Source organism: Neopelma chrysocephalum, unplaced genomic scaffold (assembly GCF_003984885.1).
Source record: "Neopelma chrysocephalum unplaced genomic scaffold, ASM398488v2 Primary Assembly neopelma1_61, whole genome shotgun sequence".
In the NCBI taxonomy this organism is placed as follows: Eukaryota; Metazoa; Chordata; class Aves; order Passeriformes; family Pipridae; genus Neopelma; species Neopelma chrysocephalum.
The window spans coordinates 1,680,265-1,752,353 of NW_020897716.1; the positions used below are offsets into that span (position 1 = coordinate 1,680,265).

At 41.0% G+C, this 72,089-nt stretch overlaps 2 protein-coding genes across 6 annotated transcripts in view; one reads left to right on the forward strand and one right to left on the reverse strand.

The window, feature by feature from the left end:
* The first annotated feature begins 3,448 nt into the window (after positions 1 to 3,448).
* VIT (vitrin) lies at positions 3,449 to 58,667 on the forward strand. Of its 5 annotated transcripts, XM_027681605.1 has the most exons (19): positions 3,449 to 3,683; positions 18,239 to 18,308; positions 20,062 to 20,127; positions 21,077 to 21,248; positions 23,142 to 23,275; positions 28,126 to 28,203; positions 32,313 to 32,393; positions 34,193 to 34,393; positions 35,057 to 35,107; positions 38,966 to 39,004; positions 39,088 to 39,144; positions 39,772 to 39,834; positions 43,359 to 43,406; positions 47,949 to 48,011; positions 50,759 to 50,906; positions 51,111 to 51,214; positions 51,706 to 51,932; positions 53,956 to 54,469; positions 55,063 to 58,667. In XM_027681605.1, exons 2-19 carry the CDS (start codon positions 18,278 to 18,280, stop codon positions 55,239 to 55,241), a joined length of 2,256 nt encoding a protein of 751 aa, XP_027537406.1. In that variant the 5' UTR covers positions 3,449 to 3,683; positions 18,239 to 18,277; the 3' UTR covers positions 55,242 to 58,667. The 5 variants fall into 5 exon arrangements, with proteins under 5 accessions (XP_027537406.1, XP_027537403.1, XP_027537404.1 ...); XM_027681602.1 differs by lacking the exon at positions 3,449 to 3,683 and having other exon boundaries at positions 18,070 to 18,308; XM_027681603.1 differs by lacking the exon at positions 3,449 to 3,683 and having other exon boundaries at positions 18,070 to 18,308; positions 21,092 to 21,248.
* Positions 58,668 to 65,429: 6,762 nt separating this feature from the next.
* The window catches only part of STRN (striatin), a 66,703-nt gene continuing 60,043 nt past the window's right edge, over positions 65,430 to 72,089 (reverse strand). Inside the window, 3 exon segments of the mRNA XM_027681607.1 lie at positions 65,430 to 69,436; positions 69,522 to 69,608; positions 70,454 to 70,561. Coding sequence (XP_027537408.1) covers positions 69,267 to 69,436; positions 69,522 to 69,608; positions 70,454 to 70,561 — 365 coding nt within the window. The 3' untranslated portion in view covers positions 65,430 to 69,266.

A 72,089-nucleotide genomic window follows, 5' to 3' on the forward strand; every position in this document is an offset into this window, starting at 1 on the left:
GGTCCCTTTGATTCCTTATATATTCCCTACTTATAACCTGGAGAGCAAGTGATTTAATAGTTTTAGAAGTGTAGCCACAGCCCCACACCAGAAGAGGAGTGTGCACCTTGGGTCTCACAAGTGGGACAAAGTGTGTGAGAGAATCTGTACTTTCCCACTAAAAATTTTCCAGATAAAGTCTGGATTCCTCTAAAAATTGTGCAGGCATATCTTGTTCTATAACATGGATGAAGATGATTTTCTTTGCCTATGCCTACACCAGTGGAGTCAGAAGTTCCTCCTGATTGTTGGGGAGATAAGCATGACGGGTTGGGCTGCAGTAAGCACCTGCTCCACAGGATCTGTATACCTGTCATCACTTTGCACTTGTGGAAGCAATTTATGGCCTTTGAAGTCACCATCCTCTGCTCTGACTTAGATTTTGACCTACTGTGTGAACCTACCACATAGTAAAAACTTTTTCTCTTCCCCTTTCTACAAAAGTTTGACCTGTTCCTGTAAATCACTACAGAAAGATCATTAATGAACAAAAGATTATGGACTAAGTCAGTAATGAACTTGGACTGAATTTGGACATGTAAGTGCAAAACTACAGCTGTCTCTGATGGTGGCCTCACAGTTGCCTCACCTCAGCTCTGGGGCCATACCAGTTCATGAGCATCAAACCCAGAACATGTGAGTTTATTTGCGTTTCCAAATAGGTGAGGTTTCCCTTATTTCATTTGTCTATGCATCACTGCATGCAGAGGGGAAGAAACAAGAGGGATCTTACATTTTTGTGTTGGCTGAAGCATGTAACCACTAGTAATATTATAAACAAAAGCTTTTTTAAAAAGTCAGATTTGTAATGAGGATTAGACTAAATGCAGTGAGCTTCCCTACAGTGAAGTCAGATTTTCAGTTGTTACCCACCAAGGCTTTTACCCATCTTTTTCCAAAAGCAATGTTTTTTTTAAACAAACACTGTGTGCCTTGAAAAATCTGCATGACAGATTATCTCAAATGAAGATTTATTTAAGAGCCTGTGACTAAGGTCCATCAGAAAGTCTCTGGTCTTCCAGGTCTGCTGCTACCCCTGTTTAAAAACAGTGAACTTCCTTACTGAGGCTTGGCTAGATTATCTCCTCTGTCAATGCTTACGTTGCTTACACACATCATCTCTCTCTTCCTGCTGTTTTATCTTCCAGAGTGAAGATAATGTCTGAGTAGATCATAATTCAATGTGGTCGCTAAATTTTCCTCAAAAATTAAGAAACTTCTCAAACTCTCTTTGAAGCCAAAGTATTTCTTCTCTCTGGTCTCATTCTTTGGCTACTTCATTACATCTTTCAGGGAATAAGTTAGAGGTCTGCATTTCATTTCTTTCAGGTGTCTTTTCAATGGATCATGCTAAATCCTTCTTTACCTTACAAGCAAATGAAAATACAGTATAGTAAAACTTAAGAACTATTACCACAAACAGTACTAACAGCAGAAAACAGACTAGAAGCAATGGTGGGAGACACAAACACCTACAGATACAGAGCATTTGTCCCTCCCCTAGACCACTGTGTTCAGTACCTATTGTCTTCAAAGTAGTGACTTCCTGACTGCATGGTCACCTCTTTTGCAGATAAATCTTTCCCTGCGGCAAGTCCCAGCATCAAAATGGAGCCACTCAATGTGGTCCACCTCTTGCTCCTGCACTTTGTGTTGCCAGCTCTTGGGTGGCTGGAAATGGCTTTCTGTCAGGAAAGAGCACAGGCAACAGCATTCAGAAATGTTGTGATAAAAAGAGACAGCTAGTGCCCTCCTCAGTGTTTTGTTTTGATACTCATCAGCTCTCCATTACAAATGACAATGAGAAGCTGAATACTCAGAATAATAACAAACTAGACAGTTTTTCTTATTCTGCCCACTCAATGTTTCTCCTCCACAGTTACCGGGATGCTCATTTCCAGGATGCCAGGTTAGCTCCCAGGCAGCACTGCAGAAATGTGCCAGCCCACTGGCAGCATCTTTAACCCTGAGCCATGAGCAGAGCCAGCCAGGCTGGGAGAGGGCGGGTGGATGCAGCATGGACCATTGCTGTGTTTTCCTTTTGCCCCTGAATTATCTGAAGAATTAAACCTCACAAAGCCTTATGAAAAGGGCGATGATATTCTTAAAGTGTTAACTGGAATTAATAAGACTTTTGGGTTTGGGTTTTGTGGGTTTTCAGTAGATATTCTAGGTAGATCTACTAAAAGATTTCCTGACTGAAGAGGCTTCCTGCCAGTCCAATGCATTCTGACTCACAAGGAATTACCATGGCAAGCCTGAACTTCTGTATTAGGAGAATCAAATGAATTTATGGATCATTATATCTTACTAAAACAGTTGGAACTTCCTGATAAACTTTTGATATTGTACTGTTTATTAATATGCTGAGCTGTTACACAGTTTCCATAAGTACTGGAGTAGAGACTTACAAATAGCAGGTAATCACTTTCACTTAAAGCCAGGTAATCACTTTCCTTTAAACTAAAGACATTAAGGGGATTATTACATCATGAACTACATGTCTTTCTGAAGTGTATTTTGAACTCCATCTCCTATATTTGTACTAGGTTTTTTTTCACCAATGATCTCAGATAAAACAGTGTATGTTCTCTCATTTATGTTATCTATATACTTCTGAATACCTAGATGTAATTGCAAATTATAGTTTGCATTCCAGCATCTTGGAATGTGATAGGAGCACTTTCTGTGATAATCTTGTAAATGCTGTGATTTTGGTTCTCTCAATGAATTTTCCTTCTGAAAGTTATCCAATCATTTTAGGAGATTTGTGTAGACATTTAAAGAAATTAGTAATTTTGTATATCTCATTTGGCCAGGTCAAACTTAATGGGTGCCAGTTAGTAGCCTTAGAGAGCATTTTATGAAATTCTCACACCCAAATGGAGAAAGAATCCTCATACCATACTTCTACTTCTCTGTGCCCAGACTCACAGACTTGCTCTGTCACTAATCCTCTGACTTCAGGGAAACTGTCGAGGGAATATAATGCTATTCACATTAGTAAAGGTAAAACAGTCTGTCTCTTCAAAAGATATTTTTCTCTTTAAACTTGATCTGCACCTAACGGATCTGGTAATTACAACCTTTAGAACTGTGTGGTTTACTCTCATCTACTAGTTCTTGTCCTTTCACTGCAATGCTGAACTGAACAGGAAAACAAAAAGATTCAGCCAAAACATCAGTCGAGTAAAGCTTCACTTCCCAAAAGAGAAAAACTTGACAAATCTGACAGGCTAGTGCAAAAGGAGCATAGAAATCCCTACCAAAAATATGTGGGAGGGAACATATATTTAAAATAGGACTGCCTAATTCGCCTGCTAAATCAGTGTAAGGAGCTCTGTACGTCTGTGTGTGCGGGAGGGAGAGGGAAAGACAGAGGGAGGGAGAGACAGAGAGGAGCAGAGAGAGGGAGGGGAAGAGAGAGAGAGAGCAATGTGCCTTTCACAGAGCTGGGAGCTTGATGGGAATGTTTGATTAGCTCCTCTCTGAAAGAAAAAAGGTGTCCAGGCCTCCCTCTGCTGCCTGCTTCTCCTTCTGTAGAATAATGTTGGCTGGAGTTTGGAGTGCAGAAAAGCTTGGAAAAAATAGCACTTTCATACTGTGTGGAGAAAAGGAATAAAAACTTGCACACATCAAGAAAGGTAATTCTCATGTAATTTCTCTGCTATATTTATTTAGAGGGTAGAGGGGGAAGTTGGTTTTTTTGCCTGTTGATAATAGTTAAATATTTTCACTGCTGAGAAACTGTAGAGACATAATGTTTTATTTAGCATTCCAGCTGTGTGCTTAGGATCAAAGACTTAAGAAGATGAAGACACAAATGTAGAATGAAACTGTACTTTACATTATATATACTTCATAAAGTATTTATAAAAGCATTAAGCTCCTACTGTTAGAGTGGACACATATATTCACTGCCTGAACAGCAAGGGCTTAACTATGTGCTAAGGAATGGTGTATATAAGCCACACACCAATAGACATTTATATGCCTTCTGTTCAAACAGTGTGTGATAGGCAATGTAACTTGTTCCTAAATTTAAAACAGTTTTGCTTTCAATACTTTTTCTTTGTCTCTTTGATAAATAGGAAGGGGTGTGTTGTATCATTAATTAACACTACCTGACATTGGGGAACACTCATCTCCAAGGTACAGGATGGTACTATTCCAGTGATGTGTATTTCTATGATGTGAACTCCCTTGCTAGATGGATAGATACAGATGTATAAACAGTACAGTAGCCTAGACACTGTACATCCTTTTGTGCTGAGTGCTTGTTTTGCTGGTGAGGTTCCAAAAATGAATAGCATTGTCAAGCCTGCCAGAGCCGTTCAGCTCTCTGTGGAGAGATTAGAGTCTTGATAAGTCTCTTCAAAATGTGATTTCTCTCAGACTAGTACAAACATGAACCAAATGCCCCAAGCAAACTTTCAACTCTAGTTAATATTTTGTTCCTAGAGTTTATGGGAACTACACCACATTTAGAGCAAAAAGCAGAATTACAGATTACAGAGGCAGGTCCTCCTTGGAACACACTTTTTTTTCTCTAACCTCTCCAAAATTTAAACAAAACATCATAACAAGAAAGCCCACACAGAGAAAAAGTAGTTCAGATGGCTTTTAAAATACATGTTATTGAGATTAGCCATGAAGTCATATAAGTTTATAGTTTGCATTTTACTATATACATCCCAAAGTTAAAAACATCTTGCATTTGACTACACTCAAAGAAAATCTATGTTTTTCTGTATCTGTAGTATCATGTTCTTCTGGCTTTACTCAGTTCATCACTTGAATGACAGTCATGACTGTACGGCTGATCTCTTTCAGAGATGTAAAGAGAGCTCTAGCAAAAATAATTGCATTACACACACCTACACATTAATTTTCAAATATTAAATTAATATCTATATTAAACAGACTTATTTTGTTCGCATGTTTTATCTAATCCTTTGAGTTGCTGAAGTGATTCTCACTGGAATGACAGAAAAGTCTTGCCATCTTTCAGATATTCAAGCCAGAAAAATATTTTTTAAAAAAGAAACTTTTATTGTCCTGCCAAAATAATTGAATATTGCTTTGTGTTTCCACCTGTAGAAGTATTGTTATGTTCTTAATTTGCTCTTAACTTGTTCTTACCTCTACTTTATGTAAGACACTTCTTTTCCTAGTGGTATTATTACACATGACTCACCACTGGCTGGTCAAACCAAGTAGTTTTACTAGCTATACCAGCTTTCCTGACACTTGGAATGCATGAAAGATATCCTATGTGGATTTTCTTGTGTCCTACTAAAGCCTTTTCTTTAGAGGAGACATGAACAAGGTGTTCCTTCTTCACCCAGCTACTTACTTTCACAAAAATAGAGGGAAATTAATTTTTACTCTCTTTTTTGTCAAAATTAATTGGAATATTTCTAAAAGGGGACTGCCTGAGCACTGTATGAACACAGAAGTTAGGAAAACAGGGTAATTACTTCATGTGAAACATCAGAATTATTTATTATTTCTGGCCATTGCTTTTTAGAAAACATTGTTAAAAATAAACCTAAAGTTTATGTAACAATAGCAGAAAAAACTTGATTGTATCTGGTCTGCCTGGAGAATTTGAACGTTTTCTTTTCCAGGTCTGAATCACAAAAAAAGCTCTAGTCAGAAAATACTGCCCAGTAGCTTTTCATGTTAACCTAAGGCTCAGAATATGCATGTTCAAGTCTCCTGTTTTACCAAAAGTCTCCTAAATCACAGAATCATAGAATGGTTTGGGTTGGAAGGAACCTCAAAGACCATCTAGTTCCAACACCCCTGCCATGAGCAGGGACAACTTCCACCAGACCAGGTTACTCAAAGCCCCATCCAACCTGGCCTTGAACACCTCCAGGGATATGGCATCCACAACTTCTCTGGGCAACCTTTTCTGGTGCCTCATCACCCTCATGGTGAAGAATTTCTTCCTAATATGTAGTCTAAACCTACTTATCTTTCAGTTTAAATGATATAAGTAAGTCATTTAAAGCACCTGGATGAAATGAGGAAGAAAAAGTGATAGCTCAATTTTCTATCTGCAGCTGTGACTGTATTCCTGAGAAAAAAAGGTTTGGCACTCGCAGATATGAACTTCCCATACAGTGGTACTGGCATGAGTAGGTGCCAGAGCAGTGAGGAGTGTGTTGCCCCATTGCAATTGGGTGGGGTGGCATTGTCTTTTCTGGATGGGTGGTGAAAAGCAACAGTTTGGGATTTTCTCATGGTCCTGAGGGATATTCTGGCCCCCTAAAGTTCTGCGTACACCAGGACTTCTATGGCATACGACAGCATAAACTGAGGTTTAGACCTTTCATTCAGGGCTCAGGAAGTGGACACTGAACATAGTCCTTCCTTCTGAAAGCCTATCATCATACAGGTCTCATTGATCTGTGTTGGAAAACAGAAACACAGAACAAAACAAAAATAAATGCAAAACTGAAGTTTTGGGGCTTTTTTTTTTTTTAGTAAAAAAAGAAAAATAGTAATCATAGCATGTATTCTACATAAGGCCAGGGAGGATGCAGCTACAGCCCTCCGCACCTTTCTCTTGTGGAGTATTTTTTAAGTCCGGAGTCGGAGAGAGAAATAGGTGCTTAACACCTACTTAGAGCACTTCAATTCCTCTTTTGAACTTGCCGGGGCACAAGGAGCCCTCTTGTCCCAGCGCTGCCTGGGGAGCCTGTGCTAGAGCTCAGCTGGGACCTGGGACAATGCAGCCCCTGTTCTGGGCCCGGCTGTCACACAGAGACTATAATTATCTCTCTTCTAATGACCAGCCAGGCAAGATAACAGTTTTCATGCTATGTTTAGAAAACAATGTCTTACTACAAATTGACGGTTCATTCGCCTGTAAAAGAGTCTCTCTAACAGTCCTAGAGCAGCTGCCACTCTTTTGCATCTCAGTTCCTTTATTTGCTGCACATTTCCCGCTTGGAAAACCTGAGCAAATGCTGCGCAGGCAGCAAAGCTTCCCGCTGCCACACAAGAGGCTCAGAGAGGTGCGCAAATGCCCAGAAAACCTGTAGCTGTTTAGATTGTATTTCTATTAGTAAAATAAACTCTGACTGTCTGTCTTGCAACACCCTGCATCGCCTCTGTGAACTCTTTAAACCCTAACCCGAAGGGGGTGCAGGCACTGCTGTGAGTGTGATCGCAGGGCAGCAGTAAGACTGCCTTGTACTGACTCCTGATAATGCCCTGCGGAAAGCAGGATGATGCAAAAAGTGGGATGTGAAGGGACTTGTTGCAGACAAAACAGGAGCACGTACTACTGATGGGCTTTTTCTTCCAGTGGCCCACAGCAGCACAGTCAGGATCTACTGAAATTATGTAGGCTCCAAAGGCATCTATGGGGTAGGTGTACTGGCCAGCTGAGATTGCAGACTGTGAGGGTATAGTGCCCCTTGCAAACACTGGGAGGTAACAGAACTGGACAATCCTGACAGCATGGCACTCTTGGGCTAGCTACACAAGTATTTGCTCTGGCCTCTGCAAACATTTTGCACCAAACTCTGTGCTGAGGCAGCTGTACATTTAGTGGTGTCTGAGGGCTGCTCCCACATCCTCTGACAGTGCTCTGCCAACAGAGAGCAGAGCCTGCTCCCTCTTTCTGCAGCTAGCTCACCCTCACCTCTCTTGCCATCTTCTCTGCTCTCCTCTGCAGAAGGATGTGGCTGGGTTGCCTTGGGCTGTTTTTCCTCTTTGGGTTCATTTTTCAGTGACTGAGGCCTGGAAGAAAAGTAGAAAATGTTGATCAAAAAGAAAATTTCCCAGTGGCTTGAAAGAATAAATATTTCTCATGAAATTGCATTTTAACTTAGGAAAAAAAATCATCTGTAGCTTTCTATTTCTCTTTTGAAGCAGAAAACCCAAATCTATAGCTCATATCCCAAACTGGAAACACATTTGCATTTAGAAGAGTATTTATAACCATCTCTGGTTCATTCAAATCATCTAGGTTTAAGAAGTTCTTAACCTGACAAGTATTGCTGTCATGGCTGAACTGACTCTCTAGCACCCTTTAAGTCCATCCCCCCTCTGCTTTATCCCCAGAACTTCAGAGTGCATTAAGAGGTCAGTGACACATTAAGAACATGATCTGTGTCAGTTATCCTTACCATGTCTCATTCTACAGGACATCCCATAGACACAAACATAAAAAATATTTTTAAGATGAACTTGCATGTGCAAACTGTTTTTCGGTCTGTCACCTTATAAAATATCTTTGTAAATGTAACACAGCAGCCAACAGTCTTTCAGCTGGCAGCTTGATTCATATGAAAAAAAGCACATAATTGCCAAGTGTCAGTTATACATGTGCCAAAATTTTGGGGAAAATTCTGGATGTTCTTGTGTAGCTTCATGCAGTCCTTTAATGTCCCCACCAGGATGAGCTGGGGATTTCCAGTACCTCCAGGCTTATACATAAAACTGTGGAATTTTTTACCTCTCAAAAATCACTTGTTTACAGGGAAGTTTGGACACGGCCACCTCTGTGCCTCTCAATCTCCCTGCCAGGTTGCTTTAGGGATTCAGAAGGCCCCATTCTTTTTTATTTTCCCCAAATATGTCGTTTACCCTTCAGTCCATAGAACAAGGGCGAGACACAGAGGAAAGCTGGCAGCAGTGCTGTGTATCCTGGCCCTCATCAACTTCAGTGAGTCAGAGTTAGGAAAGGGCAATGGCTCCATGACTACAAGGGCTGTTTTCACAGCTGCCAGCCATCTGAGGATGATGGGAGTCCTTCCTGCTCGCCTTGGTGGGAGCGCATCTTTCTCACCTCTCTTGCAGTGCTTCTGTAGCTCTTGAGAATTCTGTTCTCCTGGGCTTGGTTGAAGAAGTTTTTGGACAGGAAGCATATGAAGAAAGAGACTGTTTGGAAATAAGGCTACATGGGAAGCAGAGGAGTGTCCACATGAGGGAGGCGAGAGATTAGAGAAGTTTAGAGTAGTTCCAATGGAACAACTTGGTACAAATAGTACCAGGTCAAATATTGGCATCACGTAAGTCAGACAAGTCTTCTTTCACCCTGCTTTGGGAAGATCCTTTCCACCAAACTGCATCTCAAAATACGTAGTAATTTGAGGTTTAAAGTCTCAGTCTTCTGTGGTTTGTATCTTCTATTCTCATTGGTGAAATCTCTGTGTAGAAAGAAATATGTAGGTTAGGCAATAACTAGATTTGAAGTAGAAGCTCACAGGGCAATGTCCTAAAGCCTAAGTTCAGAACAAAATTCCTGAGCATGGAAGTGGATTATAAAATACTGAGGTCTGTAGGCTTGGTTAGTTTAAAAAACAAAAGACCTCAAATTACAAGTTCCTTCTCCCAGTCCATGTGGTTTTCATTTTTGATCTTGAGCTCTCAGAAACAGAATCCTGTGATTCCTCTCTATGCAAAACCAGCAGATTTAAAAAGATTCTAATATGCAAAACTGGTAAATCAGTGTCAGGCTGGTCCTGAGACACATTCCTCAGCAGTTTCTGGCTGTACCTACTCCGTCACAGTATTCAGGACTGGCCCTGGAGGCCACTTTCTTTGCCACCATCTTCTCTAGCTCTTCTTTTCCTCTCCAGGGCACTCAGATACTGAGAGATGTAGTTTTGGAAGCATAGCCATCCCTCATATTGTCTGCATGACCCATATGTTAGAGAGACCACTCCTGCGTTGTCAAGGGCTGCCTACACACATGCCATAAGGCTGCACAGCTTGGCCCACACTATGTCATGTCTCTCACCAGCCCCTCCACCAATAGCACGTCTTCATAACCCAGCACTACCCATAATAGCCTCATTTATAATGCTGGCACTCATGCAAATTCATAGCTCACTTTCATCCCAAGAGCAGCATGGAGTCCTGAAGTGTCTTCTTCAGTCATTAGAATATGGAAACAGTATATGTAGGTCCACAGTTTCCAAATGGCTCCCCAGAAGAGCCACATCTGGCAGACCTCAGCTTAAATGTGCCTGTTGGGTTGAAGATGGGCGGTGGACCAGCACCAGCTGTGAGGGATACAATTGAAACAGCCTGTAGCAAAGCCAAAGCAGCCATGACCACTAGCTCAGGAGGCCAGCCTGCCACAGGAAAAAAATGTAAGGCTCCATCCACCCCGCAGCTTTTCACCTTGAGACCTTGAGGAGCAAGACTCACCTCCCAGCAGGACCCAGGAGCAGGAGACAGGACAGACTTCTAAATCCAAAGATCTCTCTGGAGATGACAGCAGAGAAGTATCCAGTTTATCTGCAGAAGTATTGGTAGACTCTGCCCAAAGACTAGACTAGACTAGACTAAAGATTAGCCTTTGATGCTCTCTGTAAGGAATATGAGAAAGCACAGTTTCAGTGAGTGGCCTTAGGAGCCCCCCATGGCTCAGACCAGCAGGATGTGAATGCCACCTCCAGTAGGAGATCCAGACTGCCTTTCGCACCCGGCTACCACAACAACTCAGGCTTATCCACTCAGCATCCAGGTGGCAGCACCTCTATATCTCATGCCTAAGGAAGAAGGGAGCCTGGGCTCCACTTGCAGGGCATGTAGCAGTGTGGCCATGCACAATGTCCTGGGATGTGGGGTTGGGAATCTTGGCCTTCAGCAGCTGACCCCGCAAGGAGGCAAAGGATTTGGAGGTCCCAGCAAAGCAGCATTAGAAATAGACTGAGGGGTATAAGGTAGTTTGGGGTTGTTTTCTGATTTGCCTTTTCTAGCAAACCTCTCTTATAACACGGGTTAGTTTTTTCTAAACTAAAGGTAGCAGAGAATTATTTATCTGAGAGGGCTGGAAAGAAATATTCTGAAGTAGGAATAATGCAGTTAATCGGGAAGAAATAACATTTTTTGAAAAGTACAAAGTATGTAAGGGAAAATGTTAAGCAGTGCAAGGAGAACGAGACTATCATTTTTAAGAGATCTGTAATGCAAAACTGAAATTACTTTCTTAACTTTGTTTTACTGGTTTCCAGTAACATCCAGAAGCAGATTTTAGCTTATCTTTTCAAAATGTTTTCTACAGCATTCCCATGCTTCCTGATTTGCTGAAGACATTTTGCAAAAGATGCTTCCTTGATCAAGTTGTCATTACTAGGCATAAATGCCTTACTTCAAACTGGTACCACATGCCAGGGTGGTTTTTTTTTTTTAATTACATATATTTTCTGAATCCTTATCCAACCAGTCCATGGCTTTGGCGCAGTCATACAGACTGCAGGAGATACTAAATTGATAAAGGTTTTCTATGAGCTGTGGTATAAATTTACTAGCATGCTTAAGGATGAGTTTTGGTTTTGATCCAGTCATATAACTCACTTTTGTAGTAAATGGATATGTGTAGCTTTAAGAAGCAGAGAGTAAACATCCTAAAGTTTCTCTAAATTTCTGCTTCTAAGTTTCTACCAAAAGAAAAAAAAAAGCTGTCAAGTTTTGTTTGAACATGCTACAGAAATTCCAAAAAACATCCCCAAGGTGATGTGTAGTTTTTTCAGTGCCTTTAACACAAATTCTTCACTTTTAGACTAAATATGTACCTTCAGGGGAATTCTTGCACACTACACTAATTCTCAGTTTGCAGGCAGCACAATAACATGGTTACTTAGCACTCTTTTTATAGCATACAAACCATGAGAAACCATGTATTGCACATTAAAAAGTAACTTTTTAAAAAGAAGTACTTTAAAAAGTAATTTTGACTTGTTAAGACCATTTGTTGGAATTAGAAGATGGTATACTTTCTTAAAAAAAAAAAAAGAAAGAAATGTGGCCACAAATCTCATGCCACAAAGCCAGCACAGCCCACAGTCACTGCTGAATTGCAGGTACTTGTCTCTGCCCTCGGTTTCTTGGGGAGATGGCAGTGCCAAGGATTTATGGTACCTGGCTAGGGTCTGAATGATATTAAGCAGAAGCAGTTAAATTAGGAAAGGGGAAGAAGTTTGCCTGGGAGTGAGGGGGGCAGATACATGAGCAGACAAAAGCCATAGTGGGGAGGAGAACAGAGGGAGTTGCCTGAGGCATAAAGTTGTGCATCAAAATGAAAAAAAATAATGCATAATACATTAGCAGAAGCCAGGGAAGCACAGTGCAATGACCCTCATCATCCAGATAGTCCAAATTACATTTTCTACGTGGGTGGGTGACATATTCTAAATGTATCTCTTCCTTTGCTGGAAGGGGCAGGTCAGACCAGCATAATTGATGGTTTTCTTGCTGAGACAGATGAAAAGGTATAATCATCACAGTTCTATTTAAGCTCTGAGAAAGGTCTGGCAAGTTAAATCACATTGTAGTTTTAAATAAATTACTTTCTTCTGAAAGAGCTCTGTGGAAAGCAGAGAAATGATCGTCACTATTACTTCAACTGTATGTTGTTTTAATTTCAGGGCATTGCATGAACACAAAATGAATAGTGCAGAGCTGCTTGGGTGTTTTTATTTGGCTCTGAATTGCTGGGTATAGCATCTCTTCATCATACCTACCTGAATGGAGCTATTTTGGACTAAATTTAGAATTTAGACCTCTGAATCCACCGATGCCTCACTCCAGTGACTTAAGAGTGACTTGACAGGTACCCCACAAGAGGTACTGGCTACCAGCAGTCCCCCAAGCCCTATTCTGAGTCAGGGACCTCACAGAGCAGAGCGGGCACCATTTAAAACATTATATGGCAGCCCCAACAATCAAAGCCTTGTAATAAGAAGCAACTGGTGAGAACCCTTAACCAGGGATAACTGTATGAGGGCTGTCCCTGGCCTCAGAGAGTTCGAAACCACGTTTTCTTCATCACCAAAGGTCTCCCATCATCAGACTCCAGGGCACAAAAGGTTGGGATACCCCAATTTTCTGTGAGGAAGCAGGACCCCTGTGCAACCAGGAATGCCAAATGTGGCGGCAGAAAGAAAGCAAGGAGGGAGCTAACTTGCTGCTTGCCTGGGAGCAGAGCAGAGCCAGAGTCTCCTTGCCTCCTCTTCTCCATGTGAGTGTGCAAACCACAGGGCTGCAGCAAAGCTCCATGAGCATCTGCACAGCTCTTAGGATCCCAAGTGCACAGTGGTCTAGTTCCAACAGAGAGGGGAGAGTGTGCCCAGTGACCCCTTGGGAACGGCACCCTCCATCTCCAAAAATCTCTTGATCCACAATTGCCAAATATGTGACATACAACACTTCTACAGCCCCTCCAATCGCTAGGGAAAGACCTGCAGCCATAAAAGCTTGGGTTTCCTTGTCAGCTTTCTGAGATGCTGGATAATTAAGCAGAATCCACCACAGTGCTCTGAAGCTCATCACTGCCTCCAGGAAGCATTTTTGGGTTCTTTCATATGTGAAAGAAAACAGGTGAGCATTCACTCATTCATAGCAGCAGTGATGAGGTCTGCAATATTTTTAAATTCCTGGATGCTTATATTCTATTTCAGACCTCTCAAAGAATAAAGTCTAGTATGCAAATAAGCTCACCCTCGCAAAATAGCACCTTGGATCTTACTTTCTGTGACCTGGCCCGGGATACCTACAGAGCAATCTCAGTCTCTGAAATGAAGTACAGTTATCAATTTGAATTTTCTGTCTCAGCAGAACTGATTACCTAAATTTTTAAAATAAACAGTCATTTCATGGCTAGGCTTTGCGAACGAAGATTTGGGAAGGGCTCTACCCTCATTTGTTGCAAGAAACAGTCATTTACTTTTTTTTTAATGTACAGACTTTCAGAGCAACACAGTGCACTGAGGGTACATAATTTCTTTCTTCTAATAAGAAAGGAGGTGAAATTAAATTGTGCATGACAAGTGTTAGCCATATTACCTAGTGTGTACCAAAAGGAACTTTCTTGCCAAGCAAGGTTCAATACCATAGGGACAGAGTATGAGCATGAAAAAAAGAAAGGGTTAAACAATTTAAAAAAAAAAAAAAAAAAAAAAACAAAAAACCAAAACAGAAATCTAAAATGTTTTCTTCTAGAAGATGACGATCAGCTCTTGTTTATCCAAACCAGTTTACTCACACCTACACCAAGCCCACTTGATTTTCTCATAAAGGGCACATATTTTACTCAACCCACAGCACATAGAGATCATGCTGTTAACTCCATGCCACTTGCTCAGACACCTTTCAAAAAAAGTCCACTTCTGTTTTTTTTATGGTGCCAGTGCTTCTGCAATATTAGAACCCCTTGAGAAGGGGAACAATAACACACACTATTATGGTACAAAGAGAGTATACAAATTAATTTCTGTGGCACAGGAGATTACAGGAGATAAACTGCTTACTTCTGCAGAGGCAAAGCACATGGTACCAGCAAAGAATTTCAGTTTGCACGGGGAACGGACAGCAGTGCCTGACACCAAAAATCAAGGACTTAAAACCTACACTTCCATCAGAAAATGTAATAGTTTGTCATACAGTAAGAATTTATGTGGCTCTAAACCATCTGTTTGTTTGTAGCATGCAGCAGCTCTTTCAGATCTTTATAAAAGTCAAGTTGCTAATAAAAGGTCAATATAAAAATCTTACTTTATATGCAGAAAGAATAGTTTGCTAACTCTGTCTCTTCACTAACACTCAAGATTTTTCAAGTATTTGTGGTAGGAGAAAAGTAACCAACATGAAATAGAACTTTCATTTTAAAAGGTAAAATAGGATCTCCACTGGGAAACACCAAAGGAGATGCTTCTTACTACATTTGTACTTAGCTGGGATTTAAGCACATGTTAATGTAATACATACACTTAACTGCTTTCCTGGCATAAGGGTAACTTCTGATGTAACAATCTGAAGGATACAGATGGGAAAATGTACTCTGATAAACAGAGATCCAGCATACGGTTTAAGAGATTTAACAGTGAATAGTCACTACTTACCAGTTCTGACTGGGACTGCAAATACTGCATGAATAGAAATCTAATTAGGACAAATCTTAGCAAAACTCATGCTCCAAACTACCACAAAGTAGAAACATTTGATTTTGTTTTAATGGGACCTATTCATTTTGTAAAGGAACAAAGGAAGAACAGCTTTGTGTTTATTAGCAAAATATTATTCTTGATCTATAGATAAAACAACCCCAAACCGGCCAGCGGATCCACACAGACTAAAAAGCCTGTCATATGCATGGACTGGAGCCCTGCTTTGCCTTTCCTTCCAAAAGAAACACCCCCCCCCATGCTTTATTCCAGGCTGTTGTTCCCTTTAACAGTCTGAAGTAGTGGATGCCATGCTAGTGCACAGTATAGGAGATCTCACACAGCTTAAATCAGGTGACTCCCTAGGCCCCACATACAATGAATGCATACAGACTTCCCACAAGAGAAAGCTTGGAGCTTCTATGCCTGTTACTTAATAGTCGGCAGTGTAAATCCTCCTGCACATTTGCCCATGTGACAGCCCAAGGTCTAAAGGCCAGGACCCCCCTTGGAGTACTGCCATGCCTATGCACTTTTTCCTGATATACCAGTGCCTAATATAGTGGTAAAAATAAGTTTCTTTACTATTACAATTTATTTCCATCAGGATACTAGTATTAACTGCACCAGCAAAAGTACAGAGTCCACAATAAGATGCTTTTCTGTGTAGCTATGACAACAAATCTTCTAAGTAAATCTAACAGACTTGACTAAACGCTTCTTTTAGCTCTCTTATTGATAAACACCTGTTATTGCAGGCTAATGGGTCTGCTGAACTCATTTGCCCCTTACAGGCTTTACATATTAAATCCTATTAGATTTTTTGGCCTCTTTCTGCAGTAAATTCATAATATTTTATGAAAAAAGCCCACTTGCTGTTGCCTTGAAAAGCCAATGCCCACCAGCAGACTACGTAGAGATTGCAGTTGCAGCCAAGCCTAGGGTAGTGCCACCCAGGAGGACTGGGATAGCTCCTGGGGCAGCAGACCATGGCCTAGGGGCAACAGGGCTCAGGGATATCAGAGCCTCCAGGAAGCAATGGGAAGTGTTGTGCAGCACTGATGGTACAGACTGTTATATGTTTTGTGAGACAGGAAAAATCAAATAGCATTGGACTCTCTGCATAGAGCACAGCAACAGACCCATGAAGCCAGCTTTTACATGGATCCTCTATCATCTTACATCTGTTCTACTCTAATTAAAAAGGAGACAAGAACATCTCAGCACCAAGCCAAATACTGTCAGGACACATTCTCACAGCTCTCTTTGTCTTTAAGTAAAGATGTCGCTGCTGAATTTATTTGCTGCAAATTTTGGGAATGCTTATATTAAGATGCCTTTCCCAAAGTCTAAGCCAGTGCCAGTACAGTCTTTAATGGTGCATGGTGTTTCTGCAAATAATTTGCATCTCCAATTCTGCCCCTTCTTTTTCTGGGATTGACCTAAAGTGAGAACTCATTGCAGGGATGTAATTTTTTGATACCTCTGCTGTGTTGATGGCTTGAGACATATAAGTAAGGAGAAAAGCATCTGAGCTAAGTTTCTCTAAACTCTCTCCTATAGCTTATTACTAGTTTCTTTAGCAGTTTCACAGTGGAAATACACTGCAGTAAATGCTTAAAATGGATTTTTCTTTTAGAAGTTGGGCAAAGTTTTTTGATAGAAACTAACTCTGACAGCAGAATATTACCACATAACTGCTCTTGCTGCTATGGCTTGTACAGCCCCAGGTTACCCCAACTGCACGACCCATCATTTTTCAGAAAGACATAGTTACCATTTTGAACCACTTTCCATACCTCCAGGATTCAATTCGGTGTCTTCTGAGCAACGCCTGTTGCTTTCAGGTTTAGCAACCTTAGAAGAAGGACTATTTTAGAGAGATCACCAAGGAAAGACATAGTGCTATTAGGAAGTGATACTGTTAGTCTGTCCTGGCATTTGAAGTTCTCTGACTGTAGCACAGAAGCAAAAGTCAGAGATGCATCTGCTCCATGTAAAAAGGGTTATAAATTATATAGATCTAGAACTGGATGAACTCAGTTTAGTCTAGCATACTATTTTAGTCATCCTTGCCTTAGAAGCACATGGCTTGCTTGAAAAAGAAGAACAATTAAGGTAAAAAAATGTGGAAACATTTTAAATGAAGACATGGGATGTTTTTTCTCTTTCTCTCCTGTATCTGCCTTGTTAGTCTAAATTTCTTTCTGGGGCAACCAAGGCCCTGCTTCTGCATACATGAATTGCTATGTGAAATCTGCCTCTGCCTTTTTTCCAGGAGGCAGATATGTTGCTTTTTCTGATAATTTGCAGCTCTAACATTCTGTGTATTTTCTTTCGTGATAGCAAGCTAGTTTTTATTTTAGTATAAATCTTTCCATTTTTAAGCATGTAATAAGTTTCTTTGAAAATCAGGTTTATTTTGATTCTCAAGCTTTTCCCTGTACAACACAAAAATATTTTCTCCCTTTCAAACTTTTTACTCTGATCTGTCAAGCATTATGTAGTACTTTAATGACTGTGATTAATTATGAGTGCCCAACGTAGGATTCCCTCAACAATCACCAAATAACAGCAAAAGCAGCAGGTGATGCTCAGGAGGAGCTGAGAGGAGTTATCTCTGATAAGTATGCAGTCTTGTAGCCTGGCCAAGAGCTTCAGGGATGGCAGGGGTCATGAACCACTTATGCAGACCCAGGAAAGAATGTTTCCCAGATGTTCTGACAGAGTCCTCTTAATCTCAGGTGCTCACGTACATGCACATGGACACACATCCTCAGAAAAGGGTAGAAACCAGTAATTTGGCTCAGAAAAGACGGAACCATTGCAAAATACTTTACGCAACATCCTTCAGGAGTGAATGGACTTATTTATGTTCCCCATATCTACATGGGATTACATGGTGAGGTTTGATGTGTAGACAATAAGATTCTGTGATTATGTCTTGAAGAGTAGTGAACAGACTTGAATAGCTCTCAGAGCATGTGTGTGCCCATAATGCTCTCTCCTGACACTGGCTTCAGAAATAAGTATGTGAATGAAATCTTGGTTTCCTGAGGCAAAAGGCAAATTTTGGACAGAAGTAAAAAAAAACAGTCCATGGGAGTGTCACAGCTGAAACACCATCTCCTCTGGGGATATCAGCTGTTCTACAGCATGAGAAGAGGATGCAGTATGTGAGGACTGTGAAAGATCAAAAAAGAGCACAGTCCCTCTTCCCCCACCATTCCAGAGTCATCTGCGATACTTCTGAACACAGCCTGATGAGCTCTTCTTTTCCTTTTCAGTTCTTCTTAGTGACACACCCAGATTTTGCTTTACTCACCATGAAGGCCACAGCCATTGCAACCTTCTTTGGTAAGTACGGTTCATTGCTGCAATTAGGAGTTTATGGGTTTGTCCTGGCTGAGCAGTGGCTGCTGACTTATTCTCTTCCTTTTGGACTCCATGGCTGATGAAGTTCCCAGTGGCAGGTGTAAGCCTTGGCACAGCTTTTCAGAAATGGGCCACCCAACTTGACTTTGGCATAGAAAAAATATTAATTGCTTGCAGAGATCTCTAAATACATGACCAGTTGCACGCAGTCCATACCAGATGGCACAACTGGGCCTGAAAAATGTCTGTAATGTAAAGATTCCCTCTAAAGAAAGCTGTTTCTTCCATAGGGACAGCCTTTCAGAATTCTCTCAGTTCTTGCTCTTTCCATGAACAAGATGGTATCAAACTGTTATAATGTGTTTTAGTTTCTTTCCCCTAGCAGTCAGACAGGATCTTGCTTTTCGGGAACAGGTAGAGAACCCAGAATTTGCAATTCACCTTACATGAACACTCTGGTTGTGATATTCCCAGGCAATATTCCTTCTAGCTGTTTTCCTCAAGTCTGTCAGGACAGTAGTTCCTAGTTCAAATTCATAGCAATGTATGTAGTTCTTCTACATAAATTACCAAATTAGTTTCTCCACATTTTATTATGGTCTAACATTCCAAGTAGTTGAGACTTTTCACTTTATTTTCCACTGGTTCATTCCTTTTTTTATTTAACTACAATTTTACCTTGGTTACACAACTGCACCAGTGATAAAAAGCCCAAATACTGCATCTGTACACTGTCACTTCAGACAGCGTGGGACTGCTTTTTCTTTTGAGCAAGTTTAGGAGTGATTAAGTCTACAAATTCTCTGCAATCAGTCTAGGGGGAGAAGAGCATAAAAGAAAGAAAAGACTTCTGTTGCATATTCTAGTAAGATTAGCTTAACAAATGATAAGAGGATCAGCTGACACATCACAGAGGGTTTTAATTCCCTCTGAAAGTTCAGAGAAGGGAAAGGTGAATAGAAAAGTCAAGATACTTGTAATGAAGTTGTTAATCACTCATAATACAGTTCTTATAAAATAAGCACAGAGAATGAAGAGGTTTTCTATGTCATCACTTAGCAAGTAAACCTAACAAGGTAAGCTACATGCATTTATTGTGATGCATGTTTTAACATAATAGTGTATGTCTCTTTTACTATTACACTTTTCAAATCATAATTCTGCTTACTGAAGAAAATGAGTGCCCTTGCTGGGACAGGATACTGGGACATGCCACACTAGAACCCCAAATGGTCTGTAATGCTTCCCAGTATTCTCTACCTGCTACCAGCAGTGAGTGAAATGCCACAATGCACAATTACAGGATAACCTTCCCGATGGGCTATTAGGAAGAGTCTTTCTCTCCCTAATTTCCCAGTTGCTTTATACGCAGAGCATGTTGTTTCACTAATGTCTCTATCACAGCAATTGCAAAGAGTTTCCACTGCTTGTGGAAATACTGGGACCTTTTGTGGTTTTCTGGACCACATGGACTCAATGGATCTTTAGACAGTGAGTTCCACAGGTGAGTATGTGAGGTGAACTGATCTTTAATCGTCTTCAAAAAACTTCTCCACAGGAGATGTCATCTTGACTGCAAAGTTAACCAAGTAGGAACCTAGCTGTGGCTGAGAATACTCCCATTTCAGTTTTTCAAACTGTTGATTCAAATTTGAGAAATCTCATGCATGGGAGCTTGTGGTGACTGATGTTGATAGTCCTCCTTTTTCCTGATACTATGTTTTCTTTGTTCTAGGTGTGTTTCTTACATGTACATACACAGCCAAGGAAGCCACAAAGAAGCCAAAAAAACCTAAGCTATGTAAGTGGTCCCTGTAGAACTCTTGGCTGCTTTACAGCATGCATATCTGATACATAAAATAAGTGCAAAGTGAGGTTATATTCTGGTAACTTTTCACCATTTTCTGGAGTCAATGGGAGTATACGTTAGCTAGCAGATTCTTTTATTAAAAACAAATCACTAAGTAAAGTGTGTGCTACTTAACATATGTAAAGGGAAAATTTTGTACTTCGCTACTAAAATGTATCTTCATAGGTCATTAAGTACCACTGAAGGATCCAAGCAAGCACTAAGGTTTTCACAGAGAGAGACAGAGAAATATGTGAAATGAACCAGCTGTAACACAAAGCATACGTAGCTGATTAGAGTGAGACAAGTGGTGCATATCTATGCACTAGGATGTATAATTTTCAGCTATACTGCTATAGGAGCATTTCTGTCCACAGATTATTTTGCTCATGTAGCTGACAAACAAGCCTGCTGTGAGGCTGTAAACTCACACTTAAACCCCTTGTTCAAAGTAAATTGCACCCAGCAAATAGTTTTAAAAATTAAGGGCAAGATAATGGGCTCTGACTGCAGCCTGACGTTATAGACAGCACAGAGCTACATGAGCACAGCAGGAGGCTTGGGAAGCATCCCTACCCCTCCTTCCCACGTGTTAACCACAGCCTGGTTGACAGCCTCCACTCTCTCTCCAGTAAAGCATCATAACAGAAATTCCTTCGGAGAAGCAAACACTGAAGGTCAGAAACATCCGCAGGCTTTTTCATTCCATCCTTAGTTACTTCTACGTCCCTTGGTATAGGAGTTATTATGCATTATGTTGAAGATGCAGAACACACAGAAGCCTTGTATCCAAACCCATTGATATGAAGGCATAAGAGGAGGGCATTCCTGGCACTCAGTTACTCATCATTTCATGATAAGATTAGTCAGCTATGAAAATACTCAATCTGACTTTACCAAGATTTTGCACTCACAGATGTACCCCAGATTGATTGCGACGTCAAGGCAGGGAAGATAATCAATCCAGAATTCATTGCAAAATGCCCTCCTGGATGTCAAGATGTAAAATACCGTGTTTATGGCACAGACATTTATGCTTCCTTTTCCAGTGTCTGCAATGCTGCAATTCACAGGTGAGTGGGTTGAAATGAGCAAGGCACTCAGAAAAACACATCGTTTCAGTGTAGAGAGTTTTTGACTTTTCAAACCCTTTACAGTTCCCACTACCTTCTAGGTTTGATTGCAGGGTGCTGTTCTAGTACAAAACCTGAGAGAAAGACCATGTACGATATAATGGATTGATTCTTATAAAGTGCTGTCAGTCCTGTATTCCTGTTGAAATGAGTTGTTTGAAAAAGTTTCTCAGCCTTTGGAGATGCGTCTTGAGATTCGCGGATTTCTCATTCATGCATAGCAAATTACTATTGTACTATTATTATTCAAGTGGAAGACAGAGATGGAGCTGCTGCTACTAATAAAGCTTAAGAAAAAAAATAGGCATATCACCAGCGATGAATACACATAACTCTCATACTTCTGGGATTGATTTGGTTCTTCTGATTTGAATTTAACTGTCCTTGACATCAAAGGCTGAGTAATGTGCTTTCCTGACACATAAAAGGGTACTACACAAGGAAATGTATAATACAAATTTTATAGCACAAATTTTGCTGAGTTTATTATCCATGCAAAAATGTGCATAAAATTTTAATGGAGAACAACTGCACAATCAAAACACCGTAATTGGAGGCAGGATAGAGAGCAGGACGTGTTCAGCTGAAAACGCAGTAAGAACTTGTAGAGCCTGATTGATAACTTGACTTCATTCAGAGTTATTTGAGCTATTGCTGAGCTTCCAGTTCTGTGAAATCGCTGGGATCTCGAGTAAAGTTGCATAGTTAAAGCTTTGGAACTTTACACCTTGCCTCTATATTGTGCAGGTCTCAGGCTGAGGTGCCTGTGTGCATAGGGCTGCCACCTCCTGGCTGCAGCTCTGCCTGCACAGCCACTTGCTGGGGAGATGACTGCCAGTCTTTCAGTGACAAATTCTTCCTTCAGATACTAGTGCATGATGGAAATTCTCTCTGTATGCAGAACTAGCCCCAAAGGGAATTATAAACTACTAGTAACAACTGCAATTTCCCTGTAGTTCAAATGCTGGCTGTCTGTATTGTTGCAGTGAAGGTTTCAGTTTTTGTCATTTGCCAGCTGGATTTGGCTTTGTTAGCTTATATGTTGCATTTCCACAGACAGTGAATTTCTTTTCCATACATTTGTTTTAACTGCAGTTTTTTGCAATCATCAGAGAAAGCTACAGCTCCAACACATTCTTCAACACTGTTTGCTGCCCATTACTTATTTTTCTGCACAGTCATTACCGCTAGGTCTACCACACCCCTACAGTCACAGTTGCTTCCAGGTTTACTTGCTGTTCTAGTGATGCCAGAGCAGGTTGCATTCACTGGAGGTTTTCTATTTGTCTTGAGATACATTACATCATATGACAAACACCATTTGATGTGCACAGCACATGGAGCCTGCCAGGTTTTCTACAGCTTCCAGCCATATTGTGTCCGGTTTACTCCAGGTTGAGGTCAGAACCAGGCTTAGTCTTTTGCAGATAATACATACTGAAATTCAGAGAAAACATATTCTATCACATGGCTGGCCTAAAAACTCCTCTGAGTACCCCTCTCTGTATCTTCAGTCATTTAATCAAGCTCACAGGAATTTTAACAAAGGCAGTAGTTTTTTCTTATGTGCAATTAGGTCAAACTTAAACACAGGACCAGTAAACCAGTGGGAAGAGCAAACAGATCCTGACAGCACTTTATAACAAACTGCCCTTCTCTGAGCAGAAGAAGCACAGATATTTCTTAGTAGCAGACTTAGTAGTAGCATGACAGCCCCAGTGCTGCCCCTGGTTTAAAGGTAAAAGCAAATGCTTCACAGCTCTTGCATTGTAGACCAGTTTCCAGGGTTTTCGTGGAATTTCTGCCTTCAGACATCATGTTGCCTCCTTGCAGTGGTATAATTGACAACACAGGCGGGAAGATCCTTGTCCAGAAAGTTGCTGGCCACTCTGCTTACCGTGGGAGCTTCTCCAACGGGGTCCGGTCCTTGTCGCTGCCGCGCTGGAGGGAGTCCTTCCTCGTGTCAGGTACCATTCTGAGGTGGAGCACTGGAGCCCCCTGCCCTTCCCGCCTGCTCCTCACTGCCTGATAGCTGGGCAGCAACGGGTAGAGACGGAAACAGCCTCTCCTTTTAAAGACCTGGTTAGTCACTCCAGGCCCACCCTCCCCAACTTTAGCATGAATAATGCATTTGAGACACTTTTTGTTCTGGGCTTCCTATGTAGCCCACAAAGGACATAAACCCTGCCAGCAGTGTGCTCAGCTCAGCCCAGTGCGGGTATGAGCCCACTGCAGAAAGTGACAGGTGTTCTGGATTGAATCCCTGAAGGCACCTTAACTGGGGCTATTGATGCACAAGATCTGAGCTTTGGTACTCGCTGTGAGGTCTTCCTATTGCTCTCCACCCTGGCAAGCAGTACTGCTGAGGGAACTAAAGGGCCTTTTGGCTATATAAAGCATCCTCAGCCTGCACCCGAGTTTGCATCTCCTGAAGCAACTTCTGACTTCTCTCAAGCAAGCTTAAGCCACATATAGTCATACTGTATGTATGCAAACCCTATATTAAGCAATTTGACTGGTGAATCCCAAGTATGTCAGGAATTCTCTCCACTCTGTTAGCCAAATAGTTTTGATATCTACTCAGTGCAGGGACATCTATCTTAATTTAATGATCATTCCTTTTTTCTCCCCATAATATATGTAGGAGCTCGCTTGCATTCACTGACAAAATTCACAGATTAGGGCTTTTTTGTAAATTAGATCCCCTTTACATCAGCTTCAGATTATTTTACACCTACTTGCACTCATTCTACCTGCGTGAAAGGGTCTGCTTGACATTGCTTTACATATAATTTCTAAATCTAACTCCTTCATGCATCCATACAGTGGGTCTGTTCTTGCTGGTCTGAACTTTTGGAGGTTTAAGATAGGCATTGATTATTTTACATTAAGATTTTATATTTATATTAATATATATTTTTATATATAAATTTAATTTGTATCTTTATATTAAGATTGATGTTAGTTAAATACATCGTTCCTGGAAAAATTAACAGCTCAAATAACTGAACAGCCTCTAAAAACAAAGAAATGTCCTTTCCATGTGAAAATTCGTAGACAGTAAAGGAGGTCTCAGAAACTGACCAAAACAAACTGTCACCTCAATTTTGCATTCATGTATTTGGATCCACCTTTTTACAGTAGTCTGCCATGGGTACACCACATTATGAGAGGGATTTATTTTGGATGAGGAGGGATTTCCTGGAATAGCTGAATTGCTATTTCCACTTGTTGCAGTTTTTTCCCCCAACAAACAGCACATTGTAATTCTGGTACATAAATGGGAAATAGTTTGTTTGGGTTTTTTTACATCAGCAGCTGCTCAGTTGTTGTGAGAAAAATCTCTTTTACCAATTTATAAAACGGCAAAAAACCCACTTGCAGGACAAGAAAACTTACAGAAAAGAATCCTTTATTTGCAGCGCTGGGTGCAGTCCCAAGCCACCCGCCTGGAAAAGCACACCCCCCTCCAAGAGCCCACTCCTTTTGTACTCTTCAGCTACCCAATATCTTGAATATTCAGCAGGTAACAGGTATTTTACCTTAAAGGGTAATTTTCAAATCGGCGGGTGGGTGTCACCCTCCCGCCTGATTGGTTCCGCTTGATTGATCCCACCTGATTGGTCCCACCTGATTGGATCATGACGTACCCCCCTGTACTGTACAGGGGGTCCCCCTGTACAGCTTGATTGATTGATGACGTACCCCCCTGTACCGCACAGTGGGGGTTCTTTTTGCACACAAAGACATGTGGCCGATGTAAATTTTCCATCTATATACTGTATCCTACCTCGACCGCAATATTCCCTCGGTGTACAGCCCTGACGGGGCCTTTCACCTTACAATCTTCACGAGGCACCTAAATATTCCCAAAATTAAATGGGAGGTAAGAAAAAAATCCCAACACCCCGTTTCCCACTTAAATAAATTTACTTATAATAAAACCAGATTATTTTATTTCTCATAGTTGTTATCATATAAAACTGTAGGAATTTTTGATTTATAATAAAAAATCTTTTTTCTTAATTAATGAGACACTATAAAAGAAGATAAAAGAGAAAGTTACAAGCACATGTAAAAGGAGATGATGAGAAATCTGTATATGTGTAGGTATGATGAGATTTGTCCCTAATGCACTTACTTTTATGCATACTGAGTGCTCTCACGGATGTCAGTGGAACTCTTAGTTTATAAACTAGCTCCAATGTAAATCTAACATATCATACAACATGTTATATCATATTTCATATATGCATAGGAATGCATATATGCATAGGAAAAAAACTCACTGAAAATGTGGGAAATTTATAGAAATTTATAAGACTAAAACCCAGGAGGGCTGTACTATTCCTCTCAGCAGCCCGAGGCTGAATGCATACAAATCGCATTCTCAGAAAGTGATGAGTTGCGGTTGGTTTTTTTACAATTATGAATCATAAAAAGACAGAACTGCATAAAGCATTGCTGAATAAAAATACAAAGTCACCTAAGGCATTAATTTCAGAACAGCTTTATAGCATGAACTGAGTCCCCTATTCTCCAGCTGAATTTCCTTTCGGCAGACCAGACCTATATGCAATACTCTACCCTGGAAATGTGCCAACAGTTTATTCCTAGTTACGATATTGTCACTGAGTTCGTGATGTTTAAATTGTGAATGAGCATCCACACAAAAGAGCACAGAAGAGGAATTCTTAGGAGACTCAGGCAATGAAATGGCATGATTTAGGGGCAGTGGAGAAGAAGGTCTGTCCTCTGGGATTAAAGCAGCCAGCACACCAGGAGGTATGCAAATGTCTTGGTATTCACTTTCAAGCACTGAAATTACTTGGCTCTCAGTTAAATGACTCCATTCAGTTTAGTAGGAGTTTTGCAGCTAGTGGGTTAAAAAAATAAAGTCCTAAACTTCTGACTTTGCTAGTCAAATGTAAGTGTGAGAGGGTGAGCAGGCACCACACTATAGCCTGTATTTCAATGGCCAAAGTTGATGTTTTCAGCCCACAGGTAAACGCATTTTTAAGTATGTTAAGCAATCTCCAATTTAGATGTAACTTTTTCCCAATAGTGAAAAAGACATATTACCATTGCTCCACAGAGTAGGGCGCATTCAGGTTGGGCCTCAGACCTACCTCTTGGTCACATAGAACACGCAAATTGCTGTTGATCAAAAACCCCAGAATCCAGCAGCAGCCAGCCTCCCCACACTAGCTGGTGTATTTGCACAGCAGTGGGCTTAAGGTTTTCATTAGAAATCAGATTAGCACAGAAATATTCTGAATTAGGATCAGATTATTATGCTATTACAGCGTCCAGGTATCAGCTTCTCATACCTGACAACTCTTCCTCTGCTGGGGATAAAGAAAAGCATTTTAAAAAGTCACCTGTGATCCCATAACTTTTCTGTCTTTCTACCAAATTGGCAGAAGAGCTCCCTAGTCCTGCTTGGCCACTGATCGCAGCTTTAGCTTGAGGGGAAGTGGATGTGAAAACCTGCTGCCTTTCACTTAGACCAACTTCTGCGAGGGAAGCCCAGGGGGCAAGAAGGAAGCTCTTTCCAGGTTGTCCTTGCATGCTAACCTGGTCTTTGGTGGATCCTTTTTTGACTTCAGTGGAGCTGCTCTCAGTTTACATCACTGTAAATGAAAAATGGGACAGTTTTTTACATCATTACCTCATTAGAGGAGTAAAACAAAGAAGACAGAGACATGAAAAGGGAAAAAGCACAGTGACTATCCAGCTCCATGGACATCCCTGCTCATAGAGTTCCTCTGCCATATACCTTTCTTTGTGTGTCATCGTGGGGGAAACAGCTCCCAGTTCCCATGAGTGGCTCAGTCTTTAGGAATTAATTCTGTTCAGTGCTATTCGTCTCTGGACTAATCACCAAGGATGACAACTGACATGCTTGCAGTGCCATATGTACCTCCTTAAAGAATCCACCAAGGGAATAAAGGAAAGATCACCATGACTCAGATTTTGCAGGAGGTAGAAGTAGTTTTCACTTGAGGTGGTCCAGATACATAACACAGCACAGCATCTTGCAGCGACAGTCCCCAGGGTCCAAAAGACCTACATCCACCAACTTCTAGAGGCCAAAGCAGTCTTCCCTCCACTGGGTTTCTCTACAACACTTTTCACTCAGTGGTATATCTGAATATAAAAACTGTCCCAAGAGATGGAATTGCATAGCCACATGTACCAATAGAGATGGCATCTGCTGTTGCACTAAAAAAATTTGCGGTTTAAAGCTTAACTGGGAAACATACCTCATTGTTTTAAGACAGGACCCTCATTTTAGACCTAAATATAGGTACCATATGTTCCCACACAGAAGCACAGCCTTCTCTCACTGTTGTTACTGCAAAAGGCTGTTGCCAGAAATGGCATCTCATAGAAGTGAGGTCGGAGAAGAATGCTGTGTGCAAGATGAAACGAATCCCACATCAAACATGCTTTCTATGTCAAGCACTGGAAAAGGCTGCCTAGGGAAGCTGAGGGTTTAAATAGAAGTTATACAGATGTCCTTCAGGAATTATCCCTGTCTGTTTAATATCATTTGAGAGCAAAGGAATGAACTTACTGACCTCTTCAATTCCTCCCCAGGACTGTGTTTTCACGCTTTCTATGATGCTGGATTTAGGCATTGGTATTATAGTGGTATGGTTTTGAGATTCTGCCGTCAGATGAAACAAATCCTCATGAAAATGATTTGGGCAGTAAAGAAGAGGGGTCTAATTCTGAACACCTATGTTAGATCAGAATTTTATTGCAAGAAAACATAGAATATTTTGTGATGCCTTCTAATTTTTTTTTGTAGAGGGCAAGCCAAGAAAAGGTGTGACATATCCATCAACTCTTGAATATTCTTCTTCAAAAAGTACTGCTGTTAAATCAGGCAAGTAAATGTGACTTACTTTCCCTTACATCCATTCACAACTATCTGTCATAGCTTCTCAGTTGCGTAATACGAAGATATAATTATTCAGTCAGAAGTTCATACAACCATTAGTATCTCATCCAAATCAGTCATGGTATTTTTTTATGTTAAGCATATGGAAATCATCTCAGACAATTTCTATTTTTTGGTCATACCAGGCTTCACAGACTTCTGTTTCCAAGTAGTTTCCCCCTTGCTTTAGATCTATTACTGAATACGACATTGTACTGGTTATATGAAAGCATTTGAGGTTATACATGTTGGCTTTTCCCTAGTGTTATTCATGTTAACTCTTGGGATATTCAGTGCTGAGAGTATAACAGTAAATAGTAATATAATACTAATGACACAGATGGCAATGCACAGCAACTTAACTAAGGAATCATTTTAGTCAGCATCCTACTCCGTAAGACTCAGCTCAGTTTAAATAATTTAGTTGTTTTCAGAGGTCTTTGATCAAGTCTCACACTGGTTGGTCATTGATATTCAAGAGCACGTGGCTTGCCTCTGTCACTGAAATGACACTTGTTTGGGCTCCCTGTAACAACTGCATAAGGTTCAGACTCCCCCTTGGGGGTGTGAATGAAAACAAAATTCATGTCCCATACTACTACGCACTTCCCTAAACACAGTCCTTTTGCTGATTGCTGAGCCTGAGCCTTCCTGAGTGTATCCACTGTGAGCTGGGGTAAAACGTATTGTGCTGTATCTTCTCCAGGAACTTGTCAGCATTCATCCAAGGCCACACAGAGGTTACTTGGAGACCTGCTCTTCTCCTGTACATTATTGTTTGGTCCTTGGAAGCAAAGTACAGAGCTCTTTTCTTATAGAATCATGGAATCATTATGGTTGGAAAAGACCTCTGAGATCATCAAGTCCAAACATTAACCCAGCACTGCCAAGTCCATCAATAATCACGTCCTTAAGTGCCACATCTACATGTCTTTCAAATATCTCCAGGGATGGTGACTCCATTTTTCCCTGGACAGCCTATACCAGTGATTGACAACACCTGAAGAAATCCTTTCTAATATCCAATCTAAACCTCCCTTGGAGCAATTTCCCCACCACCTCACTACAATGTCCTTTCAAGTACTTGTAGAGAGCCATTAGCTACCCTTTGAACCTCCTTTTCTTCAGGCTAAAATACCTCAATTCCCTCAGCTGTTTCCCATAAGACTTGTGCTCTAGACCTTTCACCAACTTCATTGCCCTTCATCTTTAGGTTTTCACTTGAACAAAGGCAAATTTAAATCTGAATGCTTTCTAGTTATTCAGATTGAATATGCATCGCTCAATTAATTCTATGCCTTTCATTTGTAATACCTTTGCATTTACAATCAAATAGGTATAGATTTATATATATCTTGGCCAAGTACACAGAAATTAGTTGACCCAAATACTAGGCACTGCTAGAAGGGAGGAAATATGTTAGAAATTTTGGGTTTTTCTGATAAATGTTTACTAAAATTGCAACGCATCATTCCCAAATGTAGCCACACTTGAAATAACCAGCCCAAGGTCTCACAGCAGACAAGAGACAATTACAGAATATGCTGAGTTGGAAGAGACCTACAAGGATTATCGAGTCCAACTTGTAGGCCTGCACAGGATTATACCACCATGTGCCCAAGAGTATTGTCCAAATACTTCTTGAACTCTATCAGGCTTGGTGCTGTGACCATTTCCCTGGGGAGCCTGTTCCAGACCCAAATACCCTTTGGGTGCAGAACCTTTTTCTAATATCCAACCTGAACCTCCCCTGACACAACTTCAGGCCATTCCCTCGGGTCCTGTCACTAGTCACCACAAAGAAGAGATCAGTGTCTGCCCCTCTTCTTTCCCTCACAAGGAAGTTGTAGACTGCAGTGAGGTCTCCTCTCAGTCTCCTCTTCTCCAGGCTGAACAGACCAAGTGACCTCAGCCGCTCCTCATACAGCTTCCCCTCAAGGCCTTCACCATCTTCACTGCCCTCCTTTGGACGCTTTCTAAGAGCTTAATATCTTTTTTACATTGTGGTGCCCAAAACTGCACACAATATTCAAGGTGAGGCTGCACCAGTGCAGAGCAGAGCAGGACAATCCCCTCCCCTGACCGGCTGGAGATGCTTTACCTGATGCCCCCCAGGACACAGTTGGCACTCCCGGCAGCCAGGGCACTGCTGACTCATATTCAACTTGCCATCAACCAGGACATTCAGTCCCTTTCCAGAGCACTGCTTTCCAGCATCTCATTCCCCAGTCTCTATTTACATCCAGGGTTGCCCCACTCCAGGTGCAGAATTCGGCACTTTCCCTTCTTGAACTTCATATGATTGGTGATTGCTCAGCACTCTAATTTGTCGAGGTTTCTCTGCAGGCCTCCCTGCTTTTCAGGGAGCCAACAGCTCCTCCAAGTTTCGTGTCATCTGCAAGCTTGCTTAGTATCCCCTCCAGTCCTGCATCCAAGTCATTTATGAAACGCAGTCAGGAATGAGCTCAGCAGGCTGTAAGCAGTGATGTCTTACACTAGTGCTAAACCCCACATAATATAAGAATCAGTGTATAAATGGGGCGCATCATCAAGTCACTGTTCAATGACACAAACAAAATACCAGGAGCCTGTTCCTGCAGTAAACCAAAGACACAAGCCTTCACTTGGTTCTTGAATCAAACAGTGTGAATGAAAATGCTAGGATCCTAGCAACAAAGACTGCACATTCACAAAGAGAAAACCCAGGATTATCAAAGGAGAAAACAACTGTTACATCATACCCAATGCCAGAGGTTGTCACTACCTGGCTTTGCCCAGCCCTGTCCCACAGGTAACAAAGAAATCTGATGGTCACAACCCATCTTCCCCAAATCCCACTTGGACCTGCCACCTTGGCCCAGCCATCTCAGATGTTCTTTGTTAGAAACAGCTTGTTTTAAAGATAAAAATCTCTGTAGTATGGTGCCAGGGCCATCTTGTGCTAGAGGATTTCCTACTTTTTACTTTAAAAAGAGCTATTTTTTTATTCTTATTTATATTACAAGAAACCACACTGTTCACTTTGATACTTAAATCCATTATCTGTAGAAAGTAAAGACGGTCCTTTGAGTATTACACTCACTAGCTGTCAGATTAGCAAAAAATCCTACTTCACACCTGATCAGCTGTCAGAGATGCAGTTTTGGTCCTCACCCCAGGGACACCAGAGATTCACAGTGCCTGACGTTTCTTTAAATGCTGCTGGTGGTTACAGTGCTTCTCAAATGCTGGGCACAGCAAGAAAAACGTTCCCAAAATTGCAACTCTTCACAGCTGGTAAAAACAATTAAAATATGTTGTTAAAAAAATAGTACAAATTTTTAGGAAACTATTAACACTGGAGTAAATTGTCAAATAGTTCAATGCTGCCAAAAGAGCTAGAGAAGAAAAAAAATCCTCAAGATCAAAACCCTGCAGTACTCAGTCAGACATAAAAGTAGAAGCAGATTATTTAGCAAGGTTGCAGTAAAAAAACTGGATTGAGTGTTCCACGTACTTTGATGATAAAAAGAAAAGAACCAAAAAAATCTCCCTCTTCCTTCTAAGCCAGTACATGGTATTCAGAATTTGGCTGCATAATGATCTCAAAATGTCAGTCAAGAAAGAAATACATCTGAAAACTAATTAGGAGCTGAAATATTGCACATTAGCTGGTATTCCCCAAACACCCTACACACACCATGACCATGATTCTTGGGACATGCTGCTACTCAGAGGGAAAAATCAACATGATGCATTAATTTTATGAGTATTGGCTTATTAGTGGTAAAACCTCATATTTATTGCTCACTTCAGAAATGCTCCTGATACTGGCAGGAGCTTTTGAGCAGTAAAAATGTCTGATTTTGGCACCAAAGTTATGGGGTGACTACTCTCTAGAGGCATCCAGTCATCACTTTTTGTCACTGGGTGATAAAGCTCTGGTTAGACTGACTGATCTACCTATTGGCATGTGATTGGTTGTCTTCTTTTGGGGACTGATAATCTCTAAATAGGAGACTTAAAATTATTTACTTCCAGAGCTGCCTTTTCTAATGTGCTCAATTTTGCTTCAGAGCCTAAAAAGCCAGAGCAAGACCCAAAAGGTATGAAGAGTGCAGATACTACTAACACATCAGAAAAAGCATCAGAACAAGGTAAGGATTGGAGATCTTGGTGCTCTTCTACAGTATCCATCCCAGCCTAATCTGCCTGCAGATGTTTATAGGAAGCAGTTTCACACTGATTAGGTGTACAGCTTTGCCTCACACATCCAACCTCCTCTCTGCAGTCCCTTTCCCACCAAATTAATCCTATTATGTGAGTACCTGCACTGGTGCTTGAAAGACATTTGCCAATTCAGAGAAGAGGGCACCCTCAGATTTTAATTTCTGCCTGTGCTTTGGGCAAGTTCAGGTGTCATGAACTTCAAAAGCTTGCATTATGGCTCTTGGCAATCTCCTATGCAGGGCACATGCCCTGTAAACCCTTTGAAGATACTGTGAGAGAGATGGGCACCCTGCCCACAGGAGCACTGGGAACAGCTAGCCCTCAAGAGCCCTCCTCTTGTGCTAAAGGATCCATCAGAAACCCAGCCAACATGCACCAAGGCAACAGCTTTTCTCTGCTCTTACTATGCTGCTTCCTCGGGGTTTTCTGCTAATACTGTTAGTTCCCAACTTCCTTGCTCCTCACAGACTGGGATATAAAGCTGGCCGATATGCCTGTTCCCAGCTCCAGCAGCATCAGATCACAGGGGAAGACTCACTGTGCCCTCTGTCTTCTTTCTTTTAGCACAGCTTCATGGAGCACAGCACTGTTCAGCCCAAAAAGAGCCATTCATACTGATTTTTTTCAGCTGAGCTGTTTTGTTTTTCTTCTGAGCCCTCTTTCAGCATTATCCCATTAAAATTGTCTGAGATCTGAGTTTTTCACTGCCTAGCATTAGGTGGTAATTAATCCACCAGACAGTTTCACAACGATGCCTTCCAAAAGGAGAACATCCAGAAATAGCAATAAAATACAAGCCTGTGTTGTGCAGCAGCGAAAAAAGTGCACACCCTTCCTTTTCAGTGTAGACTCTGTGTTAGGCCATCCCCAGGGCTATGGGCGGGAAGGAGAGAGACAATTCTGAGGTTAACATGGAATATATTTTAGGGTAAGCTTTTGTAGACAGATGGAGAAGATAACAGTAAAGGATCTTTTTTGAGACAATGACTTGAAAGAACTCAAGCATGTTGACAATTTTTTGTAAGGATATTTAGGATGCAAGTTTTGCAACTAGAATGGTCCTTGCTCTCACAATAGCTGATACATTTCAAAAGTAGTAGCAACTGTGAGATGAGTCAAACTTAGATGAGATTAGCACCTCCCAGGTGGTGCTCTCTCCCACTCCCCTCAGCCCAAGCCCTAACACTCCCTCTCTGGCTCAGACCCACTCTCCAAATCACCATTACGTGAAAGTTGTCTATCTACCAAAAACATTTCAATGCTTGACTGCATATTTTATTCTGGCCTATGATTCAGATTGACCATCTTTTACTACCAGATGTCATTTTATTTTCATTTATATGGACTAAGTGCTTAATTACACTGAGAATAGATAACAGCAAAACAGAAACTGCAACTGGTTGATTGAACCATTTTATAGATCTGAGATGTCTCTGAGGTTGATAAGTGTTCCTGGACAAAGCAGAAAAGTGTAGAGGGAACATTAAGACTGCAACAGGCTGCTGTCAGCACCCTCTGAGAGAAGTGTAGGAGTGTCACGCAGGCACCTGTACCATGAAGCACCACACAGCAATGAAGGCACTAATGGCTCCACAGATGAGGATGTTTGTAGGCAGCCTGAGGAGAATGCCATTTTCTGGGTTGCTTTTAAACCATGAGTGCTGTTGATGATGCTTCCATGCATGACAGACATCCAGCTACAGTAACCATGTCAATGTTCTCACAGGGGATGCAATCCGCAAAGAGTATCAGATGTCTCCAGTGCCGACACCAGCCACACAAATGGCCACCACAACCCCAACACCAACGACCACAACGACAGATCCTTCCACCACAGTGCCACAGCCAACCACAACACCCCCAACAACCAGAACCACAGCAGCTGCAGCCAAGACTAGACCTGGACTGCATAGGGTCAGAGATATGGGTCAGTGGTGTGGATGTTTGCATTGCTTTCCTCCCAGATGACAGCTTTCCTAAAATTTAAGGAACAAGACATACAGCTGGATATATCATGATTTAGTGGATCACAAATTCAATAATTCAATGTAGAAATATTAGGACTGGAAAAAATATTTAATTTCTAGCAGATGGGCTGGAGTTAGAGTTGTGCCTTTGAGACACATACAAATGTAGTGCATCTCGCATAAATACAAACACACAGATTTTCTGAGGTGAGAGTTCATCCATAGTAAAATTTATGCTTAGTCTTTATCTTTACTTATAATGTACTGGCATATAAACTAATTCGTGTGGGAGTAAGCTCTCCATCCCCAAATGCTGTGATGATTTTCAGGTATGTGAGGCTTTTCAACAAATAGTTCTTTGATTCACATGTCTAGACCGAGAGCTCAACAGATAGGTCAAGACTCGTTTTAGAATTAATTTTGTGATAACTTTCAATAAATGAAAGTTGTAATACATTTTTTGTAACAGCTTTTGAATTTTAAAGATTAAAACACTGTGAAGGAATTCTTGTATGATTTTTGCACACCTCGTTTTCCTTCATCTTTCCTTCCCCATTTATTATTATTCGTTAACATTGTAGGTTTTCCTTTAATAGCTGAAAATTATAATCTCTTATTTTTAGGTTCTAGCAGTGTCCACCCAGCATATGCATCTGTGGTAGCTGCAGCATCAAGTAAGTATGGTGAAGTAAGTATGCCACAAGGCATGCAGCGCAGTGTATTTTAAGGCAGTAATGATTCAATAACCTTTCAAGCCTCAGCAAACTCAATGACTGAATCCAAGTCTGGATTTAAACTGAAAACCAGATGCTTGGCCTGAATGTCAGAGATGCTGATCACCCACAGTTCTCAGGGAGCTTCTCTAGTGAATATCTGCACATTTCAGCCTTGACAAAAAGCTGGGTTTCGTAACACTTGAGACAAAGATTGTGCTGTTTGAATCATATTACATTTCCTATTACTTCCTTCTGTCATATCTCTCTAAGGGAGACTTGATTTAGTTGTTAAATACATGATGCAGAGGGCTGCATAACCATCTAAACTTGGGGCTGAGAGCTCTGAAATGCTGACATACGCTAAATCAATGCTCTTTCAAAAACCTTAGGCTGTGGTTCTGAGCCTGGCATAAATGTGATGTTATTCCTGGCATGCCACTTGTTATTGACAACAGAGCAGCGGCTGCTCAGAGCTCCGCATCTCAATCCAGGAGCCTGCTCCCATTCCAGCCCACAGCCTGCAAAGCAAGTATTTAGAGGTGTGTAATACACTGTGTAATTGCTCAGCTGTACAGTCAAGTAAAGGAGAATATTTTCAACTGTTTGCAAGTTTCTGAGCATGGGGATATGATTGCTTTTGAGTGAAAAAGGAGCTGGGCCATCATTAGATTTTATGCTCCATAGCCATTTCTGAGTGCTTTCAGCTCAGCTTTGCTCTCGCGTACAAAATTGCAGTCATCTCTGCTGCCAAGTAATTCAGAGCCAAGAACGTGGCAGGGAAGGTATCTTTTGGGTAATTCAGGTCTTGAGGAAAAGCATCATTGAGTCAAATTTAGTCGTGAATGCAGAGTAAGGGTACGGGCAGGAGAGGTTAATCTTACCAAGACAAATGTACAGGTAGGTATGTGTATGGCAGGATTTACAGAAGTGACAAAACAATTCAAAGGGGTTTAAATTCAATGGGAATCTGCATCATTCAGTGCCTAATGTGCCTGTAAACCTAGTTCTGAATGTTGCTTTCTTTTCTATTTCTTATTCCCACAGGCTGAGCACAGAGGAGGCCATTATTGGTTTTACTAGCAATTAGAAAACCTTGGTTGAGGTTCCCCAGTCAGGGAGAGATGCATGTTGGGAGGAAAGTTTTGGCAATATTGAGATCAGTGGGAAGGTGGTATTTGTCTTTAATAAGACTAATCATTTAGTCAAAAAAATGAAAAAACCCCCACCAACAGCCCCAAAACAAATAAGCACTCCCATTTTCCAAGCCTTTCAATGGTCATATAATTATCATTTGGACCCATCTTTCTTCACTTCTTTACTGAAGTCTAAACATACGTTTACTCCCAAAAGATTAAAGTGATCAGACTTAGGGACAGCTCTATTGTGAGCTGGAGTGGTGGAGACCTACTTCTGACTTCACAAGCTTCATTTCTAGGACTATGTCCAGCATGCGTGTACCTGATATCTGGATTCCTGAATTCCCCTGACCTCTTCTTGATTCTAAAAGAGAAGAGATAAATAAGCAAAAAAAAAAACACCAGAAAGTATAAATACAGTTCTGATGCAATGACCATACAGAAAGCAGTTTAGCAGGTGTCTCTGTCTAAGGAGCCCCTAGGACTCACTGCTACTATTCAGGCCAGAGTTTCTGATGATGCTGTTGATCTTAATCAGAGTTTGGCTTGACTGAACAGAATCAAATGTTCTCCTGTCCATCTTGGTTCACAGGGACTCACAGATCTACCTCTCACCATGCATTGGTAGTTTGCCTGCAAAAGACACCTCAAAAGTAAAGACCCATGAAATAGAGCACAGTCAAAACGAACATGGCTGTGTTAGCTCTGGTGTTACCATTTCCAGCCACCAGTACTGGCGGAAGTTCATAGGGGCAAAACAAAAGCAGGACTTGCAGATTAGAACATTAGAGCAGGGGCAAAACTCCTGCCCTAGTTCTGGCTGTTCTTATTCTTTCTCCTTTATCATCTGTTTGTTAAAGAAACAGGAAAAATATCAGAGACTCTGCTCCATTGCAGAACCCCTGCTTTAAAGACTTGATGTGGCAAAACTGCTAAATGAAAAACTAGTTTAATTTTCAACCCAGTTTTTGGGATTTGCCTGGTGACTGTTCATCCCCAGTTTGTTACAGACTTCTCCTAGTCCTGTCTCAGCCTTCAGCTTGCACAGAGCTCTGCTTAATGAATGCACATTCACATGGCACAACCTCACTGGCATCTCAGATTCGAACAAAGAACAAGCTTTTCAGACCATGGAAGTGCAATTCCAACCTTTCCTCCTCTACCACCACTGTGTTTGCCCCAGTCAACAAAAGCATGGCAGAAACCAGCTTACTGGTGGTAACATGCCTTTGGGAAGTACAGCAAAAGGGAACAGCCTCAAGGCACAGAACAGTCAGGAGCATAGAGAGAAACCCATGTTGCTAACATGATTGGGTTAATTAATTAAAAAAGTGGCCTAAAATACTTGGATACTGAGCCAATATCTTTCTTACCCTCTTGTACTCTGTTTCTACTGACCTTGTAAAGAGTGTTAGATACACATTTGTGCTCAGTTGTGACAAATGTGAAACAAGGTGAGCTCTGAGGCTGAGAGTTAATTTTCTACCACGACTTTGGCAAATACTGATCTTCTGTGGAAAGTGTGCCCTGCACAATCCCATACAACACTGACTACTGCACACGCAGACTTTTCCAAGCCACAGTCTGACCAGGCCTGGTCTTGCTGTGGTCCATCTGGAGCCTTACAAGCTTACAGAGTCTAAAAGCCTTGCCAGTTTTGGCAGATGAGCCTGTTATTTCCTTAAACAAGATCTCTTTGGCATCTGGAGTTTACGTGGTCTCTCAGGACAGCTCCTAGAAATCTCATCAAAGGGCTTCTAGTGGCCTGGAAGGTTCAAGTTTAGGTCAAAGGCAAGCTATTTGCTGTCACCTAATTTTGCAATATCAAGTTCCCAAGGAGCAGCAATTCCTGTTTTCTGAGACAACCCTTCAAAATGGTCTCATTGATGACATCTTATTGATAAAATAATCTCGTGGGCCCCTGTCCAGTGTTGACAGGAGTCAGTTAGACCATTCCCACTGATTTCACCCAGCTTTGGAATTAATCTTTCTGGGAAAATTAATGAATAAAGGCTTGTTAAAGGATAAGTTTGTTAACAAGCTTCTTAAGAATAATTAATGAAATGAAAGGCATGATTAAAGACGTGGTTTTCATCTGCAAATGCTTTGAGCCTTTAGTATTTTTGAACAATGTGAATTTATAACCCAACTCAATCACCTTAAAAAAAGCCTTCTGTGTAAAGACATTCCAGACACATGAATTGTCCCATATTATATTTCATTGTCTCATTATTTACCGTCTGCCTGCTTGCTCTCTGCAGAAAGGGTAGTAAATGGTCTGGGGGGGTGGGGGTTGGGTTTGGGGTTAAAACCTTCCTCACACAACCAGTACCATTGGATGGTACTGAAATAGAAATACATATAGATAACCAGTGTGGGTGAGAAAGAAAGTTGTAAGGGAAAGGAAACCACAGAAGTAACTTCAAATCTTCTAAATGCGGACCAGAGACCCGTATAAGTAATAATCATAACTGAAGGGAACCTTCAGAGCAAAGCAATCTTTTTTTTAAGCAGGCTCAAGTGATACAGTTAACATCTGAGAAAGTCTATTAATGAAAACTTCACATATGAAGCATTAACTCTGACAGCTAAAAAATGAAACCAAGTGAAAAAGCCAGGTAGTAGTATCCTGAACCAAACATGGTATAAACCACACTTTTCCATTTTGCTGTCTACTTAGGACAGGTTCAGGCTGCACAAGGAAGAGGACAGAATACAGGTATGTTGTAGATTTGTATTGCTAGAATACTAGAAAATGTTGTGCTTAAGTTCCATGTGCTAACCAATACAATATTTTCAAAGCATTCAGGGGCACTTCCACCTCTACGAGTAACAGGAATATTGTACGACACAATACAGGTAAAGGCATTACAATCTTTCTCTATTTTCTCCCTGTAGATAGTTCCACAACTCACATCTACTGAGTCAAGCAGTAATGCACTGTTTTTCCTTTCTAACCATACTCATAGCAGGATGTAGTGAGAGCCTATATTACACTGGCCATTGTGTGACACTAGTGTAACCTTTAGGGAAAAAAAGTAAACAGAATTAATAAAACTTGGAATTGTTCTCAACATATTATTCTAAAACTATTTATAGAGGTCTTTTATAATATTTGCTGTTGCAAAATGAGGGAGGAACTTCGTGTCTGTGTAAGTTTGTGGGATGAAGGCCTGACCCTGAGAGGAGACTTGTTTTCAGGCCCTAAACATGATCAGCATCCCAGGACTCACTACCAGTTGTTCCAGTGCACCAGCTAATACCTGCACTGTGCAGCACCTACTAACATTGAAACTTTACTGCTTTTGCCAACCTTCTTCAGCTTTTAAGCTCTTTTTTTTTTAGATTCGTAGTTCCCTTCTTCCTTTTCATTTGGTTTGAAAATGTGCAGAAAGGCAATTTGGGATCACTGCATCCCTTGTGATCATGCTTCTCTCTCCTTGCCCACTGGCATCTGACTTCTCACCTCTTTGTTGGATCACCCAGGTATTCAGCGCCAAGAGCCTGTTGCCACCTTCCAGAGGGCTGCCGGCTCTCCAGCCCACCTAGGTGAGCAAAACTGCTAGCAGCAGATTTTCCACTCTCGTTCATAGTTTTAGCAACCCCAAATTAGCCCTTGCACTGCAGATTGTTTTCCTGTATCCTGGAGGAGGACCAGGGCCAGACTCATGCACTGAATGCCAACTAGCAGCTTCCTGAATGCAAAAGGCAAAGGAAAGCTCGGTGAGCTGTTCTTCCAGGCTGTGGGAATCAACATCTACAAAGTGTTTGCAATTTTCCTGATTTGTTAGTCAAAACAAGAAACAAAAGAAACAAAGAAACAAAGAAGAAACAAAAAACCAGCTCTGTGCAGCCTATCAGGTCTTCAATAGAGCTAAATCTGTTCATGTGGTTCCCAAGAACTGTTCTTGTCCTAGTCAGCGGCAAGGGCATTCATCTGCCTGTAACTCAGAGCAAAACATCACTTTTTCAGACAATTTTTCAGCAGGCTCCAAAACCAAAGAAATTTGGGGGATCCCAGGAATGTGTACACTAATTGTGAAGGTAGAGGTTCCTTTTAATACTGAATGTAGAAACATTACCTGTACTGTTCTTCTTCCCTGGCCACACAATTGATCCTTCACCAGCAAGCAGCCCTGTCAACAGTCAAGTGGCCAAGGCAAGTGCTGTACCATGGCAGAACTGACTTCCAGCACGGGCAACCAGACCCACTGAGAAGCAAGAGGCTCCAGCACTTTAACGTGGCCCTGGGGCCCTGAGGGCTTTGGTGAGAGCTGGGAAGCACAGGAGGAGTATTGCAACATTAAAGAGCCAAGTCGTCATTCACGTTGAGACTAGAGGACGCTATTATGCATTAGGGCTTTCTAGGTAATACCAGCCAAGTAAGCTTACCCAGCAATCTCCTCATCAAAATGACAATTAGAAGTTGACTTAGTTGCAGCATATTTAAAATGGATACACTTCTTGTCCTAAGATTTACTCTGTTCCCTCACTTTTCTACTCTTTCTTGTTTCATTCCCCTTCTCTTCCTTCTGGTTTCCACCTGTGTTTGTCTTTATCATATTTTTGGCCATACAGATGTCACAGATATTTCTTTTTTTCCTAATCTCACATTTTTTGTGCTCCTTCAATTCCGTTTGCCCTTGTCAAAATTCAGTACCCACCTTTAGAGGGAAGAGGGGGGCACTATTTTCCTGGGCTGAATAGCAGAGTAAATATGTTGCCTGTAAACACATCGGTCATGGCAATGCACTAATTATGTGACACCATATAAAGGGTGGGGATAGTCTGGGGCAGCAGACCTGTCTTTCTGGCAGGGCCAAAATGGAAAAAGCCCTAACATCTGGACCAAAGGATGTGCTGGCTAATTCTCAGGCTAACCAAATCTTTGTCAAAAAACCCAGGAGAATAGTGCTGAGCCTTAAGTAAATCAAAGTCAGTGTCACTTGAGGTACCTTACAGTCCCCCCAAAGTGAGTTCAAAGCACAAATTTCCCACCATCAATTATTCTGTTTTCTTCAGCAGAGAATAAGCAGGAAAAACCCCACAAACACATACTTGTCATATTCCCAGTGAGTCCTGATCCTTTTTTCAGCCCAGGCTTTGGCAGCTCAGACATGCTGCTCTCAAGCAGCAAATTTTTCTAACAATCAAAAGGAAATTCCTTAACAAGTCCTTCTTTCTTGGAAAGGCGAGTTGTTCTTCTTGATCCTGCTGAGCATGTGCATGCTGCTCTGCAAACAGCAGCGATCGGCTCTGGGGGTTTGGCCATGCTGTCGAGAACCTTCCTCTCATCAGCTCAGGTTAGCAAAAGGGTGTGCTGGGAAATCACCTTCCCTGACATACCAGTTGGTTGTGCAGCTTCTCAATGCATTCTTCAGAAGGTCTCAACTCTTCCAAGCTCTTGACAACACACATTAACTCTCTTGAAATCCTATACTCACTTAGCCCAAAATTGCCTTTTTCAAGGCAATTATACTGAAGAGTTGTGGTGATGTGTCATTTTTTTTTTTAAAGACCAGTCTTGGAGTATTTTAAAAATCAGTCCTTTGCTTTTATGGGCATCTTCAAGCGGGGAAGAAAAAAGCCTTAGTTAAAAGAATAATCATTTCACTTTCAGATATGCATTTCATTGACAGCTTTCTTCGTTATGTGCCTAGGACTACATGCAAGAAATAGCACTTTTCCCTGGATTAACAGGTCACCATGAAAGCTGTATATTCTTATATTCTCTATATTTGCAGCCAACCACTACAAATCCTTGGCACTTATCTTGTGTTTTTCTTCATTAAGAAAGTAAACCACCACAGAAAGTTCTAAATGGGTGAACTGAGAAGACTGGTTGAAGAAGCAATAGACAGCTCTTATCAACAGGGATTTGGGCAGACTAGAGCATGTGTGGACATCTAAGTTTAAGTAGTTCTTAAGACTGAATCTAGAAAAACTTCAGCATTGCACCTACTGACAAAAAACAGTCTTTTTTCTTTTCCGGCATCTGCCTGTCTTTCTGAAAAGCATCTGTCTGTCTTTTTTTAGTTTAAACAGTCAGAGATGTTAAAGGAGCCTGTGTTCTGAGGATAATATCTGTCAATGAGGTGACAGCAGAAAGAAACCTGTGACACATGGGATGCACACATTCCATTGCTTTGATCTTTCAACTCACATCTCTACATACAAAGAAGAGAAAAGGTGGGCAGATCTATATGCAGCTCCACAATGAAACATTAGGGTTCCTCCTACCCTAAGCAAGACCACACATCTTATTCATTCATCTGTCTCATGCAACAAGTCTCCCTCCCAAAGAGAAGCTGATAGCTCCTCACTGGAAAGGCAACCTAAGGGCAGGATCAGTGCTTTTACTAGGCTGGAAGACACTGGCAAGCCCATGCATTACTTTTTCCAAACCTACATTGTAGTTCACCCACTGGCTCTAGTCAAAAGTGCACCAGCTCTGCGCAGCTTATCAGGTGTTCGATAGAGTTAATCTTCTGTTCCTGTGATTCTCAGGAACTGTTCTTGTCCTAGTCAGCTGCAAGGGAATTCATCTGGTGATTCACCATCACTTTTTGAGATGCAGCAGATTTCAAAAACAAAGACATTTTGGGGTTTATTTATAAAAGCAGCAATTTTGATGAAGTTATCCATGCCTGACAAGTGGCAAGCAATATTTAGGCAACTTCTTTGTGTTTGGATGAGCTGTGGGGATACAGAAATCTGTAGGTGAGAGGTACTTGCAGATTTTCAGTGCAAAACAACCTAAACCAAACAAAAGTATACTGAAGTCAGTATATGTGCCTCAGTATCAATGTACTTTAGAGGAACAAGACCAAAACAGATATAAAGAGGTGTATTTAAAACCCTAAAAAAGATCAGAGCTCTGGAGGCAGTGATACAAGACTCCTAAATATGGCTTGAAATGTGTGCATAAAGGTTTCCAGGTTTATTGATTTCCTCAGTTCCTAAGTTGTTAATGTAGGTATGAACTGACATTTCTAAATTAAGTCAGAACTCTGTAACCTCTAGTAATTCCATTATTGTCAGTCATAGTTTTTCTTCTCTTTCACGTGTAAAAGCAATGGAAACAGACTCATGGAAACCTGGATTGAGCCTTTTTGACACAGGTAAATATTTTAAATATCCAGTAACTAGTCAGGGAATAAGTGGTTTCCATCACACATGGGAAAAGCTAAATCTATTTATTCATCAGGCCCGTGACACTAGTGATAACAATCTCATTTTATGAAGCAATTACAGCATGTAAAATTATAAAGAAGGTATGTCATTTACATCTTAGTAAATTATTCTGTGCTTGCATCAGTCTTGAGTTCCTGCCTAAAGCAGGAGCAGAACAGATGAGTTCTGGAAAGAGTTGGCAGCTACACTACAGGAAAAGAGTTCTAGCTACTGAAATCCATTTGTAAATGACAAAGTATTTTCAGAATGTCACAGCTGGGATCACAGTTTAGAGCTGCAATCAGATTATTCTGATGTCAATGTACTTAGGGAAGACAGTCAGATAAGAAAAGGAGGATTTAAGTCAAATGTAAAGAATAATGAGCATCACTGACATTTTCTGACATTTTATCCTTAAAAACTGGCAATCTGGAGGTGATAATATTTTAATAAATACTGGTGAGGGGAAAAAAGCCCTACATTTGTAGCAGGCTGTAGTAGCCACAAGACCAAGACTTGTGCAACCCCTGATCAAGAACATTATGAACTGCAGATTCTACATGTTCCACATTTAGGGCTCCCTTTGCTCAGAAACACTAAAAGCAGACACGCAAGATACAGGCCAATTCATGACATGGAACTCGCTCTCTTACAAGGTGCTTGACCATTCAATATAAGACATCTTTTCCATCACAGTTTTCTTGCTATAGAGGGCTGTGCTGGTGGCCCTTGTAAAGGCCATTCCTTTGAACACTCTGCTTACTTCAAAGCTGAGGCATGACTAATCCTTGCACTGGCTATGAGGAGCAGCATAACCCATATGCATTACCTTGTGAATCCAGGGTCAGCAGCGATAGCTGTTGAGGCAAAATTTGCATCATCTCAAACACAAACAGATTGCCCTTCTCCAGCTGCCTGAGCCAAAGAGAGGAAGAATTTCTATTCTCTGTAGCTTAAGCCATTAGCGTGCTTATTTGAGAAAAGCTACAGCTCTAGGGCTGGGGTGCAGAGCGATATTTTGAGGCAGAAAATGACAGATTGCATTAAATGCAATGAAAGGTTGGGCATGGGGGAAGGGATGTTGTATTCATAGTTTCTCAGCAACTGAAGTGCCAGCATAGACTAGTGTGATAAAATCTGATGAATTCAGATTGTCACTTCAAAGGAATTGTTTCTGGCGTGGATGTAGTCACTGCTGTCTTACTCAAGTGAATGGGAAGTTTAATCAGTGTGGACAGCTGTGACAATCAGTGAAGGGAACTTTAATTAGCATGGCGTAGACTGCCCATGCAGCAAGCTGAAATTCCCATGGAAATACCAACATTAAATTGGACTGGCAGAGCAGTGAGGCCCATAGAGACTGACCACCTCCCCAGTTAGTTGGGGAAGAGCATTTGGTGGGTGACCTTATTGTTCCACTAAGCACAAATCAGCCAGCTGACCCACAACCTTCAAGAACTGATAATTGTACTGGCAAATAAAAATAAAAAATGCTGCACTGCCTACACTTGAGTTTTCTATACCAACAAAGTTAATGCCAGGTGTATGCCTGGGAAAGGAATACGGGTTTTACTGGATGCAGATAAATGCATGAGACAGATAATCTGAAGCTATGATTTCGCTTCCGCATACAATTTAGCTGCTAAAGTGGATGGCATATGTTAATATCTAATTTCACCACAGTGTTAAATCCACCTACTTTCTGTTCTGCAAATAAGGCAAGGCTGAGGGGGAACTGCACATATGGGGTACCAAGCTGGCACATGTGAGGAATACAGTGTGCAGGCTGCAGGGTAAAGCGTGGCTTTGGTCTGTTACTGAAGAACTATTACATGCCTGTGTAATGAAAGACTGTACTGGAACATACACAGTCAGGAAGGCAAGCTGATGACTCTTTTAAGTTTTAAAGAAAAAAAACAATAATCATTTTCATCCATGTGATTGACAAAGAGAGGATGAGTATGGATCCAAGTCACGTTGCCCTTAACTTCCACATCAGATAAACCCACGATAAGCCTGCACAAAATTTGCCTTGTGCCCTTCCTCCAAAGACAGATTTGGTCCCTGTCAGCAAGACTTTGAGGCCTGAGAGAGATCAGAAGTGTTTGCTGCCACAAATGTCACTGGACAGAACTGTTTGGTGTCACCCCTGTTCCACATGATTTTTTCTCAGTCAGGAACAAGCACCTAGCCTCAGGTAGTGCTGCCCCAGCACCACCACTCTGCCTCTCCCTGATCATGTTTCCTGCATCCAAATGAGCCTCCCATAGGCACACATATACCACATGGGAGGCACACTCTCCCCTGTTCCTTGCCTGGGAGCTCATCCCAGATGTGCAAGAAAAGAGGCTTTCCAGCCAACTTTTGAATGGGTCTAGCCTGCTCTGGCACAAGAGGGTCAGCTCCACTAACTGTGGGGGCAAGGCATTTTTGTCACAAGAGCCAGTGTCAGGATGGGTGGAGAGCTCCTATTCCCTGTCCAGAAAGTATCCTCTTCAATGCTTGGGCAGGAGTACAGAGAGGCTGCATGTGGGGCTGCAGGCACCACAGGGCACCACATACAAAGCACCAAAAAGCGACACCAGCCCTCAGACGGTCCTAACCTGGCCAGACATAGCCAGGGAAATTCTCAAACAAAACACACAAGGCAACCTCTAGCTCTTGCCATAAACAAAGTAGGGCTACTCTTTGTGCCTTTCATCTATTTCATTCATAGGTTATCACAAGGGCTCCTGTACAAGGCCAAGCCCAGGGTTCCAGCTAGCTTTGTGTCCTGGTTCTAGTGACAGCAGATGCCTGGGGACAAGCAAAGGAGAGGGAAATCACACAGTGCTGCTATTAACGGGTCTGTATTGTCTCTGCAGCAGAAACTTTCTTCACTGGCAGCTGAATTTAAAACTGAGAAGCCAAAGCAACCTGTCCCATATGGATGCTGTAGTGTGCTATAGCCTCTTGGTCGGGGAGAAGGTACCAGGCCAGCTCTACTCTAGGTCCTGCATACTCAGACTTACTACAAACGTGGTCCCTGACACAGAACTATGCACAGCTTTCAGCATGCAGGTAGAAGGACTCAAAGAGGTTATATTTGACAATTTTGAGGGGTGGATTATTAGACTTAACTGAAATAGAAATAGGAGTGGTGACAGAGGGAGGTGGAGCTTGTGTTTCTCCCCATTTTCTTGGCAGTTTTCTGCATTAATATGGCTTGGTTGTTAATACCTTCAGCAACCAGCTTAGGTTGTTACGCCTCCCATCATATTCAGTTGGTGACCTTCCCTGATGTTCCTTGACATACACTGCTCTCATGCTCATCTTGCTTATGGGTGGTTGCTGTGTAGAGACAAATTCTGTGGCACCTAGTAATTTCTCATCTTTTTTCTATATTAAGCTCACATTTTCTAAAGTTACCTTTTTGCTGTGTCTCCAAAGTCCATAAGTCTCTCCTTGACTTATTTGGTGATGAAACTTTAAGGAAGTCTTCCTCCTCCTTTTCTTATAAAAAATGAATGTGCTGTTTACAAAAATAATAAGCTGTTCTGGTGTTCTTTAGACCAACTCCTTTCTTGGTGAGCGTTCAGTTTGTGGCTTGCCTAATCACTGATGTCTCTTCTGAGGATTAGCCCAGCTAAATCCCCTTAATCTTTTCATGCTGTAGTGAAAAGGAACAGCTCTTTGCCCTTGCTTGGAAGGGAGATACTGCACTGTAGGAGACACTTGTTCAAGTCATGAGTGAAGTTCAGTATTTTCAGATCTTCTGATGTCAGCCTAATGGTACCCTATGAGTCAGTGCATCTCACAAGGACATAAACACACGTTCCCAAGGCTGCTACCACCCAAATACCTTGCCTGAGTCCTGAGCTAAAATCCACTAGTGGCCCATGAGACTTTTCCATGACTTAACTGTATCTCTCTGACACCATCTACCCCCTCTCTTTCATGCTTTGTAAAATAACCTAGTCCTCCGGGGGCACCCAAGGAGCTGTGGCTTGCATTGCTTCCCCAGCTATAACATGGAGGGGTGAGTCACTCACTACCTGTGCCTTCCTCTCCAGACAGAAAAGCAACATGCTAAATCTGTTGCTCATCTGCTTCAGATGTGCAGCTCACTGTAAAGCATGCTGAGTCAGCGGGGTGGCAGTGCCAGTTCTTGGGGGCAAACTGCTGGGAAGTCACTATCCCACACCATGGCCATCAGCCTCTGCTCCTGAGGAGCCCTCTACTTGTGCATGCTGCTCCCAAGCCCTGGCAGTTAGGGGACTGACTCCCAAAGGGGATTCGAAGTTGGCGTTTGGAGAGAAATGTCTGCTCTTGTTTTACCCTGGGAGTGATGTAGGGGGAAAAAGGTAAGCTCCAAGGAGCTTACCCCCCATTCCCTCCCACATCAATCCTCAGGCCACAGGGTCTCTGCAGTCACTCTGTTGCCTGCTTCCTTACAGAGCAAGGGCAGCCACTAAGCGCACACTGATGGAGCCTTTCGTTTCTCTTTCTAGGCTTCAGCTCAAAGGAAGAATTGAACCCGAAGCCACTGGAGTCCATCTCCCAGGGTAACCAGAGTACGTACTTCAGAATTAATTTCATAATTAACCTATACCATATTATTAATTAGATATTGCTAGAATGCATTCAAATTAGATAGCAAAAGGTATGTTTTCAAGAAAGCCTATGAAAATCCCGGAACATGTTTTTCTCTTGCAGAGAAAGAGCGAGCACTCTCTGCCGACCCCTCTTATACATGTAATTGGTTTTTGCTTCTACAAGAAAGGAAATAACAGCCAAAATTTAGCTCACCTGGGCTGGGAGATGGTGGCTGCTCACTGCTGCCTCTTCCCAGGCAGTATCAGTGAGGCTCCATGCTCCTGTGGTGCAGAGCTTCTTCCCTCAGGGACTTCGATGGTGGAGGATGGCAATCCAGTGTGTTGCAATCAGGGTTAGACAAGCGAGCCCTGCTGACCAGAGCAGACTCCCATGGCTATGCTGTGTGCGGGTACCCTTCCCACAGCAGTGGGTGGGAGGAAAGAAAATCACCTAAGAAAGGGACCTGGCACCTGCCACAGCAAGGACAGAGTGGATGCAGAAGGAGCATCAAGGATCCCTCAAGTCCGGTGAGGAAAAAGTAGGCTTCCCTACTCTAAAAAAGGAAATCTTCTATGCCCTTTATAATTAAAGGCAGATTTGCCCATTAACTTATCCTTAGATAAGGACCAGAGTTGAAGAAGAAAGAGAAAGCAAGCTCTGAGTGGAGAGACGGGGTTGTCTGCTGCCTCCTCATGAGAAGCCACCTCGGAGAGGGGGCTTCACCCTCCCAGCGGTGCCTGGGTCCTCTCTTGCCCACCCGCTGGCAGCTGAACACTGATTGGACTCTTCACATTAACTACTGAACCAAATCCCTATATATTCCCAGGCACTCCTTAAAAGTACTCAAAAAGTACTCTTAAGAGTACTTAAAAGTATTCTTTTCCCTACCAAAGATGTCAAAACCACCTGAAATTGACACAGAAATAAGGGAAAGAAGAAGAAAAGGGGAAGGCTCTGCCCTACAGACCCCATAGCACTGCAGGAAAGCAGAGCTCAGTGCAGCAGAGATGCAGGCAAGGACATCTGTGTTTATAGCAGTTGAACTGAGATAAGACACTCCAGAAGCAAAATTCTCATCCTGCTGATACCTCTAGGATAATAAAAGCTCTAATTCAGATCTTGCCTCCCTGCAAATCAGAATGTGCTCACCTCCCTATGAAGTACCTTTAGCCTGTGCTCTTGCAGTGTCCCAGCACCAAAATACTCTTGGCTGTCCGAACCCTCCCCAGAAATTAAGTCTGTATATAAGTGTATGTAAATCTTTGCATACCCAGACCCTGCTGGCTAACAAACTGCCTACTTTCCACATCTAAACCTCATGGTGTAGCTCCCTTTGAAGGACAAGAAATTCAGGAAAACTTGGCCATTAATTGAGACATTTGTTGTGGGTTCCCGACCTTGCCTCACGATCTGCTGTGAATGGACACAGTTCTCAGTCACGGTCCTGTAATTCAGCATTATTAGAATTAGAAAAAAGAGACAGCTACGGGAGAAAAAATTGAAGGTAATGAGACGGGAGGAAGTCGCATAAGCCAGTAAGAACAATTGGCGCTTTGTAGCCTTCGGGCTACCAAATGATTAAAACACACTAGTTTGGACGGTCTGATTGGTAGGGGGCATCATCACAGGGAAATCAAGAGATAGGGATGACCCAGATGCTGGAAAGGGAAAATGTTAATTAGCGCTCTAGTTAAGCCAAATTTTTATCCCACTCCTGTTCGCACACCAATGATGAACGTTTCTCCGCTAACTTTCAGACATGAAAGCAGGCTGGCAGTGATGAAGACAGCATTTGCAGAAGCACAAAGATGAGGTTCATCTGTGTAATTAAAGGGAAGAGCTTGTTTGGGTGCAGGCATACCTTTTCTAGAACATTGTTTTCAGCCCAGAGAGGCAACACATAACAGCACACTGCTGCTGCTGCTGCACACACAGGTCCACAACAATATGTAAAAAACCAGCTTCCACTCAGTTTGAGTATACCAGGCAAAGTCATCATCTCTGATGTGAGCTCCAGCCCAGAATGAAAGTAAGGAACTATTTTCATTCAAAAGAGCAGAGTTGCCAGGATTGTTGTCAGTAATCTTGGATTGCAATCTGCTTGAAAAGACCCCATGGCTTCCTTCCCCTGAGGCACATCCCAGTCATCACACATTTCGGGAACCTCCCTGTCTTCTGAGTAGCATTAACACCATATGTGAAGAACTGTTCCTGTTATGTCTGTTATATCAATTAAGTCCACAGAAGTATAACCAAGGAAATCCCTGTAGTTTGTGCTCTGCAGGTGGCCAAACCACAAAATCCAAGGATCATGGCTGGCTTTACAAACTCCCACCATCCCTGGGCTGCAAATAAAGCACGCTGAGCCCCAGCTGTGGCTCTGAGGGCACAGGATACAAGTCAGCTTGCTCTTGCATGGCTGACCTCTCTAGCTGCCAAATCCAGTGCTCCCAGACTGACCCCTGGGAAAAGATTCTTGCCCTTTTGTCACACAGCCAAGCTCAGAGGTTGTTTAGGACAAAATTACGCCAAGAATTGTGTTTACCCGTGAGTAGGAGAGACTTGAGCCCCCAGCTGTGATTTGTCCTTGTCAAAGGCTTCTCATAGAGTTTACACAGAAGGACAAATCACTGGATGCAGACATTTTAGGCCTTTGCTCCTCATAAGAAGCACAGCTATCAGAAAGGACTAAAAATATCTTCCGTGTTTCTTTATCTCTCCTCAGACTGCAAGGTTGATTTGTCCTTCTTAATGGATGGAAGCTGGAGCATTGGCAAGCGCCGCTTTCAACTTCAGAAGCGGTTCCTTGGTAATGTGGCTCAAGCCCTTGGTATTGGCAGTGCTGGTCCTCTGATGGGCATCATTCAGTATGGGTAAGAGTTTCTAGTGCAGCTACTCCCATTGCCCGACTCCCAGGGCACGACTGCACACTCTGGCAGCTGTAGCTCTATGGCTGATGTGTGCTAAGGGTCTCACTCCAGCTCATACTCAGGAACCAGGTAGCACAGATCAGTCCTACAGCTTTTGTGTTGTATGCGAAGCAAAACACTGACACTTGCTCTCATTTCTTCTTTTAGTGATGACCCTTCCACAGAATTTAACTTAAAAACTTATGCCAACTCCAAGGACCTAAGAAATGCCATTGAGAAAATTCAACAGAAAGGGGGACTTTCCAATGTTGGTAGGTGATGGGGCTGCTTACACATCCTCAGCTCAGGAAGGACTTCAGAGCCTGGGCTATAGTGAGCCGATACCTCCTCTTGGGGTACAGAGGCTGTGACCAAACAGTGCTCAGTGCTAGGACAGTGCTGGTGAGAGGGCACTGCTTCCACCATGACCTGCATGTGTTGGTCCAGGGCACTGCAAATCCATTGCAAGTGGAGAGGATAGACCTATCTCCCTGTGGGCAGTTCTCATGGTACTTTGGGAATCCTTGCTAACTCAGTTCATCACCCTGAGCTTCTCTGGGAGGGGGTTCAGTACAGGAGGGCTCAGGAAGCACTGGCACCTACAGCAATGACCTCCCTCCCACTCATGCAGCCATGGAAACTGCTTTCCCCAGCTCTCTGCAGCCTCCGGTGCTTGAGTCAGCCCTCTGCTTACCATTTCATGGGATACTATCAGGCAGAGTGCTTCCAGATCTATAACTCCCCAACTCCTCTTTTATTCCAGGGAAGGCACTTTCATTTGTTAACAAAAACTTCTTTTTGGATGCTAACGGAAACCGAGGTGGAGCACCCAATGTGGTTGTAGTGGTGGTGGACGGGTGGCCGACCGACCGAGTGGAAGAGGCCTCAAGGCTGGCCAGAGAATCAGGGATCAACATTTTCTTTGTCACTGTTGAAGCAGCTGCTCAAAACGAAAAGCAGAATGTTATTGAACCGAACTTTGTGGACAAGGTATTTAGTAGGCTGAGTCTGGCCAGGAGCTTGGCTCTGACTATGTTTTCCAACCTATTTAATTTAGGGCATTTCCCTTTCCTTCTTACCCTTATGGTTATTTCTTGTCCTGCTTGTATGTACTGTCCTGAGGTCTCCTGTACAAAAAGCCAGGCAGTAATGCTGAAGTCAGAAAGGGAATGAAGTTCAGTAAAGTTCTGGTTTGAGGTACATCATGGGGCTTTTGACTGACTAAACACTGGTACACAGCTGCAGTCATACTGAGGCAAGAGGTTTTCCAAACATACAGTAGCATGACAAAGCAAAATTGCAGCCTGAGCTTTCCATGAGCCTACTGCTGTGCGTTTCCCACTCAGCAAAGGGTGAGAAGCCCTGTCAGCCTAATGTCAATGTTGCATTTACAAACAGGTCCCATACAAGCGAATGTTGGGACAGTTGCAACATAGGCGCATTTTAGTTTTTCATCTATACTGGGTAACTCAAACATTTTGTTTCCACTGTTGATGCAGATGATTTTTCAGTTATTTGTTTCTGCTGCTTCATGGTAGCTCTCAGAAAAAGAGTAAACCCCTGCCATATGCAGCCAAAACTGAGAATGCAAGCCTTGATCGATTTGTATGTGGCACCAACAGTAGCTGCCTGCTCAACAGTGCTTCAGGGCAAGCTGGCACCCAGTTACAGCAGGAGATATCTACCAAGTGCCAGAACAGGCTGGGCTCAGGAAGCAGTTTAGTTATCCGGTGTTTTCAAAAAACAGATTCCAATCTAAGCTGGTTTGCTCTGCCATGAATCATTCCCATGAGCTTCAGAGCTGCTCCAAAGAGCTGCATTGTCTCTGGTCAGCATTTAATTTGATTGTTGTCTCATGTGCATTTAATATTTTTAAGAGAGCAAAACTACAGTGAGTGTCTGCAAACCTGCCAGGGACACAGCAGAAGTGGGAGTAGAATGGACTCAGAACAGGAAGGTAAAGAGGGAATGGTGACTTGATACTGCTGCATCGTAACACTAAAATAGAAGCAAGACAGGAGGAAGAGCAAATGAGGGCAGCACACCGTGAGGAGCCCAGACTGGAGGGAACTGTAACTTCTTTGGAGCTGTTAGGCTTTATGCAAGTGCCTTGGCCTTTTAAAACAGCCACATACACACACCATTACTGAGTTCATAGATAAAGCCTGTTTTAACAAAATATTTTTATCCAGAGACCTGAGGCATAAACACTTATAAGGCATTAAAGCCAAGGACAATTTGATCCAGCCTGTTCACACCACTTCTCTACCCGTCCCCCCACTCGACTTTTCCCACTTCCTCTTCTGTGCCACCCCTACTTCCTACCCACACTCACCTGACTCCCACTATAGAAGCCTCCCACAGATCTGGCCTCTATGAGTATTTACTTATAAAAGTTAATGATTTTTTTGTTTGTTTATTTTTTACTATTTGGCAGAGTCAATACAACAGGGAATCTTTATAGGCTTTTTGCATTTTTCACCAAAATTGCCTGGGTTTTTCTGCTTAGAAGGGTATGAGCCCAGGATAACCTAAATTAAGTCCCAGGTTTCACTTCAAGGTAGTAGGGTTTGTCAGCAGGCAAAATTTTCCTTGTTGCCCTGAACAATGGGAGCTGAAGTTGCTTCCCAGTGAACACACAGGCTCCTATAATGCCATTGGAGCCACGCTAACAGAAACTCTGTGATTTGGATGCTTTTCCTGTGAACAATGTAACTCATGTAAAAAAGCTTGACAGGGGGCAAACTAGCTTATTACATTTCTTTCACTACTATAATACCAGCTCCATCCCACAGCTTTTAAAAAAAGGCAGGAAAAACTTTCACATTACATAAGTATCTGTGATGTTACAGTGACATCATTTCCCAGGGAAGCAGATAGTGACTGGAAGAGTGGCCATTTGAGACTCTAGCATTGCTCTTTCCAGGAGCCTATATTTACAATTTAGCTACATATCCCAGCAGAGACAGGCAGACTGAATTTCCACTGCGTTCATCCTTGTGTTGCCTTGCAGGCAGTGTGCAGGACAAATGGTTTCTATTCCATCAACGTGCCCAGCTGGTTCAGCCTACACAAGGTGGTCCAGCCCCTGGTGAAGCGGGTCTGCGACACGGACCGGCTGGTTTGCAGCAAGACGTGCCTCAATTCGGCCGACATTGGTTTCGTCATCGATGGCTCCAGCAGTGTCGGTACCAGCAACTTCCGCACAGTCCTCCAGTTTGTAGCCAACATCAGCAAGGAGTTTGAGATTTCAGACACGGACACCCGTGTCGGGGCCGTTCAGTACACCTATGAGCAAAGGCTGGAGTTCAGCTTTGACAAGTACAGCACAAAGGAGGATGTGCTGAGTGCCATTAAAAGGATCAGTTACTGGAGTGGTGGGACCAGCACGGGAGCAGCTATCAGCTACGCCTCAGAGCAGCTGTTCAGCAAATCCAAACCCAACAAAAGAAAGATCATGATTCTCATTACAGATGGCAGGTCTTACGATGACGTCAGCATGCCGGCCATGGAAGCTCACCGAAATGGTAAGCTCCTCTGACACTACCTGGTCTCCCCATGTTTCTCAGCATTTTTCCAGATAAATGCAGTTTGTTATGATATGACAGCACCAGAAGAAACTTTATGAAGGAAGAGCAGTACTTCACCTTGGGGTCTCTTTGAGCTCTAACAAGATCAGTAACTGTTTAATATCTGAATATGCAACTTCAGGGGGAAAAAATAATCCCATAAATCATTGCAAACGCAGCTATGTCTAGGAGATCTCAAGGGATTTCTACTGTCTTAGTAACATACGACTCCTTTGGCTTTCCAGTCAGGATAGTCATATCTTCCAAAACATTTGCACTGGAATAAGACCTTGTTGTTCAGGAGCCTGTTGTTTAGACCCAGAATAAAAGCTTTACTATTGTTTAAGCCTTTTTGTTGCTGGCAAAAGGTACTTGCAAAGCACAAATTAGACCTTTTTTCCAATTTGAAAATATCGCTTTTATACAGAGAGAGCACTCCAATTCACTGTCCATTTTGTGGCCTGGAAACTACATTTGCAGTATTGGTCTTAAATTAAATTTAATGCAAAGAAAACATTTATGCTTATTCTAAAATATGGGTTTCTTTCCAGGAGTCATTGCTTACTCCATCGGAGTTGCTTGGGCAGCCCCGGATGAACTGGAAGCCATTGCAACAGACCCCCATAAGGAGCATTCCTTCTTTGTGGATGAATTTGACAACCTCTATCGCTATGTTAATCAGCTCATCCAAAACATTTGCACAGAATTTAATTCCCAGCCACGGAACTGATGGACTCAAGCAAGGCAGGACCCTTGGGCACCATGCTGAAGGCATGTCAAGCGCCACAGGAATAATGCCAGCCCTCAGTACAAGAAACACTGAAGGTGTTTTCCTCTGGCACTTTCTAGTCAGCAAGGTTGATTGCAGCTCTGTCCCTATGCATGCTCTGTGTAGACTGTTCATGTTTTTTTTTTCCTTGCAGCCTTCAGAAACTCTGATTTGGATGGATAGCAAAAGAGGCAGTAAACATGGAGGAAATAAATGCAGCAGTTTGAAAAGCTGCTTCCAGAATAGAGCCCCAGGTTGCCCAATTCTCACCTCTGAACACACACAAGCTCCTAACAATGCACCACCTGCTCCTTGAAGCAGCCAGGTCCCTTCAGGGAGTGGCCATGCTGCTGAGCAGCTGTGGTAGAAGCACCTCTGTTGGCACTGCCTACCAGATGACACTCAGATCAGGGCTGGCATATCAGACGTTTCTTTCAGAGGGGGACCACAGCTCAAATTTGAGTACCTTCTTAAAAGCAGGCACTCCCTCCATACTGCTGTCTTGCCAGCAAGTCAAGCTTCAGCTACTGTAAACTCAAGCACTGAGATTTATTGAAACCCTGGGAAACTGGAAAACAAGTGAGAGGAAAAGGTCAAGATCTGGGACCATACAACCCTTCATCAACTCCAATAAAGCCCCAAATCCACAAGGCAGCCAACATGCAAGAACTGGAATCCAGTCTCCTTCAATACTGCATTAATATTTGATTTTGAGAAGTTCTTGCCTCCTTAGCTCTCTTCCTATGCTCTTGGGTGGCTTAAGGCCTGCAGGACCACTGGAAAGTTGCCAGGACAAAGAAGACTGAGAAAAAATGTGGGTTTAAGCTGCTCACACTCAGAAAAGCATTTAACAACACTCTGTTGTTAAAACACTGCTCAGAACAGCTTACAGCAGTCTCCAGTGTGAGGAGAGCCATTCTGTATTATATACTGGGAAACACAGCATTTCAAGCATTTACAGACACCCTCTTTCAAATTTGGGATAGACTTATGTTTTATGGATTGATTCAAAAATGTAGATACTACAGCCCTGGATCAACCAAAACACAAAGTGGTTTCTTAAGTGAAGAACTACCCCTATCACTAGTGAGTGAGGGGGGACTGACACACTAGGAGGACCAAAAGGATCGCACTTTAATTAGGAAGCAGCAGTTGCTGGTTATGTTCCATCCAGTATCATTTAAGAAAATATGTTCATTAAGCAAGATTATTAAAGAGCCAATAAAAATGTATGTGTTCATGCACCTTGTGGCAATCAAAGCCATGCCGCATCAGGCTTGTGGGACTAACAGGAAATGGGAAGAAATTAAAACTTAAGTTTCCCATATTACTTGCAAATCAAGCTTTTAACAGCATTTATAGTTTTAATAACCATGACCTAAGATATTTATTAGCCACATAAAAATTTAATTGAATTAACTGCCGTAAGGGAAACTCCTTCCTGTCGGCAAAAGTAGCACAATCTTTTAAATAGTTATGTTTGGAAATGTGACTGAAAAAAGTGCCAATTAAAAAAGCATAATGCAAACTAGTGAAACCAGCAGATTTTGCATGATCCCCCTCGTGTGGTAACATAAGCCAGGCTGGGGTCCTCTCAAGAGGTAATCAAAAACAGTCCTGGATGAAACAGTGGGTTTTATACAGGGAAGGTTCAGATCTTCCTCTTAGAAAAAAAACATTCTTAGAAGAACATCATCAATTCAATGATGCTACCCAGACAGAAGGTGCAGGCCATTGCCAGTTTCCAAGAAAAAAAATCAAAATAAAGACATAAAATATATTTGTATGCAGAATTTTTAACACTAATCCGTGCTGCTGCACTTCCACAGCAATAGTTTCTTGGCTTGAAGAAATGATTAAGAAGAGAGTTAGGTACAAGCAGAGTAACTCCTAATACTCCCCATCTCCCACCTCCTCACTACTGTTTGGCTGAACACATCTTTCTCTGTCAACAAGGGACGTTACATGGGCTGGACAAAACTCAAACACATGAACTGAATTTAATGGGGACTTCAGTTCACACACCAGATTTATTGTCTGAAAACCACTTGCTTGGGGCTTGATTTGGGGCTAGCTGAGAAAAAGACCTAAGTCTTAACTTATACCTACTCTAAATATTGTGGCTTAATTTTTAATGCAACAACTTACCACCACATATTCTTCTCCATACTGATCATACAGTTGTGGCATATAAAACTGGTACCCTGCAGAGACTCCCCAAAATTTCACTTGTGCTCTGTAAAAAGCTAAGATATTAGGAACAGCTAGAGCCACATGTGTTCTTTAGGATATGCATAAGGGATACATGCATATAGGATATAACGTCTTTCTAAAGTTTAAACTTCGAGCAATGACAGTAAGCTTTCAAGAGCTCTTTCACAGGGAAGTCGCAGAGCTATCTTACGTCAAGCATTTGTAATGGGCGCTTCAGAGTTTGTTATTGTTTATATGGTTTACCTTAGGTTTACAGAACAACTATGGTGCTCATTTGCCAATGTGCCTTTTTATTTACTTCTTCAGATGACCTTGAAATTGTTGGATCTCAAAGTGTGAAAGTGGTTTAATCCGACTCTCATGTAAACTTAGATGCCCTATTCATAAACATTGTAAACTTAAGCAGAAGCCTCAAAACTTGTAAGAACACACTCTTCCATTAACAAAAGCAACACACTCCTCTTAACCTTTACCTCATAGCAATCAAATTACTTGCCACCTACAAAAGTCTCTAAATACTGTTTTATTAAAAAACAAGATAACTTACATATATATCTTGATAAATGTTCAAGGAGGTATACTTGTTTCAGGAAAGCAGCAGAACTCCTTCTGCAACATATACAAGCTATTTTAAGCTTATCAATATAAGTTGCTATATCTTTTGCAATAAAATTGTCTTAAAGGCATATGCAGTGCACGTCATCTCATATGGGGTTAAAAAATAAATACCAAATATGGCCTATGCCATTTTAGTTTCTGAAGCACAGCTGAGGTGATTACTGCATTATGGAAGATTGGCAAAGCCCCAGGTGCTTCAATATCCTTTTATACGCTCAGGTGTAAAAAATCCTTAGAGTGAGCTTTCTCTAAGTTATTTGTCAGAGGAATAAGTCACTGAAGCAGAGTCTAATGACTGAAAGGCATCAAAGACATAAGCATATTCAAAAGTCTGCAATATCATGTCTTATTTGGAACTAGACTTCCTTTGGAAGCTGAAAAAAATAAACCAGAGTTTCTACACACTTTCTAGAGGCAGGACTGAATCAAGAGAGAATCTAGATGTCCAGTTGCTTGATGCTAGGCCACTCAGTTTCAGATGCCTGACCAGTACAGTGGAATCTGCTGTCTGACAAAGGCATTCCAGAGAAGGGTACAAGACAGGTCCCACCCAGGACAGGGTGCTGTCTGAACTAGTCACTGGATACCCATTCCAGAAGGTGTTGTCTGATCACCCTCTCCCTAAGAAACAAGCATTTTTGCACTCAAGAGTTGGGCTGATGGCTTATCAGTGCTCAGCAATCACAGTGCAGAACACCCACCTAGAAATAAATACTGATGTCTGTGCTCTGGAAGCCTCGGTAGAGCTCAATCTCAGCACCTCTTGCCTCTAACTCCAGCATTAGCCACTCACATTCTCAGTGAGACACCAAATTCAATTCAAAGTTCAGCGATCCCTTCATAGAGAGGTAACTCAAAGTCCTGTTTCCCAGAGTGGGACACTCAGCACTTCTGCTGTCACTGTGCCACCCTGCACAGAAAGTATTGCCCCCTGTGTGCACTTTCCTGCTCCTCAGCTGTTGCTGCTTTGCTGGTTCAGCAAGAGGAGGGTTTCTGCATGGCTGCTGCTGACAGATGGGCAGAGAAGCTTCTCCTTCCTCCTTGCATTCCTTCCCCCATGGCTCTCCAGCACGAGGGAAGCCATTCCAGTAACCAGGAAAAGCTCTGAGGTTAAGTGTGCAGCCAGGACCAACCCAATGTAAACATGTTTAGTGTATTGAACACCTTACCTGTAAACTCCGCAGCAAATTATTCACGTTATCTACTTAGCAAGCCAAAGCAAACAGGAAATATTACCTAGACACCAAACTTAAGTCAGTCTTCTGTGGTATACATACCTTAAATTACTTCATGGTTGAGCGAAGTCATATCGTTCCTCTATTTTTGTCTGCCCATGAGCAACATTATGGAAACAATTTGATCCCTTTTCTTTTCCATTCCCATCTAATTTTTAGAAGTCTTAGTACCAGGCCATCTACATTTGCCAAGTCACCTACATACTGCAAATGTACATCTACATAGCTGAGTGCCTCAAATTCCACAAGGTAATCTTTTTTTCCTTGTTAAAACTTAAACTGGGTGGGGGTGCGTGTGTGCAGTATCACAGGTTTTAGCGCTGCATCAGCTACACTGCTCACAATCAACTCCGTCAGTCATATTGAATGGCAAGAGACACAAGTGTTATTTTTCTTAATACCAGTTTAACCCCTTCTCTGATTTGTAATAAAAACTCTGATAAGTTCAAGAACTCCAGCACTCACAGAAATTACTCCTTTTTAAGCACAAGGAGAAATGGTAGAAGCTTCACCGTATCACCAAATATAGTCACTTTTCTCACATCCAAATCATCACGGGAACATGTCTTATTCATAGGCAAACCCATAAGCATGTTAGGAAGGCCTCCCACGTGGAAGGGTCACTCCTATAATGTTCCCAAAATCGTCTTTCCCACTACCTCAAGAATTTTCTACTGACCCTCTCTGGAGGCAGAACACTGGGGTGAATGCAACTGTATTGTCAATTCATAAAGCAATTCCTCCTTTCCTATGAGGCAGGAAGATGAGTAGGACCAAATCAGAAGGGTTATTTTACACCTACCAAGAAGACAAGATAGGAACTTCGCTTATCCCACCTACAAGCTTAGAAAAAAACAGGATGGACTCACTAACAAGAAGTTGTTCTGCTCAGTTCTGTGTAGGTTCCCATAACACCCCCTCACAGTGCTGTTCTGAGCACCTTCCTGTAGCAACATGACTACCATCTGTGATGTGTGGTTTGCTCTCCCTCATCCTCTCCCCAGGGGCAGAACCATACACTTATTTTTATTTTAAATGAATGCTGTCCTCAGGAAGTGTACTGTGTCTGGCTGCAATCAATGCACCGCTGACAGACCAGCTCCTGCACAACAGCACCACACCCATGCTGCACCTCTGCTCACCCCATATTCACCTAAGCACATGGAAAGATGTGGGGTGCCAAACAGTGCTAATTTGGCAGAGCAATACAAAACCAAGACATATGGAGAACAGAAACACTGAGGCATTACTGTGAACGGTGAGACATCGCACAGTTCCATAGGAAGTTCACATGGAGTTACCTCAAGCCCTTACAAACATGTCTACTTGTCTTAGCCTGAGTGCACCTCCCCCTCCTAGCACATGCTGCAAAACCACACTTCTTATGTAAAGTTATGAACACAATGCAAAATGTTGAAAAATAGTATTTATTAGCACCCAATTTACATAATTATATGGTACAAATGACACTTGCTGCTGCAACATTAAATAAAGCTGTTCTTAAAAACCATCTTTTATTTCTGGAAGTCCATGTGATTTTGCTCAGCACAGAATGCGGGTACAGTACACAGATACCCCACTTCACTATTGTCATACCAATACAAATACCTGCATGATTACCTCAATGAGGTCTCATTTTAAATGGCACACTAACATAAGCAGATCTATATAATTTTAATGACAAAATATTTATTTTACTTATTCAGGCAAGTGAATGTAGCTTTAAATATAACCTATCCAAAAAGTCCCACAAAATATGAATTGCAGTGAAAAAGAGAAAATTCAGGGCTGCAGTTGAGAAGCCCAAAATTATACTGGTATATTTCAAAATAATTTCCCTCTGAATTTTATATCTTTGCCATTTTAGATATTTATCCAGGATTTTAAACTACTGAATTTTAGTAAGAAGTTTAATATTAAGTGTTTGAAGAAGGATTTTTATTTAAAGCAAAAATTTATACTTATAATAATAAATGCTTAACAAATCTTCAGAGAATGAATCACTTCTTCACTTTTCTCATCTCCCATGATTAAGAAGCCTTTTCAAAATCATGAAATATATTACAGTTATGGACGCTTACTCTCAAGGAAACAACTTCCTTCACAAATTAGAAAACAGAATTTCTTACTTAAAATAACATTCACTTTTGCAAGACCTTTAAACAAGGTAATTTCATGGTACTGAAATTCTGACACAGCCTTGTACTGAGCCATACACAAAAAACTGACAAGCAGACTATTACACAAAGAGTAAGTATTTCTCATTTGGATTCAACATTTTGCAAGACATTTGAAGCCCAACATAGTTTCAAAGTAGTCATTCAAAACTGGCATACAAAATATAACCTCAATATAGTTCTGAAGGGGAGTCTTAATTTCCCTTAGCTGTTTATATATCATCCACAATAGCATTTTCATACCAACTATCTGTCATGGAAGTGACCCAAACAGAAGAGGAGCCACTGTAATTACTAACATTTAAGTGGTTATCACCTGTGGTAACTTCTCCTAAAGAGAAGTGTCAGGTTCAATAGTTCTTTCTTGTAGAGAGGAAAAAAGTATATTAATATAAGTAACAACAACAAAAAAATCTGAACTACAGTCCATATGGCAAAAAAACTTTTCTTTTTTTAACCTGACAGTCAATTGAAGATAATTATGTAAAATACAGTGTAGATAGTTTACAAGTTGACAAATGTCAACAGAAAAACTTACAGCAACAAAAGTCATCTTATCATGGAGTTCCTTCTCCAAGTTTTTTTTAGATGCACTATACAAGGAAAACATAGCACAAGACCGCTTTTCAGTCTGCTTGGGCTTTAAAGGTACAAGAAATTATTAGCTAACATGCTCAGTTTTCATTTCCAGAACAAGTGCTAACACATATGAGACAGTTTTCAAAACCAATGCATGTCTGTAATGTTCAACTGCAAGGAAACAATTCCAGGAGCCATAGATCTGAAAACAAGCTACATCCAAAAAGGACTATATCTTAATGACAGGAAGAATAAAAAAATAAATTCTTAATGGAAAAATATTAGCTTGAAGTCCATTGTTTATCCCTTATACAATGTTTTTGGCTGCTTTTAGAAAGTAATCAAAAAATAATGAATATATTTGGCTTGGCAACAAGTTATCCTTTCCCTTTCAGAATAGTACAAATCCAGCTGCATAAATCTTTTCTCAACACTTCAGTCTAATACTGTGGTGTGAGGACCAAGGGTTTCTCAAAATAGCCAGGAAGTAATTTTGGGAGCCTGCAATTCAAACCCAGGGAATGCAAGAAGACTGGCCTTGAGGACCATGTCAACCCAAGGCTTTGAGCAGCTTAAAACACATGCGCGGGCATGGTTTAAACACCTGTGTGATCTCCAGGATCACAGCATGGCTTGGCAGCACAAGCAGGGCAAAACGAGTTTAACACACAATACCACAATCCATACTTAATAGAAAGAAAGTTGGGCTAAGAAGTATATATTATTAAATATCTTTTTAGCTCAGCCATAGTTCGGATCTCAGAATCTAGAAACACATCTCCTGGCAATGAACCAGCTGAGACTCACAAATTGTACTATTCAACTGGGTTTAAGCTTTCTGTAGTGGAATTCAGATTCTCAGAAACATCTTAACTGATATCGCACTTTGTAAGCTTTCACAAGTGACTACAGAGCAGCAAAGCTAAGTCAGCAGATAGGGTAAGAGATAACTCATTAGAATTACATGAACTGGGAATAAGGAGGTACAAATCAGTCTTTTGGTGGTGAGAGGGTTAGGGCTGAAGCTGAAACTCCACCACCCTTCCAAAAAAAACGCTCCGAGAGAAAAATCAATAGACCTTTATGAAATCTACCCTGCAATAAGAGCTCACTGAGATTTTAAGATTCTCCAAAAACATAACCTCAAAGGAGGATTTAGGTGGGAAGATAAAAAAAGATATCAAAAGGACAGATATCCTGCACAACAGGTGTGTTCACTAGCACAGGCAGAGACATTAGTCGAAAGGTCCTATTTCCAACCATCCTCCCTGCTGGGAAGAGTCCCACCAGCTAAACAAGATCACTTGCCTGAACAAGGACTATTTACACAAAAATCATCCTAGTCCTTCCCTGCCCCCTCTAGGAGTTTGTTCGTTTGCTCTGTTCCATGTAACACTACCTCTTTTACAATAGGGGTTGTTTCTTATATAAAAACCCTGATATAACTGGATGGATCAGCACTGGTTTCCAACAGTTTCTTTGCCGCTCAGTAGAAATATGGCAGAGGTTTTGACTGGCAGTTTACAGGCGACTTGTTATAATGGTGTTCATCTCTAAGCCTAAAGAAATTAATGATGAAAGAGTCAAGTTGTAATTTTCTTCAACTAACACATTATCAGATTTAGATAAAATATTCTCAATGCCTTCACATCCTTATGGAAAAAAGGGTGCTTCCTGAAACATCTGAGTATTTTTTTCATGGAAATCTTTTCTTCCTCTCTGTCACTCAATAGAAACAGCTACACTGTGCATCCCTATGATGCTCCCAAACAGCAGATGCCCAAGAAAACTCATATTACCATGTCAAAGATTACAACATCTTACACAAACCAATTTACCACATTGAAGAGGTATTCTGATTTCGTCATTCTTAATAGTGTAGTCCAAACCAATTTCCACTAAACAGTCACCAATTTCAGCATATTTTTAAATGTTACATTATAACTAGTTTTCACACTTATTTCCATGAATCTTATCAGCTCTTCCATCAGAAAATGGAAAGGCAATACATGTTAAGTGAGTCACAAATTACCTGGAACCATTCACATCACACTTGAATGAGAAAGTACTTAAGGGATATTTTTTACAGCATGGGCTGTTTAATGTGAAGTGTGTCATACAGATGGCACTGTATATAATATATATTAACTATGTAGGTTATAACTAAAGAAAAAAATACAACTGAGGAACAAAGTTAAAATTCTACTCTGCATCCCAAACTTTGTGGCTTTGGTTCAATACTAAAGGTCATGAGACAAAATCTTAGTCCTGTGTTCTGTTTTTAAATAAATGCTTATCCAATGCAAAAGAGTAGTCCCACTGTCTGAGGAGCTTATCTTCACATAAGAGGGTTCTCCAACATACAGACTATGTCAGCAGAAGAGTAAGTTCTGTTCTTAGATTTTAAGTAATAGCTATTACAAATCTCTTGCCAATTCATCCAAAATTTTGAAATTTGAAAAATCTTTGCCTTCTATTTTGACAAAACAGTGTGTAATTTGGAATCTGGATATATAGTAGATTTTATCCTTCATACAACCTGCAACTTTGGGAAAGCCTTGGTAAATTTGTTATTCTAAATTCTTATGTTTTTCTTTGTGGTACCATAAGGCTAATCACTGTACTGCTCTTCAGCCAAATCCATCCATGATGACACCAGTCACATGAAGGGCACATCAGTTCCGGCCATTTAAGCTACACTCTATCCCCTAGAGAGTTCACCAAATGGTTTCCCTGCTTTCTACAGTCTCCTGTACAGACACAGGACAAACACAATGGCTGCATTTCCTTCCTTAATGCAATTCAGGTTTACTAGGTATTTCACACAGGTATCAAGTAAGCTTTTGGATACCTGGGACAGCCTGCAAACACACTGCTTAACCACAGCCTGTAAATGCTCCCAAATACCCACCTTGAAAGGCATTTAAAAAACCCCAAACTTGCTTATCTGAAGGTTAAGCCCCCTTTTCAATTTTTTGTTTCCTTTGGGATAGACTAACACTTCTTGCTGTTCCCCAAAATTACATTGTTAAAACATAAGGAAGAAGGAATGGGGACACATCTGTGATCCAACAAGTGTACTGAAAAGGTGGTGTAACTAAGCCCTTTGTCTCTCACATATTCATTGAAAAGGACAAGTTTCTGGTTACTTTAAATTCACAACTGAAAAATGGTGTTGTATGACCTAATCACAAAGCTGTATGGCGAACACCACACACTTACTCAATCACATTGCATATGGAACTGCTTTAACCTAACATTACATCCTAAAAAAAAATCCACAGTATGTGGCATATAGTTCTACAGGCTTCTTGCTAAAGAACATATTTTATCAAAATAAAGACAAATGAGATTCCAAAATATTCATCAGGTGATTCTTTTAAAAGTAATAAAATCGCTTATGTGGTATGTCAAAAGTTTTCTCTTTGAGGCACAAAAATAAATGCAGACACCAGAACTTTGTAAGAGTGACACAATATATCTAAAGCTTCTTCCAGGCTACTCCAAATCATTCTGAGCAGGCATTTTGGTAATATGTGAAAGCAAACAGCACAGTGAAGTAAATTAAAAGTGAGAGTATTTAAAACTAGCAGACCAACTTTCAATATACAGAAGAACTGAAAATTCTCCATTAAATCAGTTAGTAAAACCAAAATCAGTAGCACAGGCTAACATACACAAAAAATTATATGAGTTAACCATTAAAAGAATTTACCATGTGAATTAGATATGGGAAAAATAGCAATGGTAAAACACTATATACTGATGTTGCAGAAAAATGTTTTTTGCAAGAATAAGCCTAAGGTCCAGTTTTGTTTACACTTTCAATTAAAGTATGTATCACATTAATGAAAGTTACCAATTACATTGAACCAGGAAGGAGGGCACACAAAAGGGGAACAAATAAAAATAATTTAGTGCCCTCAGGGGTCAGAAGTTCAAAGTGTGTAAGACCCAAGATAATCATGAAACAGGAATTAAGTCTCTAGCTCCAAAAGGTTCATAACAACATATTGAAAGTGAAGAAGAAACTCAAAAAGCAGCAATGCTCAAAGTTATTTAAAGCAGTTGTGAGAAATAAAGAAACACAATTTGGGTTTGGGAGACGACAGAATTTTGGTCTTCCTACACAAAAGCATCACGTTACAGAGGATAAACCCTACCAAACAACAACCACACTTATGAGATGACCTTCAGACTAAGTCCAACAAATCATGCATGTGGAATGGTAGTATGGACACCAAGATATGGAGAACTGAGCTAAAAGCTGAAAACAAGAAAAAGTTGTGTAAAAAATAGCATGAAGAAAGCAGAAAGGAATGGAAGTATACAGATAGAACCAGTGTGTGCATGCGGGTTCCAAATGACAAAGACCATGAGGAATATGCAAAATGGTACAAAACAAGGCTTGGAATACTGGCATGAAATTACAAAAAAGAGCTACTAAATATCAAGTAAATCCTCCTGTCAGTGAGATGTAATCATTGAAATAATCTTCCAAAGGAAGCCTAATTGTTTAGAACATATATAAAATCTCACTGGCCAAGACAATATTAAAACTCACAAGTCTACAACCCTGCTTTTGCAAGCAGATGGACTAGATAACCTAAATAATTTTTTCAACCCTATCTCCTATGATGACGTTCAGAAGATCTGACAGGCTCATGCACAATACCCTGCAGTCCTACAAGTATGTGAGCAAGTTCAGTAAAAAGACATTGACATCAATTATGAAGACAAGCACAAAAATATATATACTCCACAACCTCTTTGTAAGGCTACATTTGTTTTGTTTCTGTTTTTTTTAAAGGCACCTCATCCTCTAGCTATTGTCAGCTTTTAAAAAAAATCACTTTTCAGTCTGAGCAAGAGCTCAATAGCGAGAAGGAAACATCTTTCAATTCACATTTGAACAGCCACGTCTTACATTCCAATTGTAATCAGAATGACAGTCTTTAAAAACAAGCATGCTGGCCTACTAGTTTTTATGTACAGCAATTTAAACAACTGTGACTACATATTGTACTGTGTAAGCAAAAGCACAACATTCATTTCATACTCACACCATTATCCTCTGTATACACAAACTCAAGAGAACTCTTAATACTAAAACATTAAAATGCACCCATGGAGTCTTCCCTTACTAGACACATTTAATACATGTTTACAATATATATACACATATATAATATACATAACTTTTAGAATTTTTCAAATAAATCTTTGTAATTTTCTCTTCAAAAAGAAATAAAATAATGACACTGAAAGAATATGAGTCAAGTACACAGAATTCTCACAAAGTTGAATGCTCAGTTTTGCAGCCAAGTTTCCCCCTTTCCATCATAACCAAAACATTTTATAAAAACTAAATAATCTGTATTATTATTGTAGTCATCTGTTTTATGGTAAAAGTTCTAATCTTATCTATGGAAATATATTACATATCAATATCATGAAGTGACATATCTGAATATTCTGAGCAATAAAAGGTATTCCAGGATATTTTAGCAGTACATATAACGTGTTGCAGGCTCAAACAGTACATGGGTCAACCTTTTACCTAAATAATATACTTGATTTAAACTCTGAGATCAGCTTCAAATGTGGTCCCATCCCCTAATGCCATCTAAAAGCAACAGTCAAACCCTATTTTGATATTTTTCAATGACTTCTGTTTACAAAGTGTCAGTTTAAAGGTAAAGATTTATTTACCAGTTTCCAGTCTTAACCTCAGGCTGGTATATGAAGAGTTGCATTGGGTTCTTTCCTACTCACATCAGCATCAGAAATCATCTCCAGCAGAAATTCTGCTTTCCATTCCCATTAGAGGAAAAGACCAATTTCATGCTTATGAACAGTAATAACTCTGATGATGACACATAATAGAAAAGAATCCACTCACCTTCCTTTAAGAAGGTATAAAAAGACTAAAAGATTGGATTAAAAGTTATTTGTCATTCAAGTCAACAGAGAAGCTCTGAATAGATAAACAAAGCACATCTGTTGAGCAGTTACAAGAAGCACTCATTCTTCAGGTAACCTAATCAATGGCACCATACACCCAGCAAAGTGGACAAGTTAGAAAGTCCCACAAAAGGTGAAGCTGGGAAATACCTCTAGAAGTAGCAGAATCTCTCAGACTGATGGAGTTTTGTATAGTTCCCACCTATTCCACTAGCAGGACTCATACAAAGGTATAAATTTAATCTTCAAAAAAAGTATTTCATGTTATCTTTTAATGCCCAGAATGATACCCTTTTTAGCAGAAACAGGAAGAGGAGATGAATGTTTGATAACTAAATTGTACAACAGCTTCTTTGGAAAGCTTTAGGATAATTTCTTGTGCCAGATCTCCAAGAATAAACAGCATTGAATAAGTTAAGATCGCTACTACAATATATACAGACTGCTTCAGTCTGTTGTTTATTGGGACTTAGAGTAAAGGCTCAGCTTCTAGCCATATGCTAATACAGTCTTTAAAAATTATATAAATTTTTTTGCAAACTAAATGTTTACTGTATAACACAGAAGATGTAACAGAAACTTTGCTGCATTTTAATTTATGTTAGTAATCTGCTTTCCTTTAATTGCATTTACCTTAGGCTAGCAACCACATTAGGCTGAGATTAACAATCCGCTACTGCTCTCTGAACAAGATCTACTTTATTCATATCAAAGAGATGACAAAGTGCCTCTCACGTGGTACAGTAATGAGCATGTGAACTGACTCTGAATCACTTTTTCCAGGTGATTTAACATTAAGATTCCTCAATGAGAAGCATCCTAGGAAGTTTCCCTCTTTTCCTACTCCCTGATGCAATTAGACCCCTTCTTTCCAGTACTCCCATTTTATTAATAGAGAATACGTAGACCTAGTTTCACCCAAGGCCTGCCTGGACGAAAATTCACACCCTCTACAATAAAAGCATTTATTTTTTATTTTTTTTAAACTATGTGAAACTGAGAGATTCCAAGCTCTCAGCACCAGCTGAGCTCACAGAAATCAGAGCAAATGTCAATTTAGAAAACAGCACCCTGCAAAACTAAACACTTACAAACATTCTCTGAATTACAGGGCAAGATAAAACAACTCATGCCCTCCTCTTCTCTTTGTGCAGCTGGTTAAATATATACAAAGCTAAAGTTGAACAGGAAGCACTCTGTCATACAAACACTTTAGCCAGGGCATCAGCTCCTGCACTGGCAATATAACATTTGGAGGGGTGGAATGCCACATCATGAATGGACTCATCAAATTTTTTGCGATGAGCAGTAAATTCTTGGATGCAGGTCTTGCTTTCAAGATTCCACAAACGAATTGAGCAGTCATGACCTAAAGAAAGGGGAAACAGTTCTCTTTACAATTCTTATGCCTGCCACCATTATGAGAAAAAGAAATGAAATCTGAATGTACTTACTGCCAGACATCAAATACAAGCCATTAGGATCAACAGCTAAACTTGTAACTGCATCTAAGTGAGCTACCATGGAGTGGATCAGTTTTCCTTTGAAAGAAAAGAGTTATTTATGTTATTTTCTGCAATTAACTTTGTTATTTGTATTCACTGCTTATGACCCTACCACAGCTGACACTATAAATAGAAAACCCATGACTGAATCATTAAAATTATACAAGTCATTCTTTTAAATTTACAGTCTCCAGAGAGGCACAGTAGCAGTGTCATCAACATTGTGAGACCTTCGTTTTATGTCTGCAAAGCCACCCTGGTGCTGCAATCACTGCATTTTAAATAACTGCCTCTTAACTGAATTGAGTTCTGAAGTGAGATCTAGAATGGGAAGGAAACCAGGGGCTGAGTATACTAAAAGCAATGAATATAAACTACATAAGAATATGGGATGATTTTAGTCAACTCAGAGAGAATTATTGTTCTATTACAGTTTATTGCAATTACAGTAATGATTTCACATTAAAAATAAGAAATCATGGGTAAAGTCCAGCAGAGGTCTAGGAAGCACTAGAGTGCCAGAGCTTCCTGTTCTCCAGATCAAAATAACACAGACAACCAATAGAAGAAACATAGACATAAGCCCATAAAGATTTTGAAAAAGCTTCCTTTTATGTTAAATATTTATAAACCCCATAAGTAAGGTATTTTATAAGAAGGGACAGAAAATTATGCAGGTTCCTTATCACTGTGCCAACAAAGTTTTAAGTGGGCTGGCAATCTTTGGGACCTACTGGTGATGAGAGATTTCTGTTTCAGAGGCTATCCAGTTCTTGACATCCCTCATAATATTATGAGAATAATATTAATCTTAATGAAATTCTGGTTATGATTTACATTATACAATGGCTATACCTAAGACCTGCTGAAGAGAAGCATACCTGTATTGTTGTCATAGAATTTGATGTGTCTGTCTTCATGAGCAGTGATACTAATTGGAAGAGTTGGATGGCTGATGACTCTATTTATCTGACAGGAGGAACTGATTGCTTAAAAAAAACAACACATATCATATATGTCAATTTCTAAATTATTTGAAAGATTGCTACCAAGAAATAAACATGTAATCCATTTTATCTGCAAAATAATTCTTACATTTATGTACTGGAAACTCTCAGCTAGCATCTTATTTTATATGGTTTACTCTAAAATACTTTCCAAATTACACAGGCACAGAGGCATACATAAACCATATGTATGCCAAATAAGGTCCAACCTTTGGACATAGTTTTAGGTAGACACGTCAGGCAAAAATGTGAAACCAAAAACTGAGTGAAAACACCTTTTTTTGCACTTCCCCACTGCCACATTCCTCCTCCTGCCAAGTAAAACTTGCTTCATGACATACAGACAGTACAGGCAGTTTATTTCAAGCAAATAAACCGCATCCATTATTATTTGATATATATGGATTAAAATTATGATTATTGGGGAAAAAAAGGATGCTAGACTATTCATAGGAGAGTCATTTTCCTATTCTTCAATAATTTTGAAACAGCATGGATATATATATACACACACACAAACAAAAAAAAAAGTATAGAAGTTTTCTGATTAGAAATCTAGGCATTGTTGTGATGCACAGATTAGTGCAAAGGTGGTCTTAAGAGGCATAAATTATGATAAAACCAAAACCAGTCACTCCACAGTACATCAAAATACAGGTATTATCTTTCATGTTGACTGTATTTAGTTAAACTGCTTCCAAAGAACACATTATTTAATCAAAATTCTTACTAAAACAAACAAAATAGAATACTACTATAGGATCACTTGCTATTAAAGTGGTAAAAACTTCAATTTACATATTTCTATAAAAATCTGAACCATCAAGCCTTGTCAGCATCCATGGAACACTTGGAAATTATTAAAGTCTAAATTAAGCAAGAAAACCACATTCATATGAATAAACCCCCCTAAAATAACTGAAAGCACATGAACATTCATCACAGCCATCTATCCTCACAGTTTGAAAATGACAAGCAAAGTGAGGCTTATACTCAGCGGAGTCCCTACACAGTGGTGGTAGGGCATTTCAGGTGACTCATTTTCCTCTTGCCTAGTTCTTGTAGAAATAGTAATTTACTTCTTTAAAATACTTGTAAGCTTTATAGTACTATTACATAACTAAAGATACTAAATGGGGACTGCTGGCTGCCATATCACGGTCTTGTTTTCTTAAAGGAACATTACTGAATTACAGCAAGGAGGAGGTAAAAAAAAATAAAAGGGGGAAGGAAGAGAGAAGCAGAAAGGTAACTTCTACTGACTCAACTAATTTAGGACTGTTTTTTCAGATAGGAACAAAGGTGTGAGTTAAAAGAAGAAATCCTGCACAGTAAGGAATACCATAAAGAAGGGAGACGGCACTTTCCATTCCATCTGATAAAATGACAGGCATCTAACTAGTTTAAAACAGACAAGCAAAGCCAACAAGAAGGGCTTAGTCCTTTTAAAAAACCTAATTAACAGCAGAATTCACTTTAAGGAGTGTGAGTATGTGGGGGGAATATAAAA

What these genes read in the sequence shown, in the direction of transcription:
- VIT (XM_027681602.1), top strand. Translation starts at nt 18,119, where the DNA reads ATGCAGTATGTGAGGACTGTGAAAGATCAAAAAAGAGCACAGTCCCTC. An exon ending in GGAGTCCTTCCTCGTGTCAG is followed by an intron (nt 23,276 to 28,125) that starts GTACCATTCTGA and finishes TTTTTTTTGTAG; the next exon opens with AGGGCAAGCCAAGAAAAGGT. An exon ending in TGTGGTAGCTGCAGCATCAA is followed by an intron (nt 35,108 to 38,965) that starts GTAAGTATGGTG and finishes CTGTCTACTTAG; the next exon opens with GACAGGTTCAGGCTGCACAA.